The sequence below is a fragment of the Portunus trituberculatus genome, chromosome 46, assembly GCF_017591435.1.
Source record: "Portunus trituberculatus isolate SZX2019 chromosome 46, ASM1759143v1, whole genome shotgun sequence".
NCBI lineage: Eukaryota > Metazoa > Arthropoda > Malacostraca > Decapoda > Portunidae > Portunus > Portunus trituberculatus.
The window spans coordinates 24,786,117-24,858,205 of record NC_059300.1 but is presented as its reverse complement, the minus strand read 5'-3'; the positions used below and the strand labels follow the sequence as shown (position 1 = coordinate 24,858,205).

General features: G+C 39.1%; 4 protein-coding genes and 1 non-coding gene across 18 annotated transcripts in view; 4 read left to right on the top strand and 1 right to left on the bottom strand.

Annotated features, from left to right (window-relative positions):
• Positions 1 to 12,912, bottom strand: part of LOC123520017 (protein sidekick-like) — a 243,970-nt gene extending 231,058 nt beyond the window's left edge. For all 13 annotated transcript variants that reach the window (XM_045281814.1, XM_045281815.1, XM_045281817.1 and 10 more), the window contains exon 1: positions 12,452 to 12,912. In XM_045281814.1, the coding sequence (XP_045137749.1) occupies positions 12,452 to 12,530 (79 nt within the window). In that variant the 5' untranslated portion in view covers positions 12,531 to 12,912. The remainder of the gene's footprint in view (positions 1 to 12,451) is intronic.
• A 10,093-nt stretch (positions 12,913 to 23,005) lies between these two features.
• LOC123520016 lies at positions 23,006 to 25,122 on the top strand. The gene is made up of 3 exons (XM_045281813.1): positions 23,006 to 23,264; positions 24,259 to 24,435; positions 24,929 to 25,122. Exons 1-2 carry the CDS (start codon positions 23,081 to 23,083, stop codon positions 24,405 to 24,407), a joined length of 333 nt encoding a protein of 110 aa, XP_045137748.1. The 5' UTR covers positions 23,006 to 23,080; the 3' UTR covers positions 24,408 to 24,435; positions 24,929 to 25,122.
• A 4,090-nt stretch (positions 25,123 to 29,212) lies between these two features.
• On the top strand, positions 29,213 to 51,210 carry LOC123520015 (acid ceramidase-like). 2 transcript variants are annotated; one of them, XM_045281811.1, is made up of 10 exons: positions 29,213 to 29,814; positions 31,661 to 31,701; positions 32,116 to 32,200; positions 33,661 to 33,750; positions 37,066 to 37,259; positions 37,453 to 37,597; positions 40,797 to 40,891; positions 42,798 to 42,927; positions 49,437 to 49,670; positions 50,073 to 51,210. In XM_045281811.1, the coding sequence occupies exons 1-10, from the start codon at positions 29,731 to 29,733 to the stop codon at positions 50,160 to 50,162; spliced, it is 1,188 nt and encodes a 395-aa protein (XP_045137746.1). In that variant the 5' UTR covers positions 29,213 to 29,730; the 3' UTR covers positions 50,163 to 51,210. The 2 variants fall into 2 exon arrangements, with proteins under 2 accessions (XP_045137746.1, XP_045137747.1); XM_045281812.1 differs by lacking the exon at positions 31,661 to 31,701 and having other exon boundaries at positions 29,287 to 29,814.
• Positions 51,211 to 55,041: 3,831 nt separating this feature from the next.
• Positions 55,042 to 55,115, top strand: Trnae-cuc. The gene has a single exon. It is a non-coding gene; the product is annotated as a tRNA-Glu (tRNA).
• A 13,155-nt stretch (positions 55,116 to 68,270) lies between these two features.
• Positions 68,271 to 72,089, top strand: part of LOC123520013 (eukaryotic translation initiation factor 2A-like) — a 59,831-nt gene continuing 56,012 nt past the window's right edge. The window contains exons 1-2 of the mRNA XM_045281805.1: positions 68,271 to 68,407; positions 70,231 to 70,314. Coding sequence (XP_045137740.1) covers positions 68,341 to 68,407; positions 70,231 to 70,314 — 151 coding nt within the window. The 5' untranslated portion in view covers positions 68,271 to 68,340. The remainder of the gene's footprint in view (positions 68,408 to 70,230; positions 70,315 to 72,089) is intronic.

The window sequence follows — 72,089 nt, the reverse complement described above, 5'->3', positions numbered from 1 at the left end:
CACAAGATCCACCTCACACCATATGGGCAAAGGTGGATGTGAAGGAAGATACAGCCATTTCAGCAGTGTGTGTACTTCACCTCGGTCGCCTCCTGGGCACCCAGACAGTCTTCCCCATTACGGAGCGAACTCAGAGCTCATAGACCGATCTTCGGGTAGGACTGAGACCACATCACACTCCACACACCGGGAAAGCGAGGCCACAACCCCATGAGTTACATCCCGTACCTATTTACTGCTAGGTGTGTGTGTGTGTGTGTGTGTGTGTGTGTGTGTGTGTGTGTGTGTGTGTGTGTGTGTTTGGAATTACAGACATCACCGAAGATTGTTTCCTCATATCCCACGTCTCTCTCTCTCTCTCTCTCTCTCTCTCTCTCTCTCTCTCTCTCTCTCTCTCTCTCTCTCCCAAAGCCTCCCTCGCCTCAGCTGGATTTGCTCGTCCGTATTCGCTTTGCAATCTATCAGTTCAACACCCAGTCAGACAGTCGCCCCTAACTCGCTCCCCCTTTACCCTTCCACCACTACCACCACTGCTGCCACCTCGCAACACATCCGTGCCCACCGTCTCAGCACCCTCGGCAACAGTTACACCACTGATCCACACACACACACACACACACACACACACACACACACACACACACACACACACACACACACACTTCAATCGCCAACACCTCCCCGCCACACACTTCACTTCACATCGCTCCCTCATGACGGAACAATGCTGAACACAAAGCCCATTCACTGCCAGTCATCCAGTCGCTCAGTAATCAATCAGTCCACCAGTCAGTCAGCAAAGGCCGCCAGAAACACTCAATACATACAGGAGGACAATGCCAAGGCGTCTGTCAAGTTGTACTCCCATATTATGATTGTCTAAGTTGTGTTTTCTTAGTTAACATATATAATAAAGCATAACTCTCAACGACAAAAATAATAAAAAATTCATTAATGGCATCGTTTATTTTTCTCGTAGTACTATTGCGAGTAAGTGACAAGGAGGGATGGAGCAAGTGACGAGAGAAGAGTCCTAGGTATGGAACGCACAAGGAGGAGGACGAGAGGAAGACTCAGGCAGACCCAAGATTAGATGGAGGGATTGCATACAAGCTGACATGAGAAAAAGGGACTGAATACCAACATGACAGGTGACAGAAGCACGTAGAACCAGCTCAAACACTGACGATGAAGGAAAAACATTGGCATGGACAACAAAGCGAAAAAAGAAAGAAAAAGAACACACTAAGAAGCCAGTCTCAACGCAGCAATGAGAGCATGACCACACCTGTCCGTGCTGCCAATCCACACCTGCCGGAGAGCTAATCAGACTGTAAACCCCTCAGTCACTCAGGCAATTGAAGGGACAACACACCAGTCAGCCAGCCAATCAGGTCAACAATAGCCTGCACCCTTCAGTCACTCAGCCAATTAGGTGGACAACACCCCACTCAGCCGGGCAATCAGATGGACAGCCCCACACCCCTCCAGTCAATTACATCAACACTCTCAGGTAGAGATGTACCGATGCATCGGTATCGGTATCGGTCCATTTTTTGGGTATCGGTATCGGTATCGGCTTATTTTGTGCCGATACTTCCGATACCTAAAAGGAATTTCCTACTTAGTGATATATTCGATATAAGATATTGATGATACCAAATTAAAATAATACGGCGTATTAAGTTTCCGTGGTGATTACCGTATGTCATAGAATACTGTTTTCTGTGGTAATAAGCCACAACCTCTAAATTGGAAGTGTATGAAACGCGTATAGGCTGAACTCCGGCATCCTGTCACACGGTCGGTCATGAGTCAACACGCATTCTCACTGTCTCTCAGTCAGACGCTGCTCCTCCACCCACACAAAGTTCACACAGGTGAAAAGCTTATGTTTTTGAACTATAATCTAAGAATGTCAAACTTCAGATATTGAGAATCCAACAAAATGATATATATATATATATATATATATATATATATATATATATATATATATATATATATATATATATATATATATATATAGTTAGGCATTTTGCATTATTGTAAATAACAGCATATTCTTATTTGATTTATAATTAACAGTGCTAGTGGTAGCCTTTTCCAAGATATCATACTGGAATAGGTGGAAGCTCGAATTATATATGTATATTAATTTTAATGCAAGTTTAATTTTTGAGTTACTTGTGTTAACCTAAGGATGTAAAAATTCCATAACTAAGAAAGTAACGATTCTGTTTTGTAATCATGTGCATTGTGTATAATTTGTTGCATATTAATTATTTAAGATCATAGCAATACACTAGAAATTTAGAATAAACTAAACTTTTTTCTATTTAATTGAAAAGATTAGGTGAAAGCTCATTTTTCTGAATTGGTCTACTAATGTGTAATGAATTAATATCAAAGGATGTCAGATTTAATTAAAGAGAAACATACACAACAAAATGAGTTTCTTTTGCTAATATTTTGTCTGTTTTACAATTTTAATAATTTTAAAAATATTTTTGATCGCCAAAATATCGTCAATAAAATTAATAATGAAAATGCACAAGACCAAATGGTCGCTAAAGGAGTAAGAAGTAAGAATTTAAAATAACTGACAAGAATCAGAAGACTGAGAAGATATTCATTCCAATTACTGAGTAATTTACCTTTGCAAATGGCTTCAAAAAGCTTCTAGAATTGCTCCTATTTCACAAACGTTCTCAGAAGGACTTACAGCATCCCCCAAAACAAAGCCTCCCATCTGATAACGCTCGCCGTCCACCAACTCATTCTGGTGTCCAGTGCAGTAATCACTATAAGTAGTAGTATCGGTATCGCCCCAATTAGGTGGTATCGGTATCGGAATCGGCCAAAATTTTGGTACCGGTACATCTCTACTCCCAGGTAGTTGACACCCACGCCTTCTCCCTCCTCCCTTCTGCAGCACGCCCGTCACTTTGCTTCCCCTTCAGCAGTGAACAGAAAAAGATATAAATAAAGTGAGAGAAATGTGGAAATATGAAGTAATTGTAGAAATGAGAGAAGATAGAAAGGAAAAAACAATGTAATGAAAGTATAAAGGTGACATAGGTGAAAAATAATAATAAATATGAGAAGGGCTAATAAAGGGAAATAAATAGCGATGAAAGAAGGAAATACAGATATGAATAAATAAAAGACTGAAAAAATAAATAAAATATACGAGTGTAATGATACCTTTAAAGCAACCTGATATAACCTGAGAACCTGCTGCCACTTTTTCCTTCAACATCCTCCCTTCAATTCCCTTCGTCAGTCCCCTCCATTAGTCCTACAACCAAAAGCTTACTCGCGTCCTACCTCCCTCCCGGTAGCTAATCCCCATCCAGTCATGTTTTCTGTGTAAATGATCCCTACCACGACTCGATATACATAGCACAGTGTAATGATGACAAAACAGTGACCGCCGGTGGCTTTTTAGGTAAGGCTGACGGAGGGAAGTAATGGGAAACGAAAGAAAAAAAAATGAATAAATGTCTGGAGGGAAAAATGTCCAGTGAGAATAAGTCCAGGTAAGGAGAAAAAATGTCCTTAAAGGGAGATGCCCGCGAGGGAAAAATGCCTAGAGGAAGAAAAATAATGTCTAAACAAATAATGCAGAACATGGTGAGGGGAGGTGGTTGAGATGAGTCAGCTGAGTAAAACGTTCTGAGGAAGACAACCTACATACTATACCCTAACCAGGCACTCCCTCCCTCTCGGCGTCCGCTCCCCCGCCCTCCTCCTGCAGGGATGTCCAGCAAGAGCGGGCCGCGAGCCAGGCCAGCCGCAGGGCAGTTAGTCAGGAAGTGAAGCAGATGGAAGCGTCGTTGAGTGGAGTGTAGCAGGAAGTGGACAATTAAGGGAGCCGCAACATCTTGAGAGTAAAATTTGTTGTTTCTGGAGACCCCTGGACGACGAGAAGTGACGAGGGGAGAGGAGAGGAGGGAGGGAGGGAGGGAGTAACAAGGGGAGGAAAAGGGGCCAAGGGGAGAGGGACGGAGTGATAAGGGGAGAGGAGGGAATCAAGGAGGGAGGGTGGGAGGAACTGTCACCAAACCAAACGACACGAGGGGTAAGGAATGTGAAGGACGAGAAAGAGTGAAAGGTGATCTGTGGAATCATGAGGGAAAAATAGAGATGAGTGGTAAAAAGGAAAGAAAGTGAATGAGAACTATGAAACTATTAAAGAAACCAATAAGTATAATAATTACAAAGAAGGGAAAAGGGAAAACAGCGAGGAAAGACAACAGATAAGGTAAAAATAAAGGAAAAAATAAGTATTAGTAAAGGAAGGTTGGTAAAAGAAAAAAGAACAAGAAAAAGGAGGAAAATATAAAGGCGGTAATATACAGAGAACGTAAAACCATAAAAGAGAATACCTAAATGAGGGAAGCAGAGAGAGATGAAAGAAAACTAAACAGTGGACATGTTATAAAAAGAAACAAATAAAGAGAAAGATAAGCAAAGGAGAGGAAGGAGAAAAAGAGGAATCCAGAGAGTGAATGAAAGGAAATGTGAAACTAGTATGAAAGGGGAAAACTATGAAACGGAGGAAAAATTTGAGGAAAATAGTAAATAATGATAAAAATTATGATGATGATGATGGTGATGATGATAATAATAATAATAATAATAATAATAATAATAATAATAATGATAATAATAACAATAATAACAACAACAACAACAACTTCACGTAGATAGACCAGACAAAAAAAAAAAAGGAAAGGAGAGAGAGGAAAAGAGGAAAAAAATCATAAAAACGGAAAGGAAAAGTGGAGATACTTACACGGCAGGAGGGAGGAGGGGAGTGAATGCCGGAGAGACAGGGAGGGAGTGAGGGGGAGAGAAGGGGGGGACAGTGAGCGAGAGGAGTGAGGGGAATGTGGGACGCCCTCGGTGACGGTTAAACCAATGCCAGTGACGCCCTCCAGCCCTCCCTCCCTTCCCCTCACCCTACTCACCCCACCCCTCCCCACCCAGCACCCCTAGCCCCTCCCCACATCCCTTCCTCATCCTCCACATGTGTTCCCTCACCTTTCCCCTCAAAGTTTCCACCTCACATACCTTAACACCTCCTTCCAAGCCCCGCCACACACACACACACACACACACACAAAGTTAATTGATCAAGATATTGATAGAAAATACACATAGCAAGTAAAACAGGAGAAAGATTATATATATGACAGAAAGAACGAATGAATATAAAGTAAAAATTTATTCTGACTAAAACCGCGCGCGCGCACACACACACACACACACACACTGACAGTGTGAACCACTACCACCTCTACGACTATCATTACCATTATCACCTTCACCACCACCACCATCCTTCTTACATACGCTTTGTAGCCTAGTCTTGCAGAGAATGGCTTTGTATTCAGAGTAGAGTATTTCGATGTGAGATAAGCGAAGTTGTATACAAAGCAATGTACAACTACTATCTATCCATACTGACGCCTTACTGAATACAGATTAACGCTCTCTCTCTCTCTCTCTCTCTCTCTCTCTCTGAATACCACGAGCTCCCAAAAACAACACATGGGCGAACACACACACACACACACACACTTTCTACTATAACAGAGAGAAAAGAAGAAAAAAAAAGCGAGGACGTACTTAGGTCTAATTTCGTTACTGACTCCTTCAGCACACCAACCGAGACAGCCTAGCCACCGTGCCACCTTCCCTCACCCCCCCTTGGTCCGTCCCGCCCCTTGACGCAAGTAATGTGTGTACTGCGCGCGACAAGCCAGGATACAGTGCTGTTTGTTACCGAGATAGAAGAGGAGGAGGCAGTGAAGAGAGGGAGAGGATAAGCAGTAAGAGAAGCAGTAAGAGAAGTATTTAGAAATCAAGAGATAGGGGAAAAATGGAAGAAAGGAAAGGGAGAAGGAATGTGGAATGTACGTGAAGAATGAAAGGGATAAGATAAGGATCAGCAAAGTGACGATGAGAGGGGAAAGGAGGGGTAGGAGAGGGAATAATGGTAGCTGCTCCGTGAAGGTACGTCGAGAGAGAGAGAGAGAGAGAGAGAGAGAGAGAGAGAGAGAGAGAGAGAGAGAGAGAGAGAGAGAGAGAGAGATATAGGAGTGGAAAAAAAGGGAGAACACACATTATAAGGGACAAACAGAGGTGTAAGGAAGGGTGTCAGAATGGAATAGGGGGATAGGGTGAAGAGGGAGAAGTTCCATAGGGCGGTAAAGGAAGTAAACAGCCTGGAGTGAGTGGTAAGGTAAGAGAGAGAGAGAGAGAGAGAGAGAGAGAGAGAGAGAGAGAGAGAGGGGACGGCGGTGGTGGAGGGAAGGGAGTCACCTATTCCACATCATCGTCCTCGCTTGCCGAGACGAGAGTAAACTAACTTCAATGTTGACACTCAATTCTCTTTCCCTTCCCGACCGAGTCTGTCAGAAGGAGCACAAGACTCAGAACACCCGCACCGCAACCTTCACACATTTCCTCTTACTGGTACTGCTGATAAACCCACCACTAAAAAATAACAACTAATAATAAGACTATCTAACGTTCTAACCAACCCTACACAGCCCCGAGACCTCAAACGCTTGAACAGAAAACGGAATTGTCCCTTGGAGCTGGTGCGTTTAAAAAGAAAACGGAACGATAAAACCCACACGCAGAGGAGAAAAAGTGCGGCTGAGATTTGGCTGGTGTAAACAAACCTCGGCACACAACGCTTTCCCTTCTCTTCTCCCTCCCATCGGCACCACGAAGCGTATCACCCATGAAAAGGGAGAGTAAATTCCTTTTTTCCTCAACGGTACATGGCGGGGCAGAGCGTGAGAACCTAGAGAGTGATACAAGCCACGCCAAGGACTTTTTCCTCTCACCCCCACCAGACCCAAGGATGTGCGGGCTGTCTCCTGCTTCATGGGAAAATTGATCCTTTGCACCTGATTTGCTGTTCTTTTATGTTCTTTCTCTTGCTACCATGGTCACCTGCACTGCACTGTCTGAATACACGATCAGAATATATATATATATATATATATATATATATATATATATATATATATATATATATATATATATATATATATATATATATATATATATATATATATATATATATATTGTGATGTGCTATTTGGAAAACTAATCTGGTATAAGGCTTGTAATGAAAGCGCCAATCTCTCTCTCTCTCTCTCTCTCTCTCTCTCTCTCTCTCTCTCTCTCTCTCTGTGTATGTGTGTGTGTGTGTGTGTGTGTGTTTTCTTATTGTTTTTACAAGATAATAAACAATTTTCTAAGATGTCAAAATAGTTCCTGGTCGTTTTATTTTTTCTCTTCTCATCACGGCGGGGCTCACAAAGGTGATAGTAGTACACACACAGTAACGCTACGAGGATTGACTTCTGTAATGACACCTACTGTTTCTGATGACCAGCACATTTCCCTACCACTCCCACTTCACACGCAGTATATACGTAGGTAAGTACGATGATGGCAGCAGTTACGAATGACCTTGACGCCGAGTGAAAACTACTGGTGAGTGGAGACGCCTTGCTGAGCCAACACCGAGTGAGAGACCCAGTGCATACTTAATTTTGCCTGCATGATGTTGCTGGAAGGCTGAGTTAGAATCTGATTTGAAAACTCGATCATCTTAACATTATCAGTCCATTTGGTCATATTATTTCTAATCCTCCTCAACAGATCACTGACGTATGCTAAAGAAAAATAATCATGATTCCTAACCGGCAAAGAGCAATGAGGGTGTGGCAAGCAAAGGCGACAGTCCACACTCGCGCAGGAGTAAAAATGGAGGTGATCTGTAGCGACATCATGGCAAGTCAACGAGATTCTCCGTCACCGAATGATGGATGGCACCAGTTCTGGCAGGCGTTATGCGACAACACTGCTGTTGCTGCATGAAAGCCTCACAGCACGCCTTCGGGTATCGTGGGTGATGCATTTGACATAAGCATTCCATAGTAACTAATGTAACATGATGCATATCGCCTTTTTTGTATCGTCTAAACCCCTTTTTACATACCCACTTTCGCTGAAAAAATATACTCAAATATATATTCAATATACAGTTATATCAAAAGTAAATTTCGTCCAAGTTACAACCTTTCTAGGTCACCAACGTCAAATCCATTTCCTACACCAAATATACTGCATCATCATTTGCTTATAACCCGTCCTCAATTTCTTTTTAATCGTACTGATATTCATTTATCCATCTTATTTTTGTGTGACACTCATTTTAGTTTAATTACTATATCTCGCACCCACATCACACTTAAAAATATAAGAATCTTTTGCTCCGTCTCATCCTTCACATGCAAGACTAGCGGCGCCGCAGATTAAGATCGTCCTTGGCAACCTCGTAACCTAATAAACGAAAGCTAAATTTAGAGTTAAGGAAAGAATCACAATCATTGTTCAATGCATAAACCTAACTCAGAAAACATTACTTGCACTTTATCATACCGTCTGCTTCAACGCTTCAATCAATCCAACCCGACAATCAGAATGTATCAGTCATGACGTGATCTACACCCACACAAATACCCGAGGCAGCAGACTCATGTGCAGCAGTGGGTCACGCGCTGTAACGTAGCTGTCTGTGGCCGACCAAGCCATCCCTGACTTGCTAACCAGTCATATGATGGAAGCAGGGAGAGGCTCGACGGAGACGGCTCTGGCGGGGCTGGCCTCCCTCCTCCCTCGTCATGAACAGTGGCGCTCGCTGCTTATCGTAGCTTATGGCATTACAAGTCTGCACAAAGTTGAGGCTTTACGGGTGAGTAGTGTGGTAGAGTCTCTAAAACCGCAATTGACTTACACTGTTCATATAATGCATTATTTAATTTTCTTGATATTTTATTTTGAGTGAATTACAATGTGGTCAGAATGAAAAAAATGTTGTTATACCTCAAACACGGTAAAATGTAAATCAGTATTACAAACAGCAGAAGCTAAAGCTATCTATTCACAACAAAAAGGAGACATTTAAACGGACAGAAACTCAATAAACGTTACACAGCTGAGAGAGCGTTAGCCAGCCAGCCACTCCCTCGCCTCCTGTCCTCCTTCCCCCTTCACAGGCTACAGCTGCCCGTGTGGTTGTCACTTCGCACTTTATAGGTATTTATGATCATAGCGTTCCCTTGAACACACATTAACGGTTCCGTATATCAAAGAATTTCATAGGCAAGCAATTGAAGAAGGCCAAGAAAAGTGATATTTAAGATGTTGAGAGTTACCGGGCAATGGGCACTGCTGCAGCCACCAGCAGGCTCACACGTGGGAATATGAGCTTGGACTCTCGGAGTCCCAACACCGCCCGCCACGCCACGCTCCCTTTGTAGTCAGCTTCCGGTCCCGTGGCCCTGTGGTCTGGCAGAAGCTTATGTGTGCGTACTCAAATATTTCGACACGGTGAAATGAAGATGTGGTCCCCCTGTGAGTTACGTAATGAAATTCAAATATGCACATTTCAGGGTTTCATGCCACGCAAAAAGTAACTTTAAACTCTCATATATTGTATAGAGTACTCTTTCCCCAACGGCTCGAGAACATCAGTCCAGCTCACAGCTCACATTGGACTGTGGGGCCCGGCTCTTCACTCCTGCTGGCAAGGAGTGCCAGGCACGTGCACACAGGGCGATACACAACCAAGGAAACCTTTCAAGTTGAGGTTAACCATTACTCCTTCATGGGAAGCGTGGATATCAATATCATACAGCCCTTACATGAAAAGTTTGAGATATTGACATCTAAACACTTACTTCACCGCGTTTCCCCAAGTGAAAAAAACTTACCGTACCAAACATACAGTTTACCATACATAGCTTGTGTCAAGCGTAAAATATTTAGGTTTACTTTGGTGAAAACTAGGCACATGGCTGTTGAGCCTATATGTCCAGATCTTGTAATACGTGTTGAAGTTTTTGGTTGATGTGTATATCACATCTCTACACTATCTGCCTGCTCCACATAGTCATTAATATGTGGACCTCACTATTAGCCGGCAGCTTCTTCTGTGTTTTTATACACGAGTACTCTTTCATAATTAGGAAGGAAAATAAACAATTAGACACAGGATGCTACGGCAACTCTTCTATCTCTGCACTCCAACCGCCACCAGTAATGGAATTCAAAACGGCAGCATCATTCAGATCAACACACCCCCGCTGGCGCGATTCACGTCACCACTATGACGCAGGTTTTCCAGCGTGGTATCAAGCAGCCCTGAGCTGCCGAAAAAACTAAGCATGGACTATAGTAGTTGGTTCTGGAAGAAGCAGATTAACTAAAGCACTATAACTGTCAATATACCTACTCGTATTAAGTAGTAGTAGTAGTAGTAGTAGTAGTATATAGTAGTAATGGTGGTATAGCAGTAGTAATACAACAGTTGATGTTATGGTGCAATGGTAGCAACTGTAACGTTGGTGGTGGTATACAACAGTAGTAATAAATAGTACTAGAAGTAATAGCACTAGTTGTCAATCCATTTGGACGGCAGGCTAATGCCAATTATTAATCAACAATTATTTAAGTAAAGTTGACCAGGAGGTTCAATGAACATCGATTCCAGTTAGCTCCTAACTGGAATCGACATGTAAAATTGAAGTATAACTGAGGAAACCAAAAAATGCAACCTCAGGAAAGACAAACACATTGTGTCCACTTCAACTGATACTTGACAATTCATTAATTCTAAGGGGATAAAAATTAATATCGTTCTTGTTGAACAGTATGACAAAGAATTGAGCTAGAAACACTGAGCCCACTTTCCTAAAATCATCTCACCTCTCCAACAATAATAAATATAAAAGGAAAGAATTTGCAAGGTCAATATCAGTTCAAATTGTCCCGATAGAAACAATAACGTAATTGGAGTATGGTAGGGAGGAAGAAAATAAATTAGTGTTCCAGAATTCACTAGTGAGTGATGAAAGGGTGTTTGCCATGCATTAGTATATACAAGATGGGCAGGGTAGGGTTATCTGGGCTGCGCACTCAGAGTCAATCAAGGGAAGAAAAAGAAAGGTGACAAGTACAAAGCACTATATTTTACAAGTGATTTGAGGCACACTACATAACTGGCAAGGCAATACTCTTTTGTGGAAAAAGGATAACTTCTGGAAGTTTTATTTCTTGTAAGATATTTTAGTAGAAAAAAAAAAATCACTTGCTATACAATGTGCCCTCCCTCCCACCATCATCACTACCACCATCCACATCTTCACCAAACCTACACTAACGCTGAAATATGGACAAGTTTCCCAGCAGAGTGACAGTTAAATAACAAAATGCAATTCATGGATTTAGTTCTGCAATATAATCCAACTATATATGTAAATACCGTGATGAATAAACATGAATTTAACTTTTTATTACTACAGTATAGTGAAACTCGATTCGGAAAACACCACTCGCTGAATATGGGAAATATGACAGCCATATTCCCCCTGTGAACATTTCCATCCCCTGACTGAATTATCTTTCAAAATTATCCCCTCTAGACATTTTTCCTCCCTAAATAGCAGCATGATAACAAAACGATTAGAGAAATTATAGATGTGAAAGGTAAAGATTCAATTTATCCGATCACTAATGCATACCTAAACAATAAAAAAAAAAATAATAATAAGGGAAGGAATACAACCTCGAAAACGGAAAAGACCCACTGGTTGAGGGGATGTCATCTTCCTGATATCTCCTAACTCAGACAAGAGGACGAGGAAAAGGAGCAAGGTCACGGCTGCATCGGACTACCTCCTACATCCCTCCTGCCACTGAAATGCGGTGGATCCAATGACTGATATTCGATAATTAGGCAGCGCTGATAAAAGAAAAGACGTAAATAAACAAGAAGAAATACCTGCCAACATGAGAGAGAGAGAGAGAGAGAGAGAGAGAGAGAGAGAGAGAGAGAGAGAGAGAGAGAGAGAGAGAGAGAGACTTGCAGGTGTACGATAACTGACTGGACAGGGAATGAGATGGGGAAGGCAGACATGGGCGTGGGCGGTGTGGAGGTCGCCTATACAATTCAAACATCCACTAAGGAACAGGTGTAGAGCCGTCAATGCTGCCATCACACACTGCTAGGATGCATGTTGTAGGTTCGATATATCTAAACCTTATACAAATTCAATCACAAAGCAAGGATACCTAACAAATCAGAGAGAGAGAGAGAGAGAGACTCCTAACTTTGTTCAGCATTATAGAACGGTTATACCTTCCTTGCCAAGGCTCCCAAGCAGCATGCAGGGTGCGGGCTGTAAGCCTGTAAAGTACTAGTACTCACATGTGCGCGCATCACCACGAGAAGTTGGAGATTTTAACGCGCATGGTTGGTCATAATGCATAACGATTCCATGAGTATCAAACATAACATTGAGTATAATAGGCAGACTGATAAGAGGACAGCGTTACAAGGAGGGACGCTGCTTACCTTGAGCCGCGGGGAGAGGCAGGGCAGCGAGCAGGCCCAGCATAGCCAGGGCGGAGCGGACACAAGTTTGGCTCCTCATGGCGGTCACTCCTCTTCTTTCTCCAGACAATCACTGTCGCTAACTTGTCAGGACGAAACAAGCAGCAAGTGGCGGCAAGCCTCACAGAGGTTTGCAGAACATGATCAACAGCAGCCCGTAACAGGAATGGATCGTCCCAGCGCACGCTGACAGTGGAGGGCTGCCCGCCGTCCACCTGGCCACCTCACACACCTGAGTTCAATTCGCACCCTCACCAAACTTTTCGCGCCTGTCTTTCACATCCAGGCAGTCACTTTTGATTAATGGTAAAACCTTGGGAGCATTTCTCATTATTAATTACTACGAACGAATCACGATGAGCTGACTAAATCCATTGTCAAGAATTGCACACAAATGAAACGCGCACTCCTCCAGTCGTGGCGTCTAGAGGTCAACTGGCTGTGCTCGCTGCTCACGCTAGTTGTGGCTGCCTGTAGTAGTTGCCACGCGTCGCTACCAATCTTAACTCCACCTTGTGGTCTTAAAACTGGGAGCGAAGTCACTGTAACGCCATCTTTATACTCTCGCTTTACTTTATTGATACTACAATCTTTATACTCAAACTTTACAATTGAAACTATCATAAATCAAAATGTATTTACATTTAAAAAAAATATTTCAGTAAATTCAATAAAATTAATCACTAATCAATAGTTATATTATTATTATATCGGGCTGAAATGTGGGCATGGGCACTCCTTCCAATGACAAGTTTTATCGTATGCAGTAAGCATTGTAGATAAGTATATAAGTATATTGATTTACAAGGCAAACCATGTGCATTTCATATCACACCGTCATCCCACCCATGTTCAGGGGTTTGTTCAAGCTTTCGTTGCCAATGCTATTTCACTATCTATTAGATTGTTGTATCCTGAGAACTATAATTCTCCTTAATGTTTCAGTAATGATAATTGGTTACTTAAGTACAGTATCAATCACTTAAGGATAAATTCGTCCATGGAATGTCAAGAGACTGCTCACCTCTGAGTGACAAGATGGCACCTCTGCAACTTCAAGACAAGCATCTTGAACTGTCACCTCATTTTTGTAAATGCTTCTCCCTGTACTTCTAAAGCGTTCACGTTATTAAATCCAACATTATTAAGACTGATGGTTTAACATGAATACAAAAATGTGCATATATTTTGTTTTGGCCATCATATAGGGCAATATCCATACGGAAAGCTGAGGGAGCAATGCCCACCATGCACAGATCAACATGAGAAGATAATATTATGCGGATTACTTACAGAAAACAAGTGGACAACACATAAATAGACCTTATAGCAATAACAGACATCATGCAAAAGGAAATTCTATTGTAGGTTGAGAGGGTGTCATCTGCAGCCTGAAGGAGAATGCTGGAGTAGAAGGGCATGTCAACTCAAGAAGCCCATAAAATATAATAATAACGATGATAATGATGATCATGATACTAATGATAATAATAATAATAATAATAATAATAATAATAATAATAATAATAATAATAATAATAATAATAATAATAATAATAATAATAATAATAATAATAATAATAATAATAATAATAATAATAATAATAATAATAATAATAATAATAATAATAATAATAATAATAATAATAATAATAATAATAATAATAATAATAGTAATAATAATAGATAAATAAATACAAAGATTGTTTTCCGTTCATGCTCTGCTGCCTCATTACCGCTGGAGCCGAGGAATTGAACAGGCGATGGTAGGAGACAAAGTAAAATCTGCGTAGTGTTTCTCGAAATGGCATCAGACACCTGCTGGATAAGTCTGCCAAGTGACGGGAACCACGATACCACTCATCTCGATGACACTAAATTTATATATTTTATATCTATATCTATCTATCTATCTATCTATCTATTTGTCTATCTATCTATCTATCTATCTATCTATCTATCTATCTATCTATATATATATATATATATATATATATATATATATATATATATATATATATATATATATATATATATATAGTTATATCGCAATTAAAATTGCGATATAACTCAGGCCTCATTGTGATGCCGGTCCCCGTGCAGGGTCAAAAGAGTTAGCCAAAAGAAAGGGATAGATATCTTGAAATCTCCCTCTTGCATGTGTTCAGGTCATAGGTACATGGAAATATAGAAGTAGGCATGGAGTTCCAGAGTTTACCAGAGAAAGGCATGAATGATTGGGAGTACTCAATATTTCCAGCAAAATTAAAGACAGGCAAAGTAATACCAGTCTTTAAAGAGGGCGAATCAGATGATGTAACAAATTATCGGTCAGTTTCTATCCTCAATTCCATTAGTAAAATATACGAACGTGCAATGTCAGATAGAATGGTAAGTTTTCTGGAACAGCATAGGGCTTTAACTGATTCACAATTTGACTTTCGCAGAAACCTCTCCCCTCAAGTTGCTATCACTCAATTAGTTGACAAAATACTTCAGGATCAGAGTAACAACAAATACTCAATTAGTATTTTTCTAGATCTCAAAATAGCTTTATATACTTTAAATCATAATATATTGTTCAATAAGTTACAAGACACGGTATTCGGAATGTATATTACAACTTGTTTAAAAAGTTATCTGTCTGAACGTATGCAATGTACTGTCTCAAGTAGTGTAATATCCACAGCTTCTGAGGTAACTACAGGAGTACCCCAGGACTCTTTATTAGGATTAACTTTATTTTTGCTGTATATTAACGATATTGTCAAATCCTCAAATATTCTAAGATTTATCTTGTTCGCAGATGATACCAACATTACTTGCTGAGTAACAGACATGGTCTTCCTAACCAAAACAATAAACCATGAATTGCGGTCAGTTTCCACTTAGTTGTTGGCTTATAAACTTTTGCTTAATGTCGAAAAAAAAAAAACAATTACTTAATATTTGCTGGCAATAAACCCATTACTAAAAATTTCAATATAATATTCTGCAATAGAATTATACATAGATCTTCAACAATCAAATACCTTGGAATTCTCATCGACGACAAACTTACCTGGAAAGACCACATCTGTCATATACATAGTAAAGTTGCAAAATCATCTGGCATCATGCATAAGATAAAACAATTATTAACCACTGAAACACTCATCACATTGTATTACACATTGATATATCCATATCTACAATACTGTAACATTGTATGGGGGAGGGATGGCTACTAAGACCACACTTAACTCACTAGTTCTGCTCCAAAAAAAGAATGATTAAAACAATAGCTCAAGTAGGTTTTCATGAACACACCACTCCACTATTTAAAAGGTTAAAGGTTTTAGAAATCATTGATATTTACAAGATGGAATGTCTAAAATTCATTCACTCTCAACAACAACATACTCATAATCTGTTTGTGTAACCAATACACATAATATAAATAAACGAAATCGTCATAATCTAAGACCACCTTTTCCCAAAACAGAATCTCAAAAACGATTTGTGACTTATTTTGGAATTGTAAATTGGAATGAACTCGCAGAAAACAAAAAAATATTACTAATAAACAGAATCTTAAATCAATTACAGAGAAACACATCATTGATAGTTATTGACGAAAAACATGTATCTAGTTATATTTGTATTAGGTGCTGAGTATGTACACCCAATAATTGTATATCCTAGATTCTGTGTGGCTTTACGTATGTATATACTGTATGTATGTTTATCTAGCTGCATATGTGAAAATGACAAATATTTTTATAAACGGTACTTTGGTTTGTTCAGGGTGGTTCAAGATAATCAATACAGGTTATTTATTTTTCATTAACTGTTATTCATTCAAATAAGCTTTTTATTGTATATATATATATATATATATATATATATATATATATATATATATATATATATATATATATATATATATATATATATATATATATATATATTTTTTTTTTTTTTTTTTACTTAAGCAAATAAATTCCATTGTAATCACTAGTCTCAGACAGTTATATCAGTTAGTTAATTTACTAGAGGCCTGTCAAAAATAACATATTTAACGGGCCCAGCCAAAAAATTTCATTACTATGTCAATACACTTCTATCTATATGGCTAAATAAACCATTTGAATTTAAATTTGAATCTGAATTTGAATTTGAGTACTGCTTAATTTTTGCATTTAAGAGGTTAATATAATAGGGATGAGAGAAAGAAGATAGTCTTGTGCAGTGAGGCGGCGGGAGAAGGAGAGGCATACAGTTAATAAGATCAGAAGAGCAGTTGGCATAAAATTTGCAGTAGAAGATAGTAAGTATCAACATTGCGATGATGAAAAAGAAACTGAAGACAGTCGGTCAGAGGAGAGGAATTGATAATATGAAAGCTTTTTTATTTCACACTTCTCAAAGGATTCCTGTGATCGTCTGGCTACCTGTGGGGAGGAAACTAAGGATACCAGTGGGCGCCTTGCTAGTGATGGAGACAAAAGGATACCAGTGATTGTCTGGGTATCGATACCAGTGATCGTCTGGCTATCAATGAGGGACTAAAGGATATCAGTGGGCGTCTTGCTATCGATGGGGGACTAAAGGATATCACTGATTAGCTGGCTCTCGATGGGGCACCAAAGGATACCAGTGATTAACTGGCTATCGATGGATAAACAAAAGATACCAGTGATTGGCAACTCTTTTGAAAAAGCAGCCTAATTGGGCGGGAAAAAAATCTCTCTTACTTAACAACCTTGGTCGACTTGTACACCAATAATTATTAACATGAGAGCACACACCCTACTTTGCCGTGGAGGTGCATGTGCTATTAGAAGATGGAAACCAAAACGCAAACTATGTTCACTATTACAGACGCTGAACCTTAATGAGTAAAAAAAAGCAAGTACAATCTATGCCTAAACAAAACATCACCCAAAAAATTTTTTTTACTATTTTCAGAGAATATAAGATTTTATAGAGGAATCACTACAGTTCATTTGAAGTTTGTAATGATTGATTAATAGGGATTCTGTCATTCTGAGCTGCTTTATCACTAATTATAAAATAAAAAGAATAAAAAACTGTTGAAATTTTCTTCTTTTATATAATGATTTAAGGAAAGAGCATGTTCCCTGATGTTATGAAAAAAAAAAAAAAAAAACTTCCCTGAGTTAGGGGTCTGTTGGTTCTAAATGATATGCCTTTCTGTTCCAACATTCACAATCTACCACTCCTGCAAAGAGCAACAGGGTGGCATGGGACCTTGAAAACCGTACCCAAAGGAATTAAGACTGTCAAACGCGTCTATCCTTAAAGAATGATAATGAGTAAATAAATAAAAACATTCACGAAAATATTTAACCTTGAACACGTTTCCAGAGGAATTTTCTGCCTTTTGAAAGCATAGCCAGACCACTTGCGATCCCGATAAACGTGTTTGGAATATATTTCTTCATTGAGAAATATCCCCCCAAAAAACACACTTCCATGAAAATATTTTCTGAAAATGTTTTGACTTTGAAAAAGGTGTCTGAAAGGTGCTTCCCTTTGAAAATGTGGCCTTAAGGCCCGTGATAATGTAATGTGTGTGTGTGTGTGTATATATATATATATATATATATATATATATATATATATATATATATATATATATATATATATATATATATATATATATATATATATATATATATATATATATATATATATATATATATATATATATATATATATATATATATATATATATATATATATATATATATATATACTCCTAACTTCCCTCGAAACTTCTGGCATATGGCCAAAAACGTCTCAAATAACTTTGCTTCTTTATCTTTCCCTCCTTTATTTCATCCTGATGGCACAACTGCCATCACATCTGTCTCTAAAGCTAAACTCTTCTCTCAAACCTTTGCTAACAAGTCCAGCTTGGATGATTATGGGCTTGCTCCTCTCTCTCCTCCTCCCTCTGACTATTTCATGCTTACAATTAAAGTTCTTCGTAATGATGTTTTCCATGCCCTCGCTGGGCTAAATCCTCGTAAGTCTTATGGACCTGATGAGGTCCCTCCTATTGTTTTCAAAAACTGTCCTTCCGTGCTTGCACCTTGCTTGACCAAACTCTTTCAATTATGTCTAGAAGTTTGCCTACATTCAGCCTATTCCTAAAAAAAGGTGACCCTTCTCATCTCTCAAATTACCGCCCTATAGCTTTCATCTCTTGCTTGTCTAAAGTTTTTTAATCTATCCTCAATAGGAACATTCTCAAACATCTGTCACTTCACAATATTCTCTCTGATCGCCAGTATGGTTTCCATCAAGACCGCTCTACTGGAGATCTTCTGGCTTTCCTTACTGAGTCTTGGCCATCCTCTTTTGGAGATTTCGTTGAAACTTTTGCTGTCGCGTTAAACATATCAAAAGCTATTGATAGAGCCTGGCACTAAGCTTTGATTTCAAAACTGCCCTCCTACGCTTTCTAGCTTTCTCTCTGCAACTTTATATCAAGTTTCTTTTCCAACCATTCTATTGCAGCCGTGCATGGTAGACTGTCAGTGTGCTCCTAAATCTGTTAACAGTGGTGTTCCTCAGGTTTCTGTCCTGTCACCCCCTCTCTTTATTTTATTCATCAATGATCTTCTTAACCAAACTTCTTACCTTATCCACCACTACGCTGATGATACCTCCCTACACTTTTCCATGTCTTTTCAGAGGCGACCAATCATTCAGAAAGTGAACAGATCACGCAGGGACACCACAGGACGCCTGACTTCTGATCTTTCTAAGATTCCTGATTGTGGCAGAGAAAACTTAGTAGTGTACAGTGCCTCAAAAGCTCAATTCCTCCATCTATTAACTCGACACAACCTTCCAGACAAATATCCCCTCTTCTTCAATGACGTTCAGCTGTTCGCATCTGCTACACTGAATATCTTCGGTCTGTCATTTATTCATAATCTAAACTGGAAACTTCACTTCCCATCTCTTGCTAAAACAGCTTCTATGAAGTTTGGCGTTCTGAGGCGTCTCCGCCAGTTTTTCTCACCCTTCCAACTCCTAACTCTGTATAAGGGCCTTATCCTTCCTTGTATGGAGTACACTTCGCATGTTAGGGGCGTTCCAATCACACAGTTTTGTTAGATAGTGTGGAATCAAAAACTTTTCGTCTCATCAACTCCCTTCCTTTGACTGGCCGTCTTCAGCCTCTTTCTTACCGCCAGAATGTTGTATACCTTTCTATCTTTTATCGCTATATTCATGCTAACTGCTCTACTGATCTTGCTAACTCAATGCCTCCGCTCCTTCTGTGGCCTCGCTGTACAAGGCTTTCTTCTTCCTCTCACTCCTATTCTATCCAACTCTGTAATACAAGAGTTAACCAGTACTCTCAATCATTCATACCTTTCCCTGGTAAACTCTGGAACTCCCTACCTGCTTCTGTATTTCCGTCTTCCTACGACTTGACTTCTTTTAAGAGGGAGGTTTCAAGACATTTGTCCTTGATTTATTGGATAACTCTTACGATCTTCAAGGGGACTGGCAACCCAGTGGGCCTTTTTTTTTTTTTTTGTTGGCCTTGGTTAGCTTCCCTCTTGCATATATATATATATATATATATATATATATATATATATATATATATATATATATATATATATATATATATATATATATATATATATATATATATATATATACACAGACACACACACACACACACACACACACAACAGTCCGGTAGCTCAGTGGTTAGAGCGCTGGCTTCACAAGCCAGATGACCGGGGTTCGATTCCCCGGCCGGGTGGAGATCTTTGGGTGTGTCTCCTTTCACGTGTAGCCCCTGTTCACCTAGCAGTGAGTAGGTACGGAATGTAAATCGAGGAGTTGTGACCTTGTTCTCCCGGTGTGTGGTGTGTGTCTGGTCTCAGGCCTATCCGAAGATCGGAAATAATGAGCTCTGAGCTCGTTCCGTAGGGTAACGTCTGGCTGTCTCGTCAGAGACTGCAGCAGATCAAACAGTGAATTAATTACACACACACACGAAAAGGAGTGTAAAAGTATTGAAGAAACACCTCTGGGAAACATTGTACTTTTCATTTAATAAACTTTAAAACTTTTTTTCAATTATGATCACATACTTAAAACATAATGAGGAAAAACACATCTTTTAATGTTTTTGACTATGGTAGTACATGGCATGTTTAATGTTGCCTTTCTGGAGAATGAATAAAATAAAAGATAAAGCCATCCTCCACTTTATGATATCTTTGTAGCATTGCTGCAACTGTAGCTACTCTCTGTGACCGTTGTTAGCGCAAAATGTACAGTCCACAGTACGTACCTTCAGAGATAATAATATTTTGATAATGTGATTATGAATGTCTACCACCATTCCATTCTCTATCTCAAAATTAGAGAAAAAGAGTTTTTGTATCACTAACTTAAATAATATGCAAATACTTTACATAATTACGGATAAAATCATTCATAAGGCACAATAACTCCCACATATAAATACATTTAGACGCAAATAACTTATAAAAAACTATAGTGCATTTCTTTGTTCTATTGTCTGCACATGTCTTTGTATACATATCCTATCTTTGTATACTGTGCAGTATAAAGAACTCCTGACTCCCTTCATCACTAATGAGCATGATCTAAGCCGCTGTCTTATCGCTATGCGGATAATCTTTCAGAATGAGTTGATTACATATTTACTTATTTATCTATTCATTAATCATTCATTTAACTGGTTACTTAGTTGGTTAATGAGAGTGACCAATATTAAGTGAGCGAGTGATTTTGTTAGTTATTTAATTGGTTGGTTAGTTAGTTTCTTTGTTAGTTAACAAGCTATTCAATTAATATTTTTTTAAGGAACACAATCACTTTCAGTAAGCCACAAGAGCAATAACATGGGCAGTAATTTGGACCAATATATATATATATATATATATATATATATATATATATATATATATATATATATATATATATATATATATTGGACTTGGTTGTGGGGAAGCCCTGAAGCATGATAGCAAGCTTTTTTCCCTGAGACAGATATACCTACATTGTCCTTTGCGAAACTTATTTGCTGGACGTAATCATGTTGTAAGTAAACTTCAGTACATTTATGTTTTAGTGTCTTATGATGATGATAATACTCGTAATGAAGATGATAAGACTCAATAAATTCTTCACTCGTTATTACCTGGACACAGCGCTTTCTTCCACACCTACAGGTCCAAACACTCTATAGAAGGTGTTCTCAACCTCGGGCACGCGTACCCCGAGAGTTACGTGAGAGGAATTTTGGGGGTACGTGACAGGTTTCTCACAATGTTTCGATTTTGAATAGCTCCAAACCTGTTTGTAGAAAGTTGCTTTCATTACACTGCATTGCCACAATGATAGAAAATGTCTGATATGATTCTGTTTTAGTAAATGTATTGCATGCTAGCAGTCAGCCTCATAGTGTTTTTCTGTGAAATAATAGCTTTTATTAACACTACCTCATAGTAACATACTCACATCAATTGAAAATTTGTATGGTCTACATATGTAACATAATTTAAACTTGATAAACTAATTCAATAAACTACGCGTTTCTTTTTTTTTTTTTTTACCTTTCCTGATGTTACATTGAGGGTATGGGGTCCGTGACCAATACTGAAAGACTTCAAAGAGTATATAAGATTAGAAAGGTTGAGAACCGTTGCACTAGATCAGTGGTTGCCAAACTGGGGGAAATTTCCCCCTGGGGGAAATTTGAAGCTACCAGGGAGGAAATAATTACACTACTTACTAAATAAAATAATCTCAAAGTCAAATCAAAAGTCCTTTTATTTGTTACTAATCGCTCTCTATGACTATGCTTAGTTGTTACTAACTGCTCTCTATCCACTTTACTCTGTAACTATAAGTTTATCAGTATATTTGTACATTTGAAAAATAAATTAGTAAATAGTCTCAGTGTGTTTTAACTGCTCTTGCTCTCATATATACATGAAGGGGGAAATCTGGGTGCAGGGGGAAGTGACAGAAAAAAGTTTGGGAACCACTGCACTAGAGTCTAGAAGGTGTAGTGGAGTGGCGGCAGTAATCAGACGCATGTGGGAGGATCAAGAATCTCACTCCTTGGGGAACAATGGGGAAATCCTTATTACGTCTTTATTTTCGTCTTCACTCTATACTGTGTGGACAAGTATTGGCACGTGGTGATACCGTTAGGTTTTGAAGATTTTTCTATCTAACAGATCTGAAGGATATATCACTTTATCATATAATAAAGAAAACAACTCAAAACAGTTTATGGAGAATGCTTACGAAATTCAAGTGGCAAAATCGTCACTTGTTCCATTGTATCAGTCACTCGTGACTCCCTTAACGGTATCACCAATCACACCCTAGCACCGAAACAGCTATGTACACCCTATATCATGAATGATGATTTGTAATGCGTAATTAAAAGAGTTTTCTGCTGAACTGCTGCACCTCTGAGACGTCACGTTGTTTATCGATTGGCGGCAGGCGCTGGTCCAGTACAGCCTCACTCAGTGAGCCACGGCCACACACAACCCACAAAGCAGCATGGGAAGGTCCTATGGTTACGCGCCCTCTCACATTGTCTTCAGGTGGCCTAACTGGAGAGCAAGAATCACAGAGGACTCCTTTTCCAGGAGAGTGATTCAGGAAGCCCCCGAGCACAAGCATCCAGCGTCAGGGGGCGTGGCTCGCCACAGCTCCCAACACATGCAGCAAGGCTCGCTGTATGGTAAGTCCACACGCCTCAGTCCTGTGACTCACCCCTGGCTTGTACTGCTTCTAAAGAACTGTGATAGGCGTCAGTGCTCATCTGTCATATACAAAAACAATTATATTTATCTACATGACTGTGGGCAAGTGCACAAAAACTCATCTTGGTTTTGATAATTCTGAAAAAGATCGTGACCATTGAATGGCAATGCCTTAAGTATAACGTTTTCAAGCTCTGTTGTTAACTTTATTGATAAGTATTTCTCCTCAAGCTGGCCATTGCATCAGGTTACTGCCACAATAGTGTCTTCGTCTGTATTCGTCACTGTTTGTCATTGCACACACACACACACACACACACACACACACACACACACACACGATGTTTACGTACGAGTAGGCTGCTGCGCTAACCTATCATTTTATGATAACACTAACTAAATTAGCATCATTCTCGCAACTCTCGTAATTCTGATTCTAACATTATGTTCTAATGACAGAAGAATCGTAGCATGGAGAACTAAGAAAAATATGACGAGACGTAACGTAAACTACGCTGCGTTGCAAACCAAGTAGCGGAGAAAAGTAAGAATTCAAGTGAATCGATCCCGCAAGGACTCAAGAACATCGTCAAGGAATTATCACACACACACATACACACACACACACACACACACACACACACACACACACACAGTTGGATAAATGTAAATATGGGCCCCGCTCGAACCCTGTACAACTAGGCAAACACACACACACACACACACACACACACACACACACAGTTGGATAAATGTAAATATGGGCCCCGCTGGAACCCTGTACAACTAGGCAAACACACACACACACACACACACACACACACACACACACACACACACACACACACACACACACACACACACACACACACACACACACACACACACACACACACACACACACACACACACACACACTTCATCCATACATTCTATATTTTATGTATCTCTATATACGGATATTGTTCTCAGATTCGCCTCCAACCGTGAGTGGCCAGTGGTGTGCGTGGGGGCTGGCGACAAGGTGGCTGCGGCAGGTCTGGTGGCCAGGGAGGTGGTGCTGTGGCAGGGGCCTGCCGCACCCTTCTACCGTGACCACAAGCATTACCGCTACTGTGTGAGCGGCAACAACTGCGTGATGGCACAAAAGTGAGTTTTTTTTTCCTTGAACTAGAACATTTATTTTCCGACTTGCTGGATTTCATTACATTCAAAATCAATAGATGGAAAGCTAGATACAATTTAACGGCGCACTTGCATTGTGGGTACGAAACACGAGAGGCGTGTTTATGCACTGTCATGTACAGGTAGGTCATGTGCTTCCTGTATTGTTCATGGCCTCTGCTTGTTTTACCTCTGTGCTAGGAATAATGTCAGCTGGCATCGAATTGACACATTTCAAGCAAGAGATACAACTTGAAGTATTCATAAGCTTTATTTGCAAGATTGTTTAACTCCCGATTATTCGAATTAATGATTCTTGAATATATTACAATGCATGATTTATTATATGTATTATAAACAATTCACTCTATGCTAGTACCTACTACAAACTCTCTCTCTCTCTCTCTCTCTCTCTCTCTCTCTCTCTCTCTCTCTCAGGAGTGGGAGCTGTCATTATAACACATGAGACATGTTCCAGGTCGCTCGTGACATGGGTCGCACGCCGCCTCGCCTCAGCTCCGGCCCGGGATAATAAGAGCCCTACCTGCACTTCCTTATTGTTCAAGGAAGGCCTCTCTTCGTTCCCGCCGCCCGCCACACCGCCCCATGGTTCACTGCACGGTCTACGTATATCGCAGTTCACCGCTTCCTTATATACGAACCCTTAATGAAGCTTGTGTGATTAACCTACATCTAGAACATAGTCAAAACTGCCACCTTCCCATATGCAGTTATTAATATAATCAAACTGTTCTGCTAACTGTAGAGTACAAAACAAATCGGCTTGAGTGTGCGTGGAGTGACAGTGCAAGGAATATCTATCAGTTATAAAGAGCTGCTGAAAAGTATGATTACCTGAGAAAAAGTCAGTCGTGATTCCCTCCCTACGGCTTGGAGTTGACATGGTGATGCGCCACGCTGTTTAGTGGACCCGCCGTGCTCTGGGTGCTGGCTGAAGAGTGTTCCACGCCCCTCGACTAAGATACATCAGTTACTGGGGTTACATAACATGTCCATATGTGATTTATCAAAACTGTGATATATGTGTATATATATATATATATATATATATATATATATATATATATATATATATATATATATATATATATATATATATATATACAAAGAAATTTAAATTGTTAATGGCTGTGTTCTACTTGATTAGATAAATAAAGTAAACGTGCTGTGACCACAATCTTTCCACTGAAATTGTAAGTAATTTTCTCCAACTCTACCTGTCCCTGCGTCCGGCAACGCCTGCATGCACCGCTGCCGTGTTGCTCGTGGTGATGTGCACTCTTTAAGCAGTCTTTATTCAGATACAGGAATGACGAAGGCATTTCATCAACAAAAGTCACTGATCAAAATAAAATGTTTAAATGAATTGTTAGCTGGACAGACAGACACTGTATATCAATGGGGACATTGGGATTAGTGTTGGTAGTGAGCTGTATGACTATAGCATCACACGCAAGTAACTCCGAATGTAAAGAATAACTCCTCCGCCAGTTATTCCTAGATGGTTACAGGTTAATCTGTTACAGCGATGGAGGCAAAAATTTAGGGATGGATGCTTCAAGTTTAGTTTCAAGTAGACATATCTCAGTAAATATTATGGCAGCTGTCATGTCGTTAATGAGGAGTGGCTCTTTTATAAAACTGGCGTATCCAGAAGACCACAACAATTGCAAAGGAACAGATTTAATAGGGTGGAGGAATTGTTAGTGGTAAGTCAATCTTACCTATGAGCTACCTATGAGTCTGAACTTCAGACTCATAGGTAGCCGTCCTCTCTCAGCGTGAACCACACCTTGAGTCCTTGACTGTTTCTTACCTTCCAGACACATTTGTACCCTTGATCAGAGGTCAAGGGAGCATAACAACATGCGTTATCAAATCTCGCACGTCCCCTCTCCTTTTTTTTTTTATTCATTTTTTTTTTTTTTTTTTGTTTATGTGAAATTGTATTTTTTTTTCTTGTACTGCTATTCTAGCATTGTTGAGGAAAACCAATTTCTGTTTGCATTGAATTTTAAAAATGAAAGCGAATCAAACAAATAATACATTCACGAGGCATTTTTCTAAGTAACTAAACATTTGATTCAAAAGGAAGGAGGAAAAAAAAATTAAACATTAGCAAATTTGCAAAACTGACTTACAGTTCCGAGAGCTAAATAGTTTGAAAACATGGCATATAATAATTGGAAATACTTATGAGACTGAAGCACAATTTTATAAACTAAATATCAAATATGATGACATGTAAATAATGATACGAATTCTCACCATTGAAACGTAAGGAAACTTAATAACTCCAGTAAATAACTGTAACCAAGATATGCACTGTTCCACAAACTAAATATGAATACTGAATAATAATACTGAAAAAAAAAAAACTGACTGCTTGAATTCTATGGTGTGAACAGTTTATTTCAGTGAGATGGATGCTGCTGCTTCTTTCTTACAACATTAGAAATTCTAGGCTTGAAGGAAGACAGCGCACAACGCAAGTAATTTTTTACATCAAGTTGATTGCGCTGTTTTGTTTTCAGGATAATAAGAGCTGAAAACCCTGCTTCACAAATATATGTTGACGAAAAGGGAAGAATCAAACGAAGTGATTCTTCACCTACTTTTGGGTATACATAGGATGCTATTTCAATGCTCACCTCCAACACCACCCTGCATAGAGGGAAGCAGTCATTGGAGAGTGGCAGCTATCTCCTCGAACGCCGATTTGCGTAAGAATTTTTTGCTGTAGAATTCACTTAAATTTTAGAGTTCCTAATGTGCTCTTTTTCCCTCACCAACTTCAAAATCTTCTTCTCTACATCGACACCACATTTTCATACTTTCTCCGTGACGTCACAACGTAAACAAAGTGGCAAATCAACTGAACAAGACCAACATGTTGATCTTGTTTTGCTAAGCACCGATATGCAGCAGGAGACTCTACTGACTTGCAATTCCAGTCGCATATTGACATATGTGAACCCACCTTGATGCAATGGTAGCGCCTAGTTTATGAGGAACTTTATAAGATTAAATACATTTCTGGATAGGGAGGACGAGTGGACGTAGGTTTGCATATCATAATACATGAACTGTCACCTGTAGAGCTACTCTTTTTTGATAGGTGCTTTTATGGTCTTAAAAGGCAAGAAATAGATCGTCAGAGTTGTTCTCATCATACGCCAGCGGAAGTAATCGAGGTGTGATTGGAAGATTTTTTTTTTATTTATTTCGCTTTTTTTCTATTATTTTCAAAATGCATCTTTTCAAATCCAGCCAGCTCCTTTCGAGTGTTTGGATAATTGCAATATCCTAACACACACACACACACACACACACACACACACACACACACACACACACACACACTGCGTAATGTAGTGGTTAGCACGCTCGACTCACAATCGAGAGGGCCGGGTTCGGGTCCCGGTAAGCGGCGAGGCAAATGGGCGCGGCTCTTAATATGTGGCCCCTGTTCACTTAGCAGTAAATAGGTACGGGATGTAACTCGAGGGGTTGTGGCCTCGCTTTCCCGGTGTGTGTTGTGTGTTGATGTGGTCTCAGTCCTACCCGAAGATCGGTCTATGAGCTCTGAACTCGCTCCGTAATGGGGAAGACTGGCTGGGTGACCAGCAGACGACCGAGGAGGAATTACACACACACACACACACACACACGCCCGGTAGCTCAGTGGTTAGAGCGCTGGCTTCACAAGTCAGAGGACCAGGGTTCGATTCCCCGGCCGGGTGGAGATATTTGGGTGTGTCTCCTTTCACGTGTAGCCCCTGTTTACCTAGCAGTGAGTAGGTACGGAATGTAAATCGAGAAATTGTGGCTTTGTTGACCCGGTGTGTGGTGTGTGCCTGGTCTCAGGCCTATCCGAAGATCGGAAATAATGAGCTCTGAGCTCGTTCCGTAGGGTAACGTCTGGCTGTCTCGTCAGAGACTGCAGCAGATCAAACACTCACACACACACACACACACACCGTTCATGATTATTCATAGATGCGTATAGATTGTCCGCCCAAACATCAGCTTTGGTTGTCCACTGTTTCTGTTCAGTTGGTTAATTTTATGTGCTTGTATTCTCTGAACTCCATGTACAGTACATGTATATGTCTCGTTAATTAATAATGACGCCGTGAGCAATTTTATTTTTACTATTTCTTTTATTGGCTATTTTCAGCACTTTTATATTATGTTTACTTGTCCAGTCAGGTTAAATTTGAAGTTTATGTTTAGTTTAATTAGATAAGATCTAGTTAGGTTTGATTTAATTCGGTTAGGTTTAGTTTGAGTTTATAGTTAGATTAGGCTTAATTTGGTTACATTAAGATGACCAAGGCAAGCAGCTCGCTATTCATTTGTTGGAGGTAAGAAACTGCACTTAGCTCTATTTTGACTCTAGGCCCTATTTCAGCCGAAAAAAAAAAAGAGGAAATAAAGGAGAGTGATTTGCTACCAAGGGGGTCTGCGACAGTAGTGATGATATGGAACTACATGAAAACTTGAGCTCATCAGGATCCATACATCTTCACGGCGCTAACTCCAACATGAAAACTTATCAGAAATATTTCCAATCGCCAAATTAATAGTACTCATTCAGGACATTACCTAAAATAAGATATGATATGACTGTTCTGGAACTATAATGATTACTTAGAAAATATAGACAGTTGAAAAAATAAAAAGAATTAAATAAGTTCAAACGATGTTTGCGTCGCTTTAACTCCAAGTGAATACGACACCTGTCAAGTATTCTTTTTACTTCCTTGCGGAGTGCGACTATGTATTATTTTAGTTTATACTGACATAGGTTGAGTTGGTAGCTAATACAGATGTAAATGTATCGCGTAGCTCGCAGTTTAATTTTTTTCTTATTACGGAGTCACTCGTGAATCATGATAATGTTATCACTCACACCTGACAATGTAGGCAGTGAGATATGTTTGAAGGACATAGGAAAACTTTTGAAATTGGCAACTCTGTTCTGTTTCTTGTTTCATGGAATTCGCTGATATACACAAATAATAATAATTAATAAATAAAAGTAAATAAAGGAAAGAACAGTGAGCGTGGATGAATCATTATCACGTGCCAGTGCCTGTGACATCCTGCGTACTTATTTGTGGTCTTGCTGGCTGCATGTGAGGAAGCACACGCTAACCTCTTCCTGTGGGCTGGCTGGCAGAGGCATCAGCTGTGGTTGACGAGCGATCACTTGCCATCTGTCAGAAGGCGCGTTTAGTCCTGAGAAGTGACAGGATGAGGCCAACACTGAGCACCTTAACAGTTTTCACCCTCAGCTGTGCCTTCTGTTTGGCTGGTGCTTCTACGCTGAGAAACCCGGTGAGATGTGTGTGTGTGTGTGTCACGTCATTCCTTAAAGAAAATATATTTTCATTGTGTTTTAAATCTGATGGCAGTTACGTTGGCAAATAGGATGATACAAGTGTTTGGTGAAGGAACATTTTCCGACCTTATTAATTTATATATTTATTACGTTTTCCTCCTAGCTTTCACACTGGAATCTTTAGGTGCCATATAAACTTTCATATGAAGAGGGAAATAATACAATTGATCTAGATAATCAGCCAGACAGTGTGAGGTGGGGGTGTGACATGTCTGCAAAATGTTATGGTGATGGATATTTTATATGGTATAATTGTAAGAGTTTTGTGCATGGCTTCAAATGTAATATGATTAACATCAGTTTAGTATGACAGAAAGTTAAGATATTCCTGTCAACTACAGCATAAATGCATAAATATTCTCATATATGGAAGGTAAAGAAACTTGCTATTGTTAGATTAGGAAATTGAAGGGAAGGATGGAGGTTCCCTTTAGTGTTGGGCAATAAGGCAATAACCTAACCTAACTTAGGTTAGGTTAGGTAATGATAGATTAGATTAGTGTCCTTAAAGAGGTACATATAGACTACCTATTTCTGGAGATTCTGGAAATCTAACTCCTGATTTCTGGAATTTTTTTCTGTAGTATCAAAGATGACACCCCCCATAACAACTGCAATAATAACTCACATATTTTTTTATAGTAAGAGGTGACATTTGACTATGTTTTAGCTTTTGCCACCCAAAAACTTTACTTTTCCATCAGGTCCCCAAGTTTGTTGGGGGTTAAAAGCTGAAAGCATTAGTACTATATACCTAGATAGAACTATATGCCTTGTCTTAATATTTACCTAAGTAAGAAAATATTTAACATTTTGGTCCTTTGATCTCATGATTGTATTAACTTTACTAGGCTCTCACATTTTATTATCATTGTTTAGTTAGAACAATCAAAGCCAACAGAAAAACCCAACGAGGTCTTGTTGAACATCTAGGTCTGATCAATAACGTTTTTGTGCTTGTATTGTGTTCTAACAAGTAATCCTTTGGGAAGGCCTCTCACAGTCAATTTGTCCAACCTTTAGATCAATTTACCTGTGTTTCCATAATGTTCCAAGGCAGGACACCTCAAATAAGGTACTCACACCAGGCAGAGCACCGAGTCTTAAGGGTGGCACACTGACTATTATAATCACCTGACTATTTCTCTCTGCTGCTTGCAAAGCATGGGATTCAGAAGTTTGATGCCTTTCCTTGCCTTGATAGCTGCATCTGTACGGAAAAGTGAGAACCAACAGACAATGGTGTTCTGCCAAGCAACACCCCACATTTAATGATATACCACAGTTGAGGAGGCAGTTCAATAATAGAGAGAGCATTATTATTGGTATTGGATTTAGTTTAGGAATACATAACTGTATCTCTAATAGACCTGTCTGCAATATCTTTGTTTTTTTTTATTCTAATTCACAAATTAAACTAAATAATAGTAGTGTATGAGACCTTAGTAAGTTCAGTTATCATGAGATCAATGGTATTGTCCTTCTTGACATTTATCCACACGAAATCTAATGTAACCGAACAAATAAGTGTATACAGGCATTGATCATTTTAATCTTCTTTGTCCATACTGGTGCACTGGTGTCATGGCAGGTGAAGACACCTTGAATTCAGTTATTGTTTACATTCTAATTGTGCATTTGTTTCTGCATATTTAGTGACAGAACAAGTTTGTTTATTTGAATTTTAACTTGTAATAACCAGGTAACTAACGCCTCTTGCATGACTGTAGGGTTTGTCTTGTCTTTCACTCATCAAGGTGAATAATAACTTCTTCATTGCAGTTCTTGGGATGTGAGGAAAATGCTTTTCCCCCAAATAAAAGGTAAGATCTGAAGATTTTGTGGATATCTTTGGAATGCAAAGTATCAGTGGTCTTCTGAAAATGTCATGTCCTCTCACCTGACTCCTGCCATCTGGTCATTGACAGAATTAAAATACTTGGCTGAAGATTATTTTTAACTCATATCCAACATTTTTCATCTCTGTATTTTTTTTTCTCTTCATCCATTGTTACTAGATTCTCTCTCTCTCTCTCTCTCTCTCTCTCTCTCTCTCTCTCTCTCTCTCTCTCTCTCTCTCTCTCTCTCTCTCTCTCTCTCTGCACATATATATAAATCATTCAGTTATATTCTTGTCTTCATGAATTTCTCACTCTCCCTTTACCTCGTCCCCTATCACATGCAAGGCCTGTCTTTTCTCAACAATTTTTCACATTTCCCTTCATGTTGTCCCCCAGCAATGCAGTTCCCCAGTACACCATCAGTTTGGACCTTGTGCCAGAAGACAGATGGACACAACTCATCACTGACAAGAAGGAACAGGCAAGTTTAGAATTTAACATGTACCTCATCAATTTCCTTCTTTTTTTATGATCTCATTGTTCCTTCATTATATTGTCATGTTTTGTAAATTAGTCTTCTCTTTCTTTTCCTTTCCCAGTTTTCCTTCATTTCTTCTTCTTCTTCTGTTGATGTTGATGTTGCTCTTCATCTACTTCATTTTATTTATTTATTATTTTTTTTTATTTATTTATTTTTTTATAACGCTTTGGCCTATAGTGCTTTTAGGTTTACTTGAAGAGTATATATAGGAAGTGCTGTTCAGCTTCCACCCATTAGTGGTGCAGGCAATTTTATTTATAGTGGTATCCATATTAGGGCCCATATCATCACCCAAGCGTATCTTTGGTGTAACCACTTTAAACCTGGGTATCATGGTGACATGTAGGTAACTTTAAACCACTCGACAAATGGCATAGCTTCAAAGCAGTATGTGGCGGGATTCAAACTTACGCATGGATGTCTGCCTGATTCCACACTCATCACCTTATCCATTACTCCACTACCTCCCTATGTGTGTTATGATGAATTTGTTAATTAATGTGTTTATTATTACTTCCCTGTATGCTTGTTTGTGTCTTCATTCCTGTAAAAATCTTGATAATGTAAAGGAGGTAATGGTAAAGGTGGTACCATGACAATGGTACAGTAGAAATTCCATTAGTTGGCATAATAGGGTTAAATCTTTGCTGACTTACTTAAATTCTGACATGTGAAATATTGTAAGATCCTTTGGAAAACTCTCCTGCAGGCTCAGAGTCTCCATTTTTCATCTTCTTTCCTCTAGAACAGTGTTTCTCAACCTTTTTACCACTGCGTAACCCTCATGATAAAATGTGTGTCTCAAGGAACCCCTGTGCAAAAACATAATTATATACCATAGCTATCTTTCTTATTTTATTTTTGTCGTAGTTCATGTGGTAAAGAGAGAGAGAGAGAGATAGATAGATAGATAGATAGATAGATAGATAGATAGTTAGTTAAAGAAAAAACAGAAATAAGTAACTTTGTAAGCAAATGTAAAACTTCAGCAATTAAAGGAAAATAGCCTCCCATTGCACCTTGCTCTGAGGGCATGGTACAAAAAGGATGCTGGTGTTGATGGTGGTAGAAGGTTAGGAGGTTTGGCCTTTGCAGTGGCTCCTCTCTGGTGCTGTCTTTTGTACAGTTTCTTCTTATAGTCTGATCTCTTATGTTCTCTAGTTTCTCTCAAATATCAGTTGATTTTCCTTGTACTTTATTTCTCCTTTCTTCTAAGTATTTATGTTCCTTTCTTTCAAGTATTTTGTTGCAATATTGCTGTTGTTGAAAAGGAGATCTGCACTTTCTGGCATATAGAATGCTGGCTTATGGATGTTTTTGGGTATTATGTATGTCAGTGGTAATGTAAACAGTGGTGTCAGGTAATAAGAGTGATGGTGATTTTTGTAATGATGTTACAGATGGTGGCACTGGTGGGTCATGTGAGGAACCTGACAAGAATGGTGTTGGGGGATCGAGTCTTTCAAATAGTCATCGACCATCTGGAGGAGGTAAGGCACACTGAATCTCTGGTATGCCTGTTTATATATCAGGTCATTAGAAAATCTTTATCATAGTTCTGGCATATGTAAAGTGACAAACTGGAGGAAGTAGTAGATACCTACAGATAGGATAATTTACTCCCAGTGAGGTCAAATGTCACTAGTTCTGATCTGGACCGGTCCTGATTGCCCAGCTCAGATCTGGATCATTCAGGGGGTGCTGTGGACTCACCATCAAAGCTAGCTGTGAAGTCGCTGAATATTTCCCTTTGTGTCTCACAACTCAAGGGCTCTAAAGACAACTCTCTTCCTTCACACAAAAATATAAGCACTTCCTACACATATACACTCTTCACTTGAAATTAGAAAATGGTGATTCCTACATCAGTTTCGGAGTCCCCCTCTGGGGAGGGGAGCATAGATGTCCCCAGGTTGGACTGCTCTATCAGTGTCGACACAAAATATCTTAACACTTCCCTCAACTTTTTCTTCATTAACTTATGCAACATTTGCAGTCATAGATCTAATTTTCAATCTGTAGAACACCACCTTTACTCTGCTAAACCTCATCTTCTTTTCCTCACTGAAACAGGTGTCTGAGGCATCTGACAGTAGCCCCTTGTCTGTTCCCTCCTACTTTCTCTATCTTCATTTTCACCTATGTGCACAATGACTTAATCTTTCAAGTTTTCCCCCATCTGGTTTCAACTCAAAAGTAACTTTTTAACTAAATTTATTTGTGCTGTCTATCTTTCCCCTAACTTCTCTGACTGTAGTAAATTCTTTGACTATTTAGCTTCCAAAGTGGAGCACATTCTGTGTCTCTATCTTTTCGCAGAGATCTTCATCCTTGGAGATTTTAATGTTTACCATTAATATTGCCTTTCCTCTCCCTTCACTGACTATCCTGGTGAACTAGCCTTCAACTTTGCTATCCTCCATGACTTAGAGTAACTGGTGCAACACCCTACTCGTATTCCTGACTGTTTTGGAGATATGCCCAACATTCTTGATCTTTTCCTTACCTCTAAACCTTCTGCTTATGCTGTTGCCCTATCTTCTCCATTGGGCTCCTCTGATTATAACCTCATATCTGTATATTGACCTATTTCTCCAATCCCTCCACAGGATCCCCCAAAGCAGAGATGCCTGTGGCATTTTGCCTCTGCCAATTATGGGGACCTGAGGATGTATTATGCTGATTTTCCCTGGATTGATTACTGTGTGCTGAATGTATAACAGAAGTGATAAGTGTCTGGCATGGAGGCGTACATTCCTCACTCTTTTTGTCAACTTTTCTCAACCTAAACATAAACCTTAGTTTAACTTAGCCTGTTCTTGTGCTATACATGTTATAGATGTTGCCCACAAAAGGTACTTGAGCCTTCCATTACCTGAATCTCATGCAGTTTATATTTTTTCCCAGAATCATGCCAAGTCTGTTCTTCAACTTGCCAAACACTCCTTCATAAATAGAAAATGTCAAAATCTTTCAAACTCCAACTCTCCTCAAGACTTCTGGCATCTGGCCAAAAACATTTCCAATTACTTTACTTCTTCATCTTTCCCTCCTTTATTTCATCCTGATGGCACCATTGCCATCAGTTCTATCTCTAAAGCTGAACTTTTCTCTCAAACCTTTGCTAATAACTCTATCTTGGATGATTCTGGGCTTGTTCCTCCTTCTCTTCCTCCCTCTGACTATTTCATGCTATCAATTAAAGTTCTTCGTAATGATGTTTTCCATGCCCCCAATGGCCTAAACCCTCAGAAAGCTTATGGACCTGATGGGGTCCCTCATATCATTCTCAAAAATTGTGCTTTTGTTCTTGCACCTTGCATGGCCAAACTCTTCAAACTCTGTCTGTCAACTTTTACCTTTCCTTCTAGTCAGAAGTTTATCTACTTTTGTTGTTGCATTAGACATATCAAAAGCTTTTGATAGAGTCTGGCATTAAGCTTTGATCTCAAAACTACTCTCCTACGACTTCCATCCTTCTCTCTGCAACTTCATCTCAAGTTTCCTCTCCGACCTTTCTATTGCTGCTGTGGTAGACGGCCACTGTTATCCTAAATCTATCAACAGTGGTGTTCCTCGGTTCTGTCCTGTCACCCACTCTCTTCCTATTATTCATTAATGATCTTTTAAAACAAGCTTCTTGCTTTATCCACTCATGCTGATGATACCACCGTACACTTTTCCATGTCTTTTCACAGACGGCTAACTCTTCAGGAAGTCAATAGGTCACGCAAGGATGCCACAGAGCACCTAACTAATGATCTTTCTAAGATTTCTGATTAGGCATGGAAAACTTAGTAGTGTTCAATCCCTCAAAAACTCAATTGCTTCATCCGTCAACTCGACACAACATTCCAGACAACTCTTCTTCAATGACACTCAGCTGTCCCCCTCTTCTACACTGAATATCCTTGTTCTACTATCCTTTACTCATAATCTTAACTGAAAACTTTACTTCTCATCTCTTGCTAAAACAGCTCCTATGAAATTAGGTGTTCTGTGGTGTCTCTGCTAGTTTTTCTCGCCTCTTCAACTGCTAACTCTGTACAACGGCCTTATCTACCCTTGTATGGAGTGCTCTTCTTATGTTTGGGAGGGCTTCAATCACACAGCTTTATTAGATAGGGTAGAATCAAAAGCTATTTGTCTCATCAATTCCCCTCCTTTAACTGACTCCTCAGCTTCTTTCTCATCACCGAAATGTTGCATCTCTTTCTGTCTTTTATCTCTGTTTTCATGCTAATGCTACTAATCTTGCTAACTGGATGCCTTCCCTCCTGTGGCCTCACTGCACAAGGTTTCTTCCTCTTACACCTATTCTGTCAAACTCCCTAATGCAAGAGTTAAAATAGTATTCTCAGTCTTTCATACCTTTCTCTGGCAAACTCTAGAACTCCCTGCCTATGTCTGTATTTCCAACTTCCTATGACTTGACTTCATTCAAGAGGGAGGTTTCAAGACATTTGTCCCTATCGTTTGGCTAATTCTATCGGTTCTTTAAGGAGACTGACAACTGAGAGGGCTCCTTTTTTTTTTTTTTTTTTTTTTTTTTCTTGGACAGTCCTCTCTTAAAAAAGAAGAAAAAAAAAAAACTTTACATGTGCAGAAAGTTACTTTCCCAGTGACCGGAAAAAACATTTCTGGCAACTGCAAGAAGGATATTTCTCATTATTACTTCTGTAATTGCTAGCTATCCCATAATATTATTCTAATTTCTTAAAAATAAGTACCATCAGTAGACATTACTAATGCTTAGCCTGTGGTCTTAAGTGTCTTTGCAGACACTCATTACTAATGTCTTTCAGCTGTCCAGCACCCTGCCGTCACCCTACCGTGAGGAAATGGTGGGCATCAGCCAAGTCTCAGGTTTACCAGTATCTGAGGTAACTCTGTACAATATCTTCTATGAGGTATTCACATTCTGCACCTCCATCATTGTACAGGACAGCACTGGCCGCCTCTACCATGGGCGTAACCTGGATTTTGGCCTCTTTCTAGGGTTGGTGTTTCATTGTGTGTTTTGTCTCTGCTAACTCTGTACAGGGGGTATATCTGTCTATATTTGGAGTATGCTTCACAAGTATGAGGAGTTCAAAATCAAAATCAAAAGTATGTCGTCATCTCAATTCCTCTTCTCAAACTTTTATCAGCTTATCTCATTGGCACAATGTTGCATAATTAATGCATTTCAGGTGGAATCCCAAAGAACACACATGGCAAGTGGCTGAGCTGCTGAAGCCTATGGTGGTACAGTTGGAGTGGCGGCGAGGTGGAGAGCTCTTGTACCAGTCTGTCAGTTATGCTGGTTATGTTGGTGTTCTGACTGCTGTGAAGAAGGCAAGTGGGAGGCATTCAGGAAGGAAGAGGAATACTGCTGCATGGGAAGGATGGTATTGAAAGGATAGAAAGGATCAAGAGGTGTTTATGGAGGAACTTTTTTTTTTTTCCCATGTTGTTGCTTCTTTACCTCCATTCACACTCTTCTTTCCTTCTCATCAGTTTTTCTACTTCTTTAATAGATATGAAGATATGTCAGATGTTGAAAATGAAGATTGTTGCTGAGGATACAGTTAGTGGATCAATGACTGGAGAGTTACTGAATAGGAAAAGTAGAGTAAGGATATGGATGAGTGATGGAGATTGCATATATTGAGGGAGAAATAGGAGTGTATTTACCTATTTGTATTTACCTATTTGTGTATTACAGGGCCCAAGCTAAGCTCTCTGTGACCTGTCTCCTTGTCCATTCCTGTCATATCTCTCATCTGATTGACACACACCACGTCAACGACATCACTGCTCAGTTTATTCCACTTATCAATGCTATGATGCGGGAAACTGTATTTCCTCACGTCATTTAGACAGATGTCTTTTTTTAGCTTTTTTCCATGTCCTTGGAGATGATTACTTGTGGTCACCTTTATCAACTCTCTGTCCAGTATGTTAATCTTGTTCACCAATTTATACATAGTTATCATGTCTCCTCTTGTTCTTCTCTCTTCTAATGTGGTCAGCCCCAGCTTCCTCAGTCTTTCCTCATAGTCTAACTCCCTGAGTCCTGGTACCATCCTTGTTGCCAGCCTCTGTACCCTTTCCACCTTCTTCACATTTTTCTTCATATGCGGTGACCAGACACAAGCTGCATATTTTAACTGGGGTCTTATTAAGGTACATAATATCTTCTTCATCATTCCTTCATCTAGGTAGTGGAATGCAAGGCCAATATTTTGAAGCATGTTGTATGTTTTCCAAAAAATCTTGTTAATGTGTTTCTCCGGTGACAAGGTGTTTTGCACAGTTACTCCTAAGTCTTTCTCCTCATTGGTCTCTTTAATTTTCTCATCACCCAGCCTGTAATCCCTGTTTGGTCTGTATCTACTTCTTCCCATTTTCATAACATGGGTCTTGTCTATATTAAATTCCATCTGCCACTCCTTACTCCACTCATATATTTTATCAAGATCTTCCTGTAACTTGTTACAATCTTCCACATTCTTTACTCTCCTCATAATTTTAGTATCGTCCACAAACATGTTCATGTAACTGTCAATTCCTACTGGCATATCATTAACATAAATCAAAAACATGATGGGACCAAGCACTGACCCTTGTGGAACTCCACTGGTTACCTTCTTCCACTCAGACTTCTTTCCTCTCACCACTGTTCTCATTTCTCTTCCCATTAAGTAATTTTCCATCCATTTTACTAGTTTATCATTTACTCCTCCAATCTTCTTTAGTTTCCACATCAGTCTATTGTGTGGTACTTTATCAAAGGCCTTTCTCAAGTCCAGGTAGATAGCATCCACCCATCCCTCTCTATGTTGTAGTATGTCAGTCACTCTTGAATAAAAACATAATAAATTGGATATGCACGATCTTCCTTTTCTGAAACCAAACTGCCTTTCACTCAGAATGTTTTCACTTTCTAGATACTCACTCCACTTAGCTTTAATTACTTCTTCACATACCTTGCACAATATACTAGTCAACGATACTGGTCTATAATTTAGCGGTTCCATTCTACTACCATTCTTATATATAGGCACAATGTCAGCTCTTTTCCACTCTTTCGGGACTAATCCTGTTCGTATGGAGGTTTCCACAATATCAAATACGGGGTTCAACAATTGATCCTTACATTCATTTAGCAACCTCCCAGATATGCCATCAGGCCCCATTGATTTATTAATATCCAGATTGCTTATAATTTTCCTTACATCTTCCTTAGTAACCATGATGTCCTGCATTTGCTTTGTTTCCGTAGGCCTTCCTCCCATAAAATGCTCCTCCTTTGTAAACACTTTGCAAAAGTTGTCGTTCAAAATTTCAGCTATATCTCCAGCATCCTCATATACTTCTTCCCATTTTTACCTTTTCTATTGCCTCCCTTATATTTAGTTTTCCATTTATGAATTTGTAAAACATTTTGGGTCACTATCACAATTTTCCGCCACTCTCTGTTCATATTCCTTCTGTGCTCTTCTCCTTACTTCAACATATCTATTCCTTGCTGTTTTGTAAACTTCTCTTGATAATACATCACTGTTTTTCTTAAGTTTCTTCCATGCCTTTTCTTTGTTCTTTTTTGCTTCTTCACAATTTCTATTAAACCACTGTTTATTATTTAAAGTCCTCTTTCTGTGATATGGCACAAACTTTTTCACAGCAGAGTTATACAAATCCATAAATTTATCGTATTTCAATTGCATATCCCTTTCCTGGTATACCAAGGACCAGTCAATTTCATTAAAGAACTCCCTTATATGGTTATAATTTGCCCTAATATAATTTAATTTTTCCACAATCTTATTCGTGCTTAATTCCGTATCCAGCTCAAAGCTTAGGACATCATGATCGCTTTTCCCCAAGGGACATTCATGTTCAATTTCCTCTTTTAGAGATGCCCTGGTAAATACCAAATCCAACCTTGCTACAACATCTTGTTCCCTGCACCTTGTTGGTGATCTCACCCACTGTGTCATCAAGTTATTTGTTGCTACCTTTAACAATTCCTCTGCCCACTCACCACCGTTCACCACTTCATAGTCTTCCCACACTATTTCTTTGCAATTAAAGTCTCCGACTATCATCACTCTATCCTTTCTGATGAGTTCTTGCTTCATTCTGTCTAGAGTATTTCTCATTACCATTTGGTACTGTTCATATTCCCAAGCACTGGTTCTGGGTGGTATGTATATTGTGTGTGTGTGTGTGTGTGTGTGTGTATTTCATATATTCCACACTTTGATGATTTATTACAATAATTCTTTGTTTTCCTGCTCCCTGTCTCTTATGCTTGAATTTTATTTCATCTCCTCTGTTCTTATATTTCTTTTTCTTCATTGTTCCTTTTTGTTAATTGACTTTTTTTTTTTTTTTTTTTTTTTCCCTCAGCCATCTCACCCCCCTCTTTTATTTTTTCCTGTCACTGCTCCAATCTGGCATCTTTCTCTCACCTTTCACTGTTACTCATCATACAATTGTTCATCTCTTACACTGTCATCTCTCATCCCTTTCCATCCTTCTCCAACAGGATAAGTTCACCTTCAGCTTGGATGAGCGCTTCTCCCTTGATGGGGGATTTATGGGTTTGCTTGAATGGGTGCTGCTGAAGGATCACAAGCAAAAGTAAGATATTGAGGTAGACTTTCCTCATTCTTTCATCCTTGTGTTTAGTAAAGACAGTAGTAGAACCTCTTTCAGAAGTCACTTCAATAGTGTTTACCCTTTTTCCATCAGTATTTAAAGTACTGACTATTCTTCAATTAGCCTAACTAATTTAATTTTCCCGTGTAGCTCAAGTCATAGGAAGGAGGAAATATAAATGCAGGCAAGGATGTCCAGAGCTTACCAGAAAAAGGGATGAATGATTAAGAATGCCAACAACTCTTGCTTTAGAGAGATAGACAAAATAGGGCTGAGAATAAATAGAAAGTGTTTTGCTCCATGAGGGAGGCATATATGAGGCTGCACGTACTGTAGTATACCCATCCACCATTTTTAAAAAGTCTCAGAAATTGAGTTCAAAGTTTTTTTTTCATTAAAGATTGATATCATGAAGAGTATTACACCTAGGGTAATGGGTTTTGCATCATCTTAAAGCCTATCATCTCTACTTTGCTCCATCAACTTTTTGTTAAGATACACTCCCCCTTCCCCACATCATTAACCAAAAAAGACGAGGAATTGGCAAAAAAGTTTTCATTTTATGCAAGAACCATTACACCTGGCAGAGATTAGCATGTTCTTTTATGTTATACAATGATGGTGAGTGTCAATAGAGTGTTTGATAATGATTTTGTTAAGCTATTGCTATAAAATATTTAAAAAAAAATTTTTTTCTGAATGTTATAAATATGTTAAGAGCAACACGTGCTACATGGCAAGCTTGTAAGCAAAAACTCAAGCTCGGGACGAGAGTGGGAGTAATACTATAGGTTGCACTAGAGGCTGGGGACGAGACTATTCACGCCGCTTATGTCGCATGGGTACACTTTAGCATGCGTGAAAAGCAGTCTGCTTTGTCTATTGTCACGGGAATGGCGCTTGTGTATACTTTACCTCACGCACTGCATAAAAATACGTGTGCCGAGTGCTAAATACGTAAACCCAAGAAATTTCTATTGGGTTCTTCGCGTATATTATCTTATATTTCTTCACATCCACCTCGTCCACATGAAAGTATATGGTCTGATTGACCGTGTGATAGCATTATCTCAAATTTGAGCAGGATGGCGCTTGGGTATACTATAGCACGCAGGGCCTCAAATATAGTTAGCAATCAGAAGAGTGGTTAGCAGTACAAGACAGTAAGAGATGCAATATTTTGGGGATGAGAGAGAGTGAAAGACAGTCAGTTTGAAGAGATGAGTTAATAAGACAAAATATTTTTGATTCCATCCTGTCTAGAAAAGCACTATGAGTAGAACCTCCCCCATAGGTGTGAGCTGTAATACATACTTGAAGAAATAAGACCCCTGTACAGAGTTGGCAGTTGGGGGCGCAAGAAAAACTGCTAGATATGACTCAGAATGTCCATCTTTATAGAAGTTGTTTTTATCTAGAAATGAGATGAAGTTTCTAGTTAAGATTATGCAGATGGAAGATGTTCACTGTAGAATAAGGAGATAGTTGAGTATTATTAAAGAAGAAGGAATAATAATTTGAGTTGTATTAAGTTAATAGATGTAGGAATTGAATTTTTAGGTATTGTGCTGCATCCCATACCTCCACTGCACCTTCCCCCTCTCTGTCCTAACTCACTCTCAACACTAAAAAAGTTTTGAGACCAAATGGATTTGAGAGCATATGAAATGTCGATGAAATATGAATTAGATGAGTGACCATGGAAAAAAAAAAGAAAGAAAGAATATTATTATTATTATCTGTCTTCATTATTGGTGTTGATTGCTTTGTCTGGGTATATAATAGCTAGATAGCTGTTTACAAAGCCTCAAATTAACACCCAAATTGACACTGGCTCATGAAGAACACACCAACAATCCATTACTGTCTTATTTCAATCTTCCCACAGATGGATTGCCTTCATAACAAGGGAGGTGATGGAGCAAGCAGACTCGTATGAGGCAGCCAAGTACACCCTCTCTCACACTCGCCTGCTGGCACCTGTCTATTTCATCCTGGGTGGGGCACAGCGTGGGCAGGTGAGGGAAGTGGTCAGGTGTCTCCATCATGAGATGGATAGTGTTTATAAAGTGATGCTACCAGTCTGTCAGCCCTACTCTCTCTCTCTCTCTCTCTCTCTCTCTCTCTCTCTCTCTCTCTCTCTCTCTCTCTCTCTCTCTCTCTCTCTCTCTCAAGACATCTTAATATGAATACTTAGTGTTGTGCGCACACACACACACACACACACACACACACACATGGAGCGCAGACGTCGAGCAGGACGCACAAATCTGAGCAGCTCGCAGAGATTACTACAAAAGGAGTTAGACTCAGGCCTAGATGTATGTACAGGGGGAGAGGGGGCCATAGGTTCTCCTATCTCCAAATGAAATAAGTGCTAGATAAATGGAGATATGGAGATAGGACACTGAGCCCCACTCGAACCCTGTACAATACAACTAGGTAAATACACACACACACACACACAGACACGGAGCGCAGCCATCGAGCAGGAGACACGCATCTGAGCAGCTCGCACAGATTAATACAAAAGGAGTTGGACTCAGGCCTAGATTTATGTATAAGGGAAGAGGGGGCCATAGGTTCTCCTATCTCCAAATTAAATAAGTGTTAGATCACATATAAAGAATGAATAATGAGAGAGATGGAACCAAGTAGCGCTGCCAGGCGTATGGCAGAACCAAAACATATGCTCAGTGATAACCAACGCTTTATAGAAACCCCTATTGGTTTAAGGAAACTGATTGATGATACTATAGAAAAGGATTTCTTGGGTTTCAGGGATGAATGAGGTAATATGAGAAGGCTTATTGATGTAGAAAGAGAATTAAGATACAGTGGTACTTCGACATATGATTTTAATTCATTCCGTGATGATTGTTGTATATAAAAAAATTGTATATCAAATCAATTTTTCCCATAGAAATTAATGGAAATACAATTAATTCGTTCTTGTGATATGAATTTACCACCCACCCAAAAAAAAAAAAAAAAAATAAATGAATAACATGCTTTAAATACCAACCAAATATAAATTTAATATAAGATAAATACAATGTTTATTGTATGCATGATATAAATTAACTATATTGCTCAAAATAACAACTTAACGTGCAAAACTCGGGACACATTGATAGACGTTCATCACGCAAGGCACGGGGCACATCGATAGACATTTAGGCTTTTTACGGCTATATTTTGGTTATTTTCTTCCCGTTTTCTTTGCTTGTGAGCTGGCAACACTCATCAGGAGTAAACATATGCTCTACGTCACTGTGTCACCAACGATGGATGGTAGGAGCGATCGACTGATTTCATTGTGTCTGATTCCAGCACCTCTCCCGCGCACCTTACTTCTATACAGGGAGACAACTTTTGAATGAGAATGGTATCAGAACGGGCAACAGGAGAGAGAGAGAGAGAGAGAGAGAGAGAGAGGGAGAGGGGGGGGAGGGAGATGATACAAGGGGCCTGTTTTCTCATTCTCTAGCCAAGGCCACTGAACCCGATCGGACGCAAGGCCTCATAAACCGATGATACTACCTCATTCAACCTGTGTTATTTTGATAACCATGACATCTAGAGACTTCTGATTTTTTGCATTGCAAAGAGGAAGAGTTGCTTGTGGGCAGAAAACCATTTGTACTCACTCGTTTATTGAATTTCTAAGTGTAATCAGTATGCGAATACAGGCTATTTTGTGTGTTTCTCGCCAAACTTTTACTTTTGGGACCCATGATCATGTGGTCTTGAGTTCACAAAACTTAATAAAAAATACACACTGCTGAGGAGCACAGACACATACATGCACAAAGGATGAACAACGATACACAACATGGGCTGAATGTTCGGGTGGACACGAGTAGCCGAGCGATCGCTGCGCCACCTACTGATGGCTAATCATATCTTAAAAATATTGTTGTATTTCAAGGCATAAATTATATAACATTTTTTGTCGTATATAAAAAAATTGTATGTTAGGACGATCGTATGTCGAAGTACCACTGTATATGAAGGAGGTGATGTCCAGTCTCATGGACAAACAAGACCGACTGATAATGGAGAACACAGCCCTGAAATTGAGAGTAGCTGAATGTGAGAAAGTCAAACCAGGAATTGAAAGAGGAGATTCAGAAAATAAGGAAGCAAAATGATGTTCTAAAAACCACATGCCAAAATTATGAAAGCTCTTTAAAGAGCTTGCAGGCTAAAGTGCAGGATGGGATTATAGACAGGGCAGAAGGTGGTCTAGGTGATAACAAGTTGAAAGAACTAAGAAATGAATGGAAACAGGAGCAAGAAGAGGAAAAAGTCAAATTTTCAGAATTTGTAAGGAAACAAATTCAAGAGAACACAAAAGTTGCTGTAATAGAAGTTATCAAGGAAAGGAAGATTTGGTGAGGGATGCAGTGGACAAGAAAAAAAGCTTCGTGATTTATGGGATGAGGGAAAAGAGAAATCTAAATAAATTCTCGAGAGAACGTGAAGAAAGGGAAATGGCCAAAATTGTTACCAAACGAGTACAAGACAGCACACAAGAATTTGACTAGAAGGTGGAGGAAGTGATTTGGGAAGATATAGTGAAGGGGGTAAGAGACCAATGAAGGTGAAAATGAGATCTCAAGTGGCCGTAGAGGAAATTATGGCTAGAAAAGGGAAGCTGGCCGATAATGTCAATCACAAGGAAATACGGATAAAAAGAGATATGAACTTAGAGGAAAGGGAAAAGGAGAAAGTGCTAAGAAGTGAAGCTACGGAAAAAAACGAGAAAAGGTCAGAGATAGAGAAGAAGAATTTTTACTGGATGATTCTGGATATGAGACTAAAGAAGTGATACTTAAGGAAAAGAGAGGAGGTGGTGGAAGAGGCAATAAATTAAGAGTGACTTATACTAACATAGATGGGTTGTTATCAAGCATGTTGGAAGTTAGGGATTATTTGAAAGAGAAAAAGCTGTATGTAATGTGTATCGTTGAAACAAAACTGAAAAAAGAGATCCATGTCAACTTTAAAGAGGAGGGATATAATGCCTGGAGGAGGGACAGGAAGGATAAAGGGGGAGGAGGAGTGCTAATAATGGTTTGTGATAATATATATGTGGAGAATGTGCAATATGGTGAGGACAAAGTGGAAGTAATGGGAGTAACAATCAGAACAGAAGATTTGAAGAAAAGAAAAATTATAGTTACATATGTTCCACCAAAGACTAATACATGGGGATCAGAAGAGCATAAAGATATGCAAAGAGAGGCAATAAAGTGCCTAGATAACATGATAAGAAGAGACAGAAGAATACTCTTAGTTGGAGACTTTAACTGTAAAAAAATAAACTGGAGAGATGGAAGTAATGGATAATGCTGGGCAGTGGAGTGAGAAAGTGTTACAGTTAACTATGGTTAATACAATGGACCAGTGGGTGGAGGAGTCAACAAGGTACAGGGGGGAAAAAGAACCATCGTTGCTTGACCTAGTTTTCACAAAGAAACCAGAGTCCCCTCCAATCATACAATACCTTAGTCCAATGGGGAAAAGTGATCATGTGACATTAGAGATGCAAATGCAGGAGGAAGATGAGATAAGTTACAGAGAGGACTATAAAGGAGAGAGATTAAATTATGCAAGAGCAGATTTTTAAAAAATTAAGGAGTTATTTTGCTGATATTGAGTGGAGTAATATTATGTGCAGAAAGACTGTATAAGAGATATATGACATACTCTTACAGAAAAACAATGAAGGAGTAAAAAAAGTTTGTTCCTGTTTATAGAGTTCAGAAAAAAAATACATGCTTGGTACAATGCTAGATGCATACAAGCAAAAAAGGCAAAGGATAAATCATGGAAGAAACTCTTTAAGCAGGGAAATGATTATAACAGTCAGCAGTACAAAGATGCTAGAAATGAATATATTAGAGTAAGGAGAGAGGAAGAAAGAAATTTTGAGAAGGATATAGTGGATAAAAGCAAGGATGAACCCAAACTTTTCTACAAGTTTATAAACAGCAAAACAAGGAATAAGGAAACAATTGAAAAAATAATTAAAGAAGGGAAGACATATCAAACAGAGAAGGAAATGTGTGAAATAGTGAATGAGAGCTTCAAAACGATATTCATTGCAGAAGATGATTTCACAGAACCTAATAGGACATTGGATTGCCAAGGATTACAGGAGATTGCAGTGCACAAAGAGGATATTGGAAGATTACTGGATAAGTTGGAAGTCAGAAAAGCAATAGGGCCAGATGGAGTATCAGGCTGGGTGTTAAAAGAATATAAAGAGAAATTACTGGATCCAATTTGGGAAATAATAAAAAATTCAATAAATGAAGGGAATGTTTCACTAGAGAGGAAGAGAGCCAATGTAATACTGATATTTAAAGGAGGAAAGGCAACTGAACCACTAAATTATAGACCAGTGTCACTTACAAGTTTCGTAAGGAAGTTATGTGAAATAATTATCAAAGAAAAATGGATTAAATTTCTAGAAGAGGAGCAAGTCATATTGAACAGACAATTTGAGTTCAGGACAGGGCGGTCATGTGTATCAAACTTATTAAGCTTTTACTCGAGAGTTATTGCAGGACTTGAAAACAGAGATGGATTGGTAGACACAGTATACCTTGACATTAAAAAGGCTTTTGATAAAGTCCCTCATGGAAGACTTCTTTGGAAACTAGAGAACATAGGAGGACTGCGTGGAACCTTGCTCGAATGGACAAGAGATTACTTGAAGGATATGGAAATGAGAATTGTGATCAGAGTAAAGTAATTAGTGGAGTGCCACAAGGATCAGTGTTAGCCCCCATTATGTTTCAAGTTTATGTAAACGACATTCATATTGGGATAAACAGTTATACAAATTTATTCGCTGATGATGCAAAGTTGCTAAGAGTTATCAAAACCAGAGAGGACTGTCTGCTGTTGCAGGAAGATTTAAACAAGATCTAAGAGTGGAGCAGAAAGTGGAAATTGGAGTTTAATGCTAAGAAATGTCACATAATGGAACTAAGAAAGACTAAGAGAACTATTTGATGGGAGAAGAACAAATAATGAAGACTAAAGAGGAAAAAGATCTTGGAGTGATCATACAAGAGAATCTGAGCCCTGATAAACACACAAGCAAGATATTTGGACTATCATATAAGATGTTGACTAATATAAGAGTGGCATTTCATTACATGGATAAAGATATGATGAAAAAAATCATCACAAGCATGATACGCCCAAGACTGGAATATGCAGCAGTGGTATGGTCTCCGTGCTCTAAAAAGGATATAAGAAAATTTGAAAGGATACAGAAGATTGCTACAAAGATGGTGCTGGAATTAAAGAACCTCACATATGAAGAATGACTGAAGGAAATGGGACTGCCAACCTTACAAGATTGAAGAGAATGCAGGGACCTAATAACAATGTATAAGATAGTAAATGATATTGAAAAGATAGACAAAGAAGACCTGGTGCTGTTGGCGGAAGAGGATGGAAGGACAAGAGGACATGAAAAGAAGATCAGGATGAGGCAGTGTGTGAAGGATATTGGAAAATACAGTTTTCTATACAGATCAGTGGAAAAATGTAATGCACTGGATAATGAAATTGTCACAGCACATAGTGTGCATAACTTTAAAGAAAAACTAGATAAATGGAGGTATGGAGACAGGACACTATGAGCCCAGCTCGATCCCTGTACAATACAACTAGGTAAATACGACTAGGTAAACACACACACACACACACACACACACACACACACACACACACACACACACACACACACACACACACACACACACACACATATGTGTGTGGTGTGGTCTCAGTCCCAAAGATCAGTCTATGATCTATGAGCTCCTTTGTAATGAGGAAGGCTGACTGGGTGACCAGTAGGTAACTGTGGTGAATTACACACACACACACACACACACACACACACACACACACACACACACACACACACACACACACACACACACACACACACAGATGACCAGGGTTCGATTCCCGGCCGGGGAGATATTTGGGTGTCTCCTTTCACGTGTAGCCCCTGTTCACCTAGCAGTGAGTAGGTACAGGATGTAAATCGAGGAGTTGTTGTCCCGGTGTGTGGTGTGTGCCTGGTCTCAGGCCTATCCGAAGATCGGAAACAATGAGCTCTGAGCTCGTTCTGTAGGGTAACATCTGGCTGTCTCATCAGAGACTGCAGCAGATCAAACGGTGAATTACACACACAACACACACACACAACACACACACACACACACACACACACACACACACACACACACACACACACACACACACACACACACACCTAAGAAAAAGCATACTTAAATAGAGTAAAATTAAATGATAAATACTAAAAGGAAAGTTCTCTACCTGTTGAAAACAAACCAATAATATAAAAACAAATAAATTATATAAAAATGTTAAAAACCAACTTTGAACATCTCATTAATGATTGAGATTAGAAGTACAAAACAAAATACAAATGCTTGAAGTCTTGAAACACACCACATTTACATACCAACAGGGAAGCATCATAACCCGCTGGCGTGATAACTTCCGCGTTGATGACCTGGGCAGCAAGGTTTCAGGGTCAAGCTCCTGGTTCCTGGTGGAAACCAACTACGATCTGTGGAATTCTCCTCCTTTCTATGATGATCGCCGCTCTCCAGCTGTGCGTTGCCTGAATGAGGCAGGACAGGGCAATGCTTCCCTATCTCTTCTCTACAATGTTCTCTCCACTCGGCCTGTGATGAATAAGGTACGTGTGAGGTGTTTGTTCTTACTTCATTGTATTTTTGTAGTTCTGAATTGAGTTTCTAATGTCCTTTTTTCCAGGCATCATTGAGCGTAGATTTTTTTTACTTATGAAAGTGTTGTATATAAAAAGAGTTTAAAGACTCAGTGAAAGTGAAAGCTATATTTTTACAACTTGTGCATAATAAAAGTCAAGCCACCCATCTCTGCTTCTCTGGCAGTGATGAGAGATGAACTTCTATTAGTCATGTGTCTTGGCTTTGCCTTGCTTTAAACACTGTCTGCTTTCTTATGCTTTCAAAATGGGATAAAGGTATTTTAAATATTACACAGTAAATAAAAAGATAGATGCATAAAGTGAGACCTAAACCTTGGTGTAATCATTCCTCTTTTCATCTTCTTGCAGCTGACCACATACACTAGTCTCATGCAGGTCAATGAGGGGCATCTTGAGGCATGGCTGCGCTTCTGTGATGACCCGTGTTGGCCCTGGTAATTCTAAGTACCTGGAGACTCCTCATATATATACTTTATATTGTGTAACCTTCCATATTTCCTTGTCTTCTGTCTCACTTCTACCTTCCTGAAATTCTTTATTGTCTGTTCCAGTTCCAATTTCTCTCTCTCTCTCTCTCTCTCTCTCTCTCTCTCTCTCTCTCTCTCTCTCTCTCTCTCTCTCTCTCTCTCTCTCTCTCTCCCCCCTTTCTATTCCTACTTTTATTTCTCTCCATTCTTTTCCATATCCTTGGTTTACACTTTTCTCTTGTAATGCTGCCATTCTCCATCATCCTTCCAATATTCACTTTGCTATGCCAGTATTTTAGTCTTTTACCTCTTTTTATCTTCCTGCATCATGCACTTTTGCCAATCTTTTCATCATTTACTTTTCTTGTCTCCATTTGCAATATTATACTTCTCCTCCTCCTCCTCCTACTTGCATTTCTTCTTCTCACTCTTCTTTGCTTTTCTTTCTCTTCCTATCTATAATGTTTTTTTTTTTTCTCAATATTAAAAGGCCAACACTTCTTTTCCTTTCATGTCTTATTGAGGCTGTGATTGTTGTGAGCAAGGATTAAGTAAGCTTCTTTCAGTGTTCACTTGTTTAGCACTGCTCTGTCAACCAACTGTGACACTGGAGAGATGCAGCCTGAGAAACTCCTGACTCCAGAGTGCAGAAGTGTGTTGAGATGCATCTAAGTGGCCATCAGATAATAGAATAGTAAAGGAAATGTTAATGATAACTTGGTTTTAGTGTTAAACAAATTGTTACTTTTGAAAAGACAAAAATATAATGAAAAGATATGCAAATAATGTATGTATTGACAGTATTCATATGCATGCTGTTATTCATTAAGATAGCTTGAGGAATTTTTATTGCAAGAATATAGTTATTCAAAATGTTTTCAATTAAAAAGTGAAGTGAGCTTTTTAAAGTTGTATGATAATTTGTGAGTTTCCTGAAAGAGGTTCTCTAGTCAAGTAGAGAGGTTAGTTCATTATCTGTATTTGTAAAGTTATTTGAAATTAAACATTTGCTAACTTTATACTGATTTAGATTTGCCCTTACGTAGATTATAAATTGTGATACAGGCTCTGTAGGTAAAACACTTTTTCATTTGATTGTATAGGGCACAGCAAGATGGCTAGGAAGTGTTAAACCATGCAGTAAAGCAGCATACACTTTGTTATACACAATCACCTCTGGGATAGTGTGTAACTTTTTCTTGGATGTGAGAAGAACAAAGAAGAGGACGAGAAGGATGTGAGAAGAACAGAGAAGAAGAGTTAGTGACCTTTATCATTATTTGACATCATTGCCTTGGGTGTATGGATTAATGTCTGAAGAGAGAGAGAGAGAGAGAGAGAGATTAGAATGGGGAGATAAATCATGAAGGTAAAATGGGAGGAGTTGGCATGACATCCCAGAAGTGAAGCCAACATGCTATTGGTCTGCTGCTGCCTCTACAATCCCTTACACCCGAATGTCTGAAACATGGTGCACATTGAAAGTATATAGAAATGATCGGGGTTTCTTATTTTCCATCTTATGTTTGTGTTTCTAGGTTTATCTAGGCTGTGAGATGCCTAAGGAAATGTCTGTCTGTCTGTATTGAAAACTAATGAAAAGTATGGTTATTTATATCTTTGTATTGCATATTGAATTATATTATTAGTATAAAACAAAATCCCTTTGAGTGAGACAATCAACCACTGCTAAACATGCATTTTGGTGCTATTGATTTTGTATATACACTCGACCCTCAAACAACGGACCTCCCATCAACAGATTTTGGAAACTACGGACAAATTCTAGAGTCCGGTTTAATCTACGGATGAATATTAAAATGTGCGCGATTGTCCGTTCCCGGCAAATTATTGTCCGGTAGGTGAGGGGTCGGTCGCGTCATCAGCTGTTTGTTGGCCGCCATGTTTAATCTTCAGTCCGTGCATTTTCAGCCAACAGCGAACATTGTCCAGTGCTTACTGCGGCTTTTTCATGCATTTTTACCCTTCCCGCGAGTGCTTAACCTATCCAAAATGCCTCCTAAACCTAGTAAACCAGTGAAGCATAATCAAAAGGCTCTTCCAGTGGCTGCTAAGCTTTAATTAATACGAAAATTAGAAAATTTTACATATTTTACGTACATTTTATACAGTTTTTTTATGTACTTTTGCAATCTACGGACAGGGTCATGCACGCATTTGTCCGTTGTTTCGAGGGTCGAGTGTATATGACAAATTATATTCATCAATTGGTAATTCTTTTAATTAAGATGCTTGTGTGCAAGGAAGTCTTTTTTTTTTGTTATTATTCAGTTTACTTTCTTTACAATCTTGAAATTAGAACAGTAAATTATTTTCTTTAGGGTATTCAAATTATCAAGGTAACTGAGAGTGGTATAGAACATGTTAGTAAAAGTGATGAAGTAATAATAATAGGTAATTTATATGGTATAAAGAACCTGTGCTTAGCAAAATTCACAATTGGCAGTAGTTTCGCCAGACTAATTAATTTGCCAAGTGCAGGGGCTTACTGTACTAGGTAAGTAGATAATAGTATGTACGTATCTATATTTTTTTTCCTTTTAACTCTTAACACTATATGGCTTAAAAAAAACTATTTTGGTATTTACAAATAAGTTTATGTTTGTTCTTTTTAGTTATGTTATGTTATCTATTTAAGCAGTCTCTTCTGAGGAAGTCTTTGAGCTTGGAACACCACAGGGTGGAGTCCTTAGTCCAATGCTTTTCAATGTTTTAATGGACAAAATTGCGCGCTGTTCCTTTCCGCAGGGCACCCAAGCCCTCATCTATGCTGATGACATACTCCTCCAATGCCCCACACCCAGGGTTAGTTAGCTTTGTCGCACCGATGTGTGTCCAAATGGGACAAATGTAAAACAAAACTTCAAGCTAAAGGGAAGGTCTCTCGGCTGTCCACTGTAAACAATGTTCCCATCCCTAGAGTTCATATACACAAGTACCTGGGTGTTCAGATGAGCTTCAGGAAGTCTCTTCAAGCCCTACTATGTTCGAGACCTCTGTCTGTCACAGCTAACACCACTTCAGCTGCTAGCAAACAGGGGCCTGGGGGCTGGCATTCCAGTCCTAAGAATGTTCTATATATCTGTCATACGGTCCCTTATTGATTATGCTGCCCCTGTTTTAATACAGTTTAGTGCCACCCAACTCCGTCCCCTGGAGCTTGTTCAGAATGAAGGCATGCGGACAATCTTAGGATGCCCCAGGACTGCACGGATTGAAGTCCTCAGAGCTGAACTGCACCTGCCGAGTATTATGTGTAGGATACAGGAAATGACTTGTCGCACAATTAGTCGGATGCTATGCATGGGCTCTGACTTTCTAAAGGGATCACTGACCCCCCTGTATCATGATCCTCGCACTCCTACAACACCATACCTCAGGAAGATCTTGGGAGTACTGACAAATGTAGGTGTAACTGACGCCTGTATTAACGTTGTTATGTCACCGCTACAACCCGCCTGGAACCTTCACCTTGTCAGTGTTGATATTCACTCTGTGCATCAGCCCAAGAGGGACTGGCTCCCTCATGTGCTGCAAGACATGTTCATGACTAAATTGTCCAAGTATCCACTGGTTCAGGCTGTTCATGTTTATTGTGATGGGTCAGTCAATGGCAGCTGGTCCGGATGTGGGCTGTTCATCTGTGACTACATCTCTGCCAATCACTACACTGACACCGAGGTTTCCAGGTGGCTCCTTGCACACGTCTTCCACTAGAGCAGAACTGTATGCTGTACTGGAGGCGCTCCATATTGTGGTATCTCTCTCTTTATTGATAGTCAGGCTGCATTGTACGCCCTTCAATCCACCTCCCCATGGACTGTGATCTAGTTGATAAGTGTCTTGATCTCATCCACGTCCTAGAAGGTGCTGGTGCCACGGTCCATTTCATCTGGATACCCTCATATGTGGGTATCTCGCTAAATGAAAAAGCAGACCGCTTGGCTCAGTGTGCCCTACAAGATGACACAGTGGACCATGGCACTGAGCACACTCTGGGTTATGTTAAGAGTAGCATTAAGGACTTTGTACATAGTAGCATTAGTGATCAGTTGGGGCTTTGTTGCCATAGGGGCAGTAGCACTAGTCTTCACTATGCACGTATCTCCCAGAGCTGTGCTTACACCTATGGGAAACACACTGCATCACACGAAAGGGTGTTAATGAGGCTCAGATTAGGCTACAAATACTTATGGGAAGTCAGTGCTTCTCCGGGTGTGTGCTGTGTGCTGCATTAAGGGGACACACTCTGCGTCATTATATCATGGAATGTCCTCTCATTGCCAAATTTAGGCCACAAGATCAACATTTTTTTCTCTTTTTTATGTAGGGAAGAGGGCCAGCCAAGGGCAAAAAAAAAAAAAAAAAAAAAAAAAAAAGCCTCACTTGAGTGCTGGCTCTCTAAAGTGGAAAAGTATCAGCCAAAATTAGGGAGCAAATGCCTCAATACCTCCCTCTTAAAAGAAGACAAGTCATAGGAATTCATGTTACTGCAGGGGTTAACACGGCGGGGCGGGGCGAGGCGAGACGCTTGCTTTGCTCCGGGCTATGTGTTTCCTACATATCATAGCTTCCCCTTGCTCAATAAGCGCTAAGAATAGGACACATTTTGCTATACGCTATTACTTGCAGTTTGTGTTGACAGACTAGGATAATAAAGAGGGAGGCCAGAGATGAAATGTATAAAGAACGGTGAAATAACGATACACACACACACACACACACACACAGTCTGAGTCCTATCCGAAGATCTGTCTATGTGCTCTGAGCTTGTTCCGTAATGGTGACTACCGGGCGACCAGAGTGAATCGCGCACACACACACACACACACCCGGTAGCTCAGTGGTTAGAGTGCTGGCTTCTCAAGCCAGAGGACCAGGGTTCGATTCCCCGGCCGGGTGGAGATATTTGGGTGTGACTCCTTTCACGTGTAGCCCCTGTTCACCTAGCAGTGAGTAGGTACGGGATGTAAATCGAGGAGTTGTGACCTTATTGTCCCAATGTGTGGTGTGTGCCTGGTCTCAGGCCTATCCGAAGATCGGAAATAATGAGCTCTGAGCTCGTTCCGTAGGGTAACGTCTGGCTGTCTCGTCAGAGACTGCAGCAGATCAAACAGTGAAACACACACACACACACGCTAAGTACCATGAAAGAAAAGGACACACACACACACACACACACACACACAGCCACCTCCCCCTCCAACACCCTCCAGCTGGGAGCTGGGTGTCAGTGGTTCCAGCTGGTGGGCTCCCCCATAAGGCAACACACACACACACACACACACACACAGTCTCAGTCCTATCCGAAGATCGCTCTATGAGCTCTGAGCTTGCTCCGTAATAGGGAAGGCTGGCTGGGTGACTACCGGGCGACCATAGTGAATTACACACACACACACAAGTACACGACACAAATGACACACACACACACACACACCACACACACACACACACACAGCCACCTTCCCCTCCAACACCCTCCAGCTGGGAGCTGGGTGTCAGTGGTTCCAGCTGGTGGTCTCCCTCATAACGAAAGATAAGGCAACACACACACACACACAGTCACCCACACACACACACACACCAACCCACCCCCACACCCTCGGGCCTGGAGCCAGGTATCGGCCTGGGTCCAGCCGGGGGTGGGGGGTCGGCCCTCCCTTGATGACGTCACATATTCGTTACGCAAATCATTTTGAAAATGAGGATTCCCAAAAGGCAGCTGGATACGAATGTTATAAAAAGTCTGACTCGTTATCAATCCAAACTAACTTTTAAAATACAAAAACGTTGCCGAGAAAAGGAATAATAAAAATAGCTCAAAAATATACTAAATAAAGTATTAGAACTTCGACTTGCTTAAACACAATTTCAAAGCCCACCAATTTCATTCAACTGAATCGATAACGTTTTTCAAAAATTATGACTATCATTTCAATATATCAAAACTTGGCAACTCACCCTATTAGAAAAAATAATATTTAAAAAATGACGTTGTTTACAATATTAACAGCACTATATATCATTCTTAAAGTCCACATCTTTAACTTCTCAGGAGCCTTGCACACTTTTCTCATGATAAACCATCTTTTGAAAACACAAACACTTCGCTACAACCTCAAATAAAAAATCACAGATAGCGGAGGTAAAAATTTTAGCGTATTTTGGCCCTCCCATTCAAGTCATAAATACCCTCTACATCATCGTACTTCACTCAACTCAAGCATGGAAGACACGTAAAACACTGCGAACTATCATTAGAAACCCTTAAAAGGCACTTGTGATTCGAAATAAATGAACTGAGACAAATATGAATAATAGTGAAAGTCGAGCATCTGGGACCGGCATCTTGGGCGGGAGCTGGTGATGACGTCACAGCCTGGGACTCGTGACGTCATAGGTAGGCCTGCTTCTTCTCACTGAGCCTCCATAGCACACAAATCAGGCAATTGCGGATATATCTCAACAACTGACATGAAAGATTAGGCCTATGGCTCCACTTTGTGACCTGTCTGGCCTGTAATGAGTGAGAGATGAGGCATATAATGGCTGAGAGAGAGGCGGCGGGTCTGGGGATCGGTTTGTTTACGTTTTCAAGATTTGAATTATTTGGTTTTTATAAGTATGTGCAGGTGTTAGTTCACTGATATGTTGTCCTGGAGATTACCAACGTTAGGTTATGACATGGCACCACCGTGAAATGATGAGTTACACCAATATATTACTTACGTTAGCCAAAGACTGCTCGGCGGCGGCTGTCCGTGTCACTAGCAGGCACCCACACTCCACTGTCCACTTTGTGTCCTCAACTTTGTTTAAATAGTTAACCTCTGATTACTGAGAGGCTACACACACAATATTCTCTTTGCTACAATAGATATCACTATTATCGGTATCTTCATCTCCACCACTCACTGTCCCTCACGGCCAGCGCCTTGTCCTGCCAAGTGGGGGCCGCCGTGGTACAGTGGAACCATGCGTGCTTTGGGATCCTAGGGGTCTCCAAGCGCACGGGTTCGAATCCTGTCCACGGTCTGAGTGCAGGTTGGGCTTCCTCATTCAGGGCAACGGTTTCCTAGCGGGTGGGCTTTGAGATAGGAGGTACCCTAAAAAGTATCCCCTTTAGCCCATAAATTCCCGTGAAAAGCCCACATGGTATAAACACACACACACACACACACACACACACACACATATATATATATATATATATATATATATATATATATATATATATATATATATATATATATATATATATATATATATATATATATACACACACACACACACACACACACACACACACACACACACATATATATATATATATATATATATATATATATATATATATATATATATATATATATATATATATATATGTGTGTGTGTGTGTGTGTGTGTGTATACAGTACCGGTAGTATCGGTAACGGTGTCTTTTGTACCGGTACGTACCGGTACTGAAATTAGCGGTACTTGCCCACCACTAATGTTATTTAATGGATTTTCATTACTGTTCCACAAAAGAGATCTTCCTATGAAACGAAAACCAGGTGTGTTTGCTTCTTTACAAAGGTTATATACAAAGTTGTACGGTTGTTCCATAGCTATGTTTTCATGCTTTCTTGTAATAAACTTATATCTTTTCTTTTCAATGAGATGTTGTACAGGAGGGATATCTGCCTCTATCATACAGAGATTCATGCTCGTGTTTTTCCTGACACCAAGCAGACATTTCACTAGTCTATTATATTGTTTTTCCAATACTTTTGTATTTTTCTTCAACCATGTTTCTGAACTGTAAAGTAAAGAACTCATCACTGCCGTTTCAAACACTGTTCTTTTGTAAATAAATGGCATTTGAGTATTACTGGCACAGAAGATAGAGAACTTTTTTACAACAGCTTCACTCGAGGCTTCATGTAATCTCACTATCTCGTCCAGTTTAGCCGAGTCAGTGAACCATGCCCCGAGGTACAAATACCTGGTGGCATAGTTGACGCTCATGCCTTCACTTGTTAAACAGGATTTATTACAGTCTTCCCCATTAATAACAAAAAACTTCGTCTTCTTCTCGTTAATTACCATACCACTATCTCTACAGAAACGACATACAATTTCAAATTTCCTTAAACACATTTCTCGACTGGTAGATAGTATTACAGCATCGTCCATCAGTAGTAGCGTGTGCAAACTACCTAGAAACCCGTCTTTTCAACATCTTCACCATCTCATTAATGTAAAAGAAAAAATAATAAAAACTCGAGGGAGCCCCCTGGCGAACTCCAATTGATGCGTCCAATATCGCTGAATTAAGAATATTCTTAATAGATTTATACATTGCCATGATTGCCCGCAACATTACTCTGCCACAACCTAAATCCTTGAGACGCTCAGGCCCGGTTCCCACCAACGTCTTAACGTCTTTCGTCTCCGTTGTTTTTGTCCGTTTTCCCGTGTTTATGACGTCACAGGAGAAGCGGCGGATGGGATAGCCTCCGCCTCCGATGCGAAAGGAAGAGGAAGATGTTTTAGCCATTTGGGTACTCATGACTGCACAAGAAGAGGAAAATCGGGACAGAAGGAGGAGAAGGTTGTGGTCACGACGTCTTCTTCTAGAGAGGCCTTTGCGTGGAGAAAAGGCAGTATTGATGGCTTTTGAAAAGAGGGCTGACCCAGGTTCATTCTATGCAGCCTATAGAATGACGCCAGACTCCTTCGATGACCTTGTGGGATTTCTCGAGCCTCACCTCGAGAAAGAACACACTAACTGCAGGGAGCCTATCCACGGCCCCCTGAAGAGATCTCTTCAGGGGCCGTGGCCTATCGGTGTAGCAGAGCGCATTGGCATTACACTGAGACAGTGTTGCCTCTTCTCCATTCACAGGCGTTTTCTCCGCATAATTTAAAATTGTCCTTTACAAATTCGCGCACATATACATGTACAACATATTATATATCAATTACAATATTTCTGATTATCATTAATAAGTGTTTCACCCAAATTATTATAGCACTTTCATTCTTAGAAAACAGCGTATGCAACACAGCACAAAGAGAGATGGATTCAATTTAACTCGTCCGCTAAACGGATTCCGCTGGAACGGAAGCGGAAAGAAGTGACCATTCCCCGGTTCATAGGCAAGCGGAAGCGTATGACGTCACACTTGCCACGGACGACGGAAGACGGAAGACGTTAAACCTTGGTGTGAACCGGGCCTCAGTTAACTTCATCCGGGGGACTCTAACATGAGCTTTGCTAAATTCAATTAATAATACATATAATTTTAACTTTTTAAATAATGCATAATCACAAAGTAGTCATGATTTGCTCAATGCAATCTTTGCCTTTCTGTGCTCCCACTTGACATTTATCAATGGTGCACCAAAGCTTTAATCTGTTAAGTAACATTACAGGACTAAACCTGTTGAGTGTGAAAATAGGTTCGGTTTGTTGGAGGGGGAGGGGGAGAGTGAGAGTGGAGTGAATGAAGTGGTTGTGGTGAGTGAAAGGAGAAAGAAGGGGGTAGAGGAGAGGAGGAGGATGGTTGTGCGTAGCACACCTCAGGTGTGTGTGGTGGGTGACTCTCAGGTTAGGTATTTAGATAGCACTTTCTGTGGGAAAGACAGGGATAGGAGGACGAATGTGTGTATGCCTGGTGCAGGTGTGAAGGCAGTGAGTGAGGAGGTGCAGAAGAGGGTTGGGGGGATGGAGAGGGAGGGTGTAGTAGTTTTGCACGTAGGTGGGAACGATGTCAGAGCAGGTGGGTCGGAGGAGTTAGTGGCAAGATTTCGGGAAATGTTAGGCAAGATAAGGGAGAGTGGTAGGAGGTGTGTAGTGTCAGGAATCTTGCCTCGTGTGTATGTTAGCAGGGAATGGTTGTCTAGAGCCATTGGTGTGAATGATCGGGTAAAAGGGATGTGTAAGGATGTGGGTGTCAGCTTTGTGGATGTATGGGATAGGTTCTATGGGCGAAGGGATTTGTATGCTAGGGATGGTGTGCATCTGAGTAGGAAGGGTGTGGATGTGCTGAGTGGATGTCTGGAGGGGAGTTGGGATGGAGTGTAGGGGTGAGGTAGCAAATGCATTCCAGAAGAAAGATGCTAGACATAAATTAGATAGGATAAACAGAGATAGTGAAAAGATTAGGAAAGATTTCCAGGTGCAAATAGGAGAGAATAAGATTAGGATTCCAAATAAGGAGACAGCATCTAGGAAGGTAGCAGGACTTAAATGTTTTTATGTAAATGCCAGGAGTCTTAGGAACAAGAAGGACGAGTTATCTAGTTATATAGTTGAGGAGGACTTAGATGTTGTATGTGTCACAGAGGCATGGGTAAATGAGGAAAAGTTTAGGAAAATAGGAAAGAATATGAAGTAGATGGATACATTATGTATTTACACCAGAGAATTGGTAGGATAGGTGGAGGAGTAGTTATTTATGTAAAAAATCCTTCATTTCCAGTCAGGTTAATGGTATTAAGGTAGATAACAGAGTAGAGTCCTTATGGCTGGATGTTAGAGTAAACAAAAGTAAGGTTATTAGAGTAGGAGCTTTTATAGACCACCTAACCAGTCAGCAGATGTAGACAACCTTATGGTAGATGAGATAAATAGGGGTGTACTAGTCAGACAATTATCTTAGGGATTTTAATCTTAAGTCAGTAAACTGGGAGAGGATGGTAGGAGATGCTAGTGAAAATAAGTTTATGGAAAGTTTTCAGGATAACTATTTAGTGCAGATGGTAGATAAACCTACTAGGGGGAGGAAGGTTTTAGACATAGTACTAACAAATATTGAGCATTGTTTAAAGGAAGTTGAGGTAGGAGAGACTTTAGCAAACAGTGACCATCATATAATTAGATTTATCATTAATTCCAGTAGGGATAATATAGTGAATAAGACTAGAGTCCCAAACTATCAGAAAGGCAATTATGGTAGGTTACGTCAGTTATTAGGAGAGGTAAACTGGGAAGATAGTTTTGGAAATAAAACTGCACAGGAGATGTGGGATATTTTTAAGGTTGTAGTAAAGGGTATAGTGATGCAGTGTATCCCTTACAAAGATATAAGGCAGAGAAACAGGAAGCCATTATGGTGGACTCATGAGATAGGTAGCCAGATCAGAGAGAAGAAGAGGGCATACAGAGAGTTGCAGAAAAGTGGGAAGATGTAGATTTGATTAGGTACAGACAGGTCAGAGATGATTTGAGTAAGGTTATAAAAAAAGTAAAAGGCAGGCAGAGATAAAACTAGCTAGAGCTGGGAGTAAAGATCCCAAAAATTATATAGTTATTACAAGGTCAGTGATAAAAGAAATAAGGATAGGATTGGACCACTCAGAAAAGATGGTGTAGTAGTGGATCAAAATGAAGACATAGTAGAATTATTGAATGAACAATTTTCTTCAGTATTTACTAGGAAAGAATAGGAAATCCTGTTACAAACAGTGCGACGAGTAGTTTAAGAGCTTTAGAAAATATTGATATAAAACCGGGAATTATTAGGAAATTTATTCTTGAACTAGACGATAGGAAAGCTAGTGGTCCTGATGAGCTACATGCCAGAGTACTTAGGGAGGGTGTAGACAGTATTTCTGAAGCACTTAAGTTAATCTTTGAAAGATCACTTAGGTTTGCTGAGATACCTCAGGACTGGAAGTTAGCTAATGTTACTCCAATATTTAAAAAGGTAGGAAGGATGATGCGAATAATTATAGACCGATCAGTTTAACTAGTATAGTATGTAAGATACTAGAGAAAATCATTAAGGGTAGTATTTGGGAGCATTTAAATGAGAATAGATTAATTAGAGATACCCAACATGGCTTTAGATCAGGGAGGTCCTGTCTTACAAATTTGCTCGATATCTTAGAATATATTACCAAGGAGTTAGATGATGGAAATAGCATAGATGTTATATATCTAGATTTTAGCAAGGCGTTTGATAAGGTACCGCATAGGAGGCTAGTGTACAAATTGAGACTACATGGGATAGGGGTAGGTTAGTTGATTGGATTAGTGAATGGCTTTCTGATAGGAAACAGAGAGTAGTATTAAATGGGGCAATGTCTGAGTGGAAGGAAGTGGTTAGTGGGGTACCCCAAGGATCAGTGCTAGGACCTCTTCTTTTCTTGGTGTACATTAACGATTTAGATATAGGAATTAGTAGCAAAGTATCAAAGTTTGCAGATGATACTAAGATAGCATGTGCAGTACAGGGTGAAAAGGACAATTACAGAATACAACGAGACCTGGACAGGCTGATAGCATGGGCAGACAGGTGGCAGATGGAGTTTAATTCTAAAAGTGTCAGGTTATGCATTTAGGTAAAGACAACACAAACTTTAACTATGAGATGGAGGGATGTTGGCTAGAGGCAGTAGAGGAAGGAAAGGATTTAGGAGTAGTGATAGACAGGACTATGAAATTTTCAAAGCAATGTTTAGAAGCAAGAAATAGGGCAAATAGGATCCTGGGTTTTATAAATAGAAATGTTAGTTATAAAAGTAAGGAAGTGGTGCGTAGCTTATATAATTCCTATGTTAGGCCCCATTTAGAGTATTGCATACAGGCCTGGTCACCCCACTATAGGCAGGATATCAACATGTTAGAAGCAGTTCAGAGAAGAGCAACTAGGATGATACCAGCATTAAAGCGCCTGGAGTATAGAGATAGATTAAAGGAATTAAACATGTTTTCATTTGAGAGGAGATGTATAAGAGGGATATGATAGAGTTATTTAAAATGTTCTCAGATACAAACTACATAGATGTGAGATCTTTCTTTACCTTAGAGGAGGGAAGTAGGACTAGAAATAAGAAAATATTTCTTTAGTCATAGGGTGGTAGACTTCTGGAATGCATTGCCAGAGACGGTTGTAAATAGCACTAGTTTGACAATGTTTAAAAACAGATTAGATAAGCACTTAAATTTATTAGATTTATAATTATGTATAGCGCTGCATGATAGTTTTTATAAGAAATTTACTATAGTTAAACAAGACATGATCCCCATGTATGGGGACCACAGATTGTAGAGGAATTCGATGCAGGACTTAGCCCTGTTAATGGGCCAAATATTTAGAATTAGTATATAATGTATTGTGTACTTGTAAGTGTATCTTTAAGTACTGATGACGAGGTCGCTGTGCGACTGATACAGGATAACCTAGATGGGCCCTGGTGGCCCTTTGTTATCCTATTATTTATGTTATGTATGTTATCATATATCTTCGCAAGGGTGTCTATTATACTAATTCCTCTATAGTTGTTACATATTAAAGAGTCTCCTGATTTGAATAACAATACCAACTTGCTATAACACCAAGATAATGAATACTAACAACCTATGAGTACCAAGTTCATTATTGCCAATATGAATAAAAACCACGATACGGGCAAGCTTTTAATTACACCTGGACATATACACTGTAGCTTTTATTCATGTTCAAACTGCTCACTGCTTCATCTAACTCACTAACCGTAAACGGATCGTCCAACACTGGTATATAAGGAGCATGGCTTCAGAGGTAACTTGCCCATTTTTTTTTTTTTTAATTTTCTTCAGGACAGAACATTCTGTCAAGCTTCCTGGTAACGTAATCTCGGACGTTTTCGTCCAGGAGAACGGGGTGCCGCAGGGTAGTGTTCTTAGTCCCATTTTATTTTGTATAATGATTAATGATATTCTGTCAACAACTCCCGTCCCCAGGAATCTTAAATACTCATTGTACGCCGACGATTGTGCTTTATGGTACTCCTCGCCTAACGCACAATTTTCGGCGGGGCGGATTCAGGATGCTCTTGATTCCGTCCAGCATTGGGCCTTGATCGCTATGGGGATTTAAGTTTTCCGTTGCTAAGTGTATTTGCTAAGTTAATTTGCAATTAACTCTTCAAGGCCAACCGATACCATTTCAAAATTCAGTCAAGTTCTTGGGTCTGCATTTTGACAGCAGACTCAATTGGAAGACTCATGTTAATCAGTTACTTATTCGTTGTCGTAAAAGATCAATGTCCTCAAATACCTTTCTGGTACTTCATGGGAGCAGACAGAAAATCTTTATTAATGGTGTACAAGTCCTTAATTCGTACTCATTTAGACTATGGCTCACCGGTGTATGGGTCTGCGTCGGAACCAACACTGAGGAGGCTGGATGTATTACAGAATGAATGTGTGCGAATGTGTCTTGGAGCCCTGCGCTGCACTCGTGTGGCGCGGATGGAGGTAGAGGCCAATATACCACCCTTGGACATTCGTCGCAATTTCCTGCTTTTATCCTTTGGGATAAAAACAGCCCGGAAGGCTCCCCTCGGCACAACAGCAACCAAAATTATATGGCAGCACCACCGACCTCCACACCGCAGCTTGTCGTCCAGTCGCGACGCGTCTGAACGCCCTCTGCCAGCTCACCGGCATCCGACTGGACGACACAGACCACCTGGTGCTACCTACTCTTCCCCCATGGAGGCAATCAACAACTACCTTCATCAAGAGCTGGCTTCTGGGGAAGAAGGCTGTTCTTGCCGAGGCGGAGCTCCACCAACACTTCCGGGCCCTCGTCGCTGGCCTCCCTCCATCCCTACATCTCTTACACAGACGGCTCCAAGACAGGTGAATGTGTGGGTGCAAGTGTGTGGTCGTGTGAATGTGCCCTCAGGTTCCGACTGCCTATCCATACATCGGTGTTTTCTGCTGAAATTTTTGCAATTGAAAAGCCATAGATTATGCTTTAAATTCACCTCATAATTCAATCATAATTTTTAAGGACTCTATGTCAGCCCTTCAGGCAATAGAGTCCGGCCGCACGGATACAAATGAAATCCAGGACAACATCGTTAATAAGTTAAATTCATGTCGTAAATCCTTCTCACTGATTTGGGTGCCTGGACATTCCAGTATACGCGGGAATGAACAGGCTGACATGCTAGCACGGTCTGCTGCAGAGCTCGAGGGAGCGTGGAACCTCCGTCGGGATCTGCAGTCATGTCTCTCAGTTGTTAAATCATCAGCAAAACTCCTGTGGCAGAGTCACTGGGACAACCTCCACCTCCACACCACCAAACCCATCCTGGGCGAGTGGGCCTCCTCCAATCGCCCCACAAGGCGAGAGGAAGTGGTCCTCGCACGCCTCAAGATGGGCTGCACCCTCCCCACCCATATGCTCCCCTACATCGCCAACACCTTTCCACCACAATGTTCCACATGTAATATCACCCTATCTGTCGAGCACGTCCTGCTTCACTGTGTGCGTTATCGTGAGGAAAGGTGGCCCTTGGCGGCGTATTGCCGGGGTCGCGGCCTCCCGCTAACTCAAACCACCCTTCTGGGTGACGAACATCCGGATGTGGTCGATAGACTGATGATCTATCTGACAGAGACCAATTTAATCAGAGAGTTGTGATTTATGTGTATATATTATGTTATTTATCCTCCACTCTGTAAATATTTGAATATATATATATATATATATATATATATATATATATATATATATATATATATATATATATATATATATATATATATATGGATGTAAATAAAAGTATGAAAGCGTGTATGATTCCAATTTTGCGTGATCTAATGTGAATGTTTTCCCTTCATGTATATATGCAATACGTACTGATGCTACGTAGCCACCCTGTGTGATTGTGTTATCCCTCCCTTCCCCATGCCCTGACAAAGAACAATAGTTTTGAGATAGGTATAGGATCCTTGTGTGAATGAAGCGTGCATGAGAATGTGTGTGGATATTTTATGTTAACATTAAAAAAAAAAAAAAAAAGGTAAAATTAAAATAACTATATAAATAAAATAAATAAATAAATAAACCAATAAAAAACTGTATATATGTAAAATAAAATAAAAGACCTAATTTTAAAGAAATATAAGTCACCAAAAAAACAATAAAATAAAAATGGCCTAATACCCAAGACAGGGTGATGGCCAGTTTTTTAGTAAAGAAGGAGAGTTGTCAATAGAGGGTAGGCTGTGACTGCCCTCTTGAGTTGTGAGACACAAAGGTAAACGTTCAGCGCAGGGCTCTCACTTTTAAGGTAATTACCTTAGTTTAAGGTAATTTAGATACTTTTAAGGTAATGTCTAAGGTAATGCAATTTTTAAGGTATTTCTAAGGTAATTTGAGTATATTTAGGGTAGTGTTTAAGGTAATTGTTAAATGCAATTCTGATATACTGTAATAGCCAAAATGGGATGATATTAATTTTATGGTTCTGAACAACAACCCCAGTATATTCTGCACCACAAACTATTCTTTACAAAGACGTGGCGAGTCTGGTTCACGTACAGTACAAGTTCAATTCAGAAGTCGAGAATATCATGACTCCCATACCCGGTTGCGGACGCGTTCCGTACTCGTCACTGGCTCGTCATCAATAAATACTCTCCGTCGTGACGACGTCGGTACTCTGTGTTCACAACAACCGTAGGAAACTGCTGGACACAGAAGATGGCATTACAATACTCGTCTACTCCTGAGGTAAGATATTCATTGGTTTTGTGTTATTGAACTTGCAGCTTAAAGGCTGATTTTTTTTACATATTAGTATAATATGTATTATGTACAGTAATTAGTAATTTTGAACATGCTAGTATAACACCATGATTTTTTGTAATAATTGGAAGACCAGCTAGTTTATCTTATAAGAATAATTTCTAGTAAATTCAGTATGATGAAGTAATCGTATAACTCATAAGTCGTCAGTTATTTATACTTTTGGTTTTGCACATTGTGTTCTCTCTCTCTCTCTCTCTCTCTCTCTCTCTCTCTCTCTCTCTCAATATACCGTATATTATCAAGTTATACGCCGCGATTTGGATAATGAACACATATTATATCTTTCTTAGGTTAACAAAAGATGGCTTCAAGGAGTTCGAGGGGAGACTCAAGTAATGAAGAAGTTGGCTATAACACTGATGATGAAGATGAACGACAAGAATCTCATATCGAAGCAGTTTGAGTAGTTGTTCTACTATAAATCATAGTAGGACTTTCTTTAATGTAATAATGCTCTGGACAGTGTAACTGTCTATTTGTAATTGATTTTTTTTTTTTTTGTAAGGATAAATATTCTTTATATTGAAGAAGGAAAGAGCATTAATTTTCGTAATGATTTTGTTTTTGCTAAAGTTGTGTATGTATCAGGTCTACTGTAATAAAAGTTCTCATAATTATGCAGTACGTATTATGTTTGATTGCTACCTAAAACTAAATCTATTCAGTTGCATATGTAAATAAAGGTACCGTGAGTATAGAATGTGCACTTATATCAAGATAAAAAAAAATATATATATATATATATATATATATATATATATATATATATATATATATATATATGTATATATGAAAAAAAAACTAAGGTAATTTTCAGGGATATGGTCCAACAGATCTAAGGTAATTTGGTGAAATCTAGAGTAAAAATCGGCAACATCTAAGGTAATGCTTTCTTCTACTTGTGGGAACCCTGGTTCAGCGAGATCACAACTAGCTTTAAAATGTAATAGATCTCTCTGGGAGTAAGTTATTAATTTGTTTCGGTAGGTGTCTTCTACCTCCTCCTACACATGACTTGTATAGCCTCATTGACCTTCTCCTAGACTCAACCACTCTCAGGGACATACTCAGAGAATATCCTCAGTTTGCTCCTAGACTGTAGGATGTTTATGCAATAAGGTGTGCAATATCTTTATTTATTTATTGAAGTACTTGTATTCTTGTTAGGTATACTGCCTATTTATATATTTTAATACTTTAACCCAGGGGTGGTTGGCAAGGTCCATCCTCTTCCTTTGTTGTATTAATTTATCAATTCAACAATAAATGCATCAATCAATCAATCAATCAGTATCACTATAAAAAAGAGCTAGGGCTATACCAATTAAAATCAAATACTCATATGATAAAGTATTGGTGCATGTATGGTTTTACCATATGTTTTTGGCTGTCAGATATGTTATTAATTTATCATTCTATTTATCTATTTAATTGAAATGTTACTTATGATATCAAGAATTCAAGATCTAGACCAAGATATCAGCTCCTTTTACAACGGCTGATGTAAACACAAGAGGTAGCGAGCGGACCAACGTGGGCGACATGAGGTCACAGAAAGAGAAAGAAGAAATGGTGAAAACGGTGGAACACTTCTGGAAAGATATTGGAGGTAAGAATCAACTCGATGAGAACTCATGGAACGTCAGCCTCAGTCAGTAAAAGAGATAAGAAAAATAGAGAAAGGACAGATTAGACTGACAGTATGTTAGAACGCTTTCGTGTGTAGTCACTTTTTTATTTTATTTATATTTTTTTTTAGATAGAAAGCGGCAAGTTTCGTACACAGTAATCCCTTTCTGATTTGCACAAGGTACTTCTAAAAGTGTATTGTGTGTGACGTGGGCGTATCCGTGTATGTCAGGTCGCCTTGAAAGACGGCATCGGATCCCTGAGGAATTTATGGTTAATGTGGAGAAAAGCGTCAGTCTAACATGAAGTAGTGAGGACTGCATCAATGGTTGTATTTTAATGCCTAGAACATGAAATGGGCTCTAATGACCATCGGAAAAAAAATCCTAAATTCCGGAAAAAAATCGCTAGATTTGTTGATTGTTTTTCTAAATGCAGGGATTTTTGTTTTATGCATTTAAAACCATTGATACATTCTAACGAAACCTGACCTAAGCTAACTCCTAACCTAACTTCATGCTGGGATTTATGTTTTCTAGGTGAAACCATTTATTACCATTAATACTAAGTGAGTAATTTGCAAAGGAAAGTGTATAGAAGAAAAGAAAGTGTCTTAGAATAAAAAATCTATTTTCCAGTTTCCAGTGATGAGTGAGATTGATGGCTTTCTCCAGCAATACCTAATTTAGTGTAGTTATGGTAGTCAAACTAATTTTTCACTGTTGAAGTGAACAATTCGTAATTATTTATAATACATCCACATTCCCCCCAACCCTTTCCACCTCTTAATATTCTGAATTCTTCTAAAATAACCTAACCTAGGTGAAGGATGTGCCCCTCATCCCAAACCTAGCTTTGACATTTACCTAACCAAACACTAACCTAATGAAACACCTAAAAAAATTACACTTCTCGACTTAGAAAATGTCAAATTTTTCCTCACTCAAGTGCTATTACAATCATAATACATGCATATCTTGCAATTCTTCTATGTCTATGGCAAGATCACTGATCCTTTTACATGTCCTGTGAGTTTCGTGCTTGTATCTGATGCAGCTGGATTAAAAATTTTTACCAAACAATCTTTCACATGGAATAATGCTGTATTTGAAAAGTAATATTATGTTATTATACAAATTACATATTATTTTGCATTTATCATTATTGAGAGAGATGGCTATTCTTAATTATTATATATTCATAGTTATTTAGTTATGACAATTTCAACTCACTGAGCACATTAGTGTTTGAGCATTTCATTGCAAAATATATTGTGACATAGCCTGATTTTGACAAGCAAACTTGCGGTTCCTGTTTTTATTGTGCACGTGCACTAGCACAAAGAACTTTTGTTCCACAATGAAATTCCAATCATCTCCCTTTTATTTGCATCCATACCACATCCACTCACATTCAGAACTCCAAGGTAGTGTTTTTCATTGCCTACTTGTAGAACACCTTACAGAAAATAGAAGTTTCTTTCCTATGATCTCTTCTCTCTTTTTAGTTGCTTCTTATGATATGCAGGAAATACAGTGGCAGTAGTAATACTATAACCCTGCCATAAAGCAATATGCATTTAAATGTACTGTATTGTTATAAAACTAAAGGTATGTTTGTATCTATATATGAAGGATTTTGTATAATTGTTGTCATTAATTAGTGTTTGCATTTAATATGTATAAAAGTAAACATGAAAAAGTGGCTAACACACACAAACATCCTGGATTTATGACTTAAATGTGGTTTCTTTTTATTCTTTATCTTGATTTTGTTATATTTCTTTGTTTTTGCTTCTGGCAGGTGCGAGTGGCAAACCACCGTCCCAAGGGATACAGCAGGTTCCAGTGGCGGATTCACAGTTCAAGTTGAAGACTCCCATAGTTGGTAAGTATGTCCCCCATTGCTTTAATTATCAGTTCTATAAATGGCAGGTAATGCTAGATGCTAAGTTGACTTTTTTTTTTTTTCTTTCCAAAATTTCAGGCCCATGTGAAATTTTGAGTGGATACATTTATATCTTTAGTGTAAAAATTTCTAAGTTTCATGAAGATATGATAAATTTAATGGATAAATGATACATACAATATACTCTGAAAACAAGAGTAAATAACATTATCACCCTTTTTTTTTTTTTTTTTTTTTTTTTTTAGTGTAGTTATGTTTTTTATATATAGCAATCCATATTTGATGCATAGGATAAATTTACATATTTTTGTGTTTTCTCAAGAAAATACTGGGATAAGATTACACTTTAGAAATGCCTCATAATAAAAAATATTGGCTTCCTCACCTCTTTCAAAAGATATCCTTTTTTTTTATATATATATTTGCAGTTATTTGAAAACAAGAAAATATTGTACTATAAATGCTAATAAAGGGTTTCAAGATAATATATATTTTTATTTATTTATTTATTTATTTTTGTTATAAATACTGATGCTTATAAGCTAGCTGTGGCATAATTTGTTATATTATGGGGTAAAAAAAATACATAAAGATGAAAACCAATATTTGCTATAAGATTGGAGTGTAAGCTTATACTTACTTCCTTATTTCTGATATTATTCACCTCCACTGTTTAGTGTCAGGAGGAGTGGTTTTACTGTTGTCACACATGCCCCACAGATAGCACACATGACTAATAGCTGTTGTTTGTTACATAAGTTCTTTTATATCTTAAATATTTTCTCTGCAGGTTCATTTTTTGGTGTCAGTTTTGAATGTCTGAATATCTGTCTATCAGGTACTTTCCAAAATGTTGTTATGCAGTTTGGTGTAATTGTTAAAGATGAAATTGTCAAGTGACTTTATCAGCCTATCATATGTGGGATATATATATGGTTTCAGAAAATTGGCATCAACATCAATGATAAGAATTTGTAAGAAAATATATTAATTCAAAATACCAGAATAATTTTTTATTATGTTACTGGCAACTGCAGTTAGAGGATGATTAAATTAATATATTGACACATTATTATTTATTCTCTCTTGTCAAAACCTAGAATTATATAAAGAACAGCTGTCATGTTCTTGTAGATTAGGACACAAGTTGGACAATGTTCTTGCAAAGAGATTATGTATGTATAAACCTTTGATAAAGTTATTGTCTTTTTACTGGTTAAATCACTGACAACACCCAGCAGGAGCATAAACACATTAGACTGCCCTTGAATATATTAATTAATATTACAGGATCATTTGACAATTCTTTCCACTTCCTTTCCGAGATGACCAACCCTTCAGGAAGTCGAGATCATGCAGGGACACCACAGAATGCCAGACTTATGATCTTGCTAAGATTTCTGATTGGGGCAGAGAGAACTTAGTAATGTTCAATGCCTCAAAAACTCAATTCCTCCATCTATCAACTCGACACAAGCTTCCAGAAAACTATCCCCTCTTCTTCAGTGACTCTTAACTGTCTCCCCCTTCCACAATAAATATTCTCATTCCGTCCTTTACTCATAATCTTAATTGGAAACTTCACGTTTCATCTCTTGCTAAAACAGCTTCTATGAAGTTAGGCGTTTTGAGGCATCTCTGCCAGTTTTTCTTGCCCTTCCAACTACTAACTCTGTATAAGGGCCTTTTCCATCCTTGTATGGAGTACTCTTTGCATATTTTGGGAGGTTTTATTAGACAGGGTGGAATCAAAA

What these genes read in the sequence shown, in the direction of transcription:
- LOC123520016 (XM_045281813.1), top strand. Translation starts at nt 23,081, where the DNA reads ATGGGAAGGTCCTATGGTTACGCGCCCTCTCACATTGTCTTCAGGTGG. An exon ending in GCAGCAAGGCTCGCTGTATG is followed by an intron (nt 23,265 to 24,258) that starts GTAAGTCCACAC and finishes TATTGTTCTCAG; the next exon opens with ATTCGCCTCCAACCGTGAGT.
- LOC123520015 (XM_045281811.1), top strand. Translation starts at nt 29,731, where the DNA reads ATGAGGCCAACACTGAGCACCTTAACAGTTTTCACCCTCAGCTGTGCC. An exon ending in GATTTTGGCCTCTTTCTAGG is followed by an intron (nt 37,260 to 37,452) that starts GTTGGTGTTTCA and finishes AATGCATTTCAG; the next exon opens with GTGGAATCCCAAAGAACACA. An exon ending in GTGGGGCACAGCGTGGGCAG is followed by an intron (nt 42,928 to 49,436) that starts GTGAGGGAAGTG and finishes ACATACCAACAG; the next exon opens with GGAAGCATCATAACCCGCTG.